The sequence below is a fragment of the Chenopodium quinoa genome, unplaced genomic scaffold (assembly GCF_001683475.1).
Source record: "Chenopodium quinoa cultivar QQ74 unplaced genomic scaffold, ASM168347v1, whole genome shotgun sequence".
In the NCBI taxonomy this organism is placed as follows: Eukaryota; Viridiplantae; Streptophyta; class Magnoliopsida; order Caryophyllales; family Amaranthaceae; genus Chenopodium; species Chenopodium quinoa.
In genome coordinates this window covers 1748258-1818947 of record NW_018742907.1, presented here as the reverse complement: position 1 = coordinate 1818947, position 70690 = coordinate 1748258, and the positions used below count along the sequence as shown (strand labels likewise).

Here is a 70690-nt window from a genome sequence, read left to right as displayed (position 1 = left end):
TTAGTATGATGTTGCGTGGAAAAGTTGTTGAGCATCATAGTATAGCACGTGATCTGAAATTCCCAGAATTCATCGTGTACAGACCTCATACTAAGGAGGTAAACTCATTTGCTTTTCTGTTTATATTATTCTTGATATGTAAGCATGCTCTCTCACTGCTAGTTGATATTGGAGTAAATCATCTTCTATCATGTCGATTTTTGTTACTTGCATTTGAACTTCCCGCATTATTTGGTGGCTTTTTTTGGTGTGTTGATGATTTTCTATAACATCTTAGACATTTGGGGTAATGTTGGCGTTGGTGAACATGTAGAAATAAATTGCTCTTAACTTTCTTCCTGACAACGGTTATTGAGATGTCCCATTTGGAAAGCTGTTTTCGTGGGGCTTCTCTTCCCAGAAGCAACTACTAGACTAGCGACCATGCATGTGCAGCATGTCACATCATGGGCTATATTCAATATATGGCACCTGAAGTAGTATAAAGAAACATATGTATTTAAGTCCCTCCTGTTAGAATTTTTTTGTTTTCATTTTCTGAGTTTTCAACACTTGTCATCATTATCAGTTGCAAACCTCAATGTCCACATGATTATAATACAGTTGACTATGATTCTGACTGAAATTCACAGGGCGATATTTTAACAACAATAGGCTTTCTGAAGGAAGCTCATAATGTCAATATCCATGGTTTCAATGTCTACCATAAGAACCGCCTTATACTGGTAAGTTGTAAACCGCCTTTAAGAAGTTTTTTTATTTTTTTATTTGCTTCTTGTGTATGCACCAATTCCGTGCGCAAGAGCATTTGCAATCATGTTTCAAGATGTGGCACGTAAGGTCAGGGGTCCCTTTCTGTGGAATGCTCTTGATCCTAGAAGATAGCTTACCCATTCCTCTGTGAATAGACTGTATTATTAGAATTGACAAAGTATTGGTCGGAATCTCTTTCAGCTCTTTAAACTAATGGCTCATGCTGGACATTTATCCCAATGGTATGTTAATGGCCTCCATTTTCCTTGTGAAGCATTCATATCCTTCATGAACTTTTAATTCTGAAGAACTTACCTTTATAATTACTGTGAATGAAATGTTTTCCTGTCTTGAAATTGAATTGTGCTCCCTACTGCCAAGGAAGTTTTAATTTGAAGAATCACATTCATCTAGAACTGCAGCATTATATCCTCCAAAACAGAAAAAAGCAACATCAGAGGTTGAAGAGAAGTGTTTCCTCTTTTTTTTTGGTCAGTTTATGATAGCATATCGAATTTGTATTTCTTCTTTGCAGCCATTTTGGGAAGTTGCCCCTTATAGCAAGAATGGAGGAAGAGGCGTTGTTGGTACTTTCTCTGGAGCACATACTTAGTGAAATGGTAATACATAATGTTAATGCATGAGATTTTGATTGTTAAAATGTTCTTTAGGGGTCTTGGAAGCAAACTTTGCTGAGCCTATTCATAACAAACAAGATTTTGAGAGGACTTCCCTCTTCCAAAGGCTTGAAACACGCTTGAAGAACATGGCATGGGAATACTGGTGGGTATTTAGTTGTTGATCCCCGGCTTATGTGGTAATGATATTGGTGGCATTTCATAATATCTTATGTTTCCTTTTCTTTTTACTATTTGTACTTGTGCATTTTCCCATAGCCTTTGGTCTCCAGACTTTGAGTGTGGGTTTCTTTGATCTTGCTTCAGAAATTGCCCTTGAATTTTTGTTATTCTGCTATTCATCTGGGATTTATAGCTTCAACAATTAATAAGCAAAGGTAGCATCACTCTACAATCATATGAAGGGATCATCCGCCAGGGTGTATGACATTATAAATCAAAGGCCTTTATGTCTTATGTCTGCTTATTTAGCTGTTGACAAATTGTTGCCAATTGATGCATGTTCTTGAATAATTTGTAGGGATAATCACTGTGGACTTATAGGATATCATGTCAACCACAGTAAGAAACCCCCTGTGTCGTCACTGCAATCGCCATATGATCTTCCTAGAAGTGCTAGGTTCGAACCTGTAGTATTGGATAATACTACAATGTCAGATTCAGCCAATGATGATGATCCTGCTGTTGGTTTACTCGTTGGATCTGTATCTCAAAGAAAAGGCCAACACCGAGGTAAATACTTTTTGACAGCTGGATCAGATTTGTTTTTATTGCCAACATGTTTAATATATCATTTTCCCATGTTTATGCCTCGCAGATTCTACAGGAACAAAAAATCCCCTCTCGTCTGCTCTTACAAGTACACAGATTAGCTTAACACCTGAGGCTAATAACATGGAGAACTTCACCAATGTCCAGGTTATGTCAGATTATGGCCAAAACTCATTTAATTAGTTACTCTGGCTAGAATTCAAGGCTTTGTGCTTTTATCTTTTAGTTATGTGATCATCTTAACTGAACCTGTAAACAATTGTACTATGTAGCAGAAAATGCTGGATACACTTTTCCTTCTGAAATCTCACTAAGCACTCTCATCTCATGTTTCCTTGTGTTTTTCCGTGTTTGATTGTTTACAGCGATTAATCTTGTCAGTAGGTGTTCATCCTCTGTTTGATAATATGGCACCTTTAAACAAATGGGGAGAAAAAAATACAAGGAAATTGGGGGTAGCTAACTTTGATGTTGTATGGTTATCCGTGCTTCTGACCAACTCACCTTTCTTGCAGGAGTTGCTGCTTCGTACTTCTGGAGAAAATGAGCAGAGAAAACAGGAAGCTGTGTTGATGATACAGGAGAATAAGGAACTTCTGTCAAAGTAAGTTGTTTAGAAATCAAAATAATAATAATAAAAAAAAAAATATATAAAAAAAGAAAAAAAAAACATGGAGGTATATATGTGGTGCAGTTAACATAATTCAGAGGAATGGAAGTTTCTTCTTGTGTCTTCTTTACACTTTTAGAAGTCTTAAATCTGTTGTCATTCCTTATTTTATTTTCTGATTTGGTTGGTTTACATTTCAGATGCTTAGATTTTGCGAATAGAGAGAAAGAACTTATTCAGAAGGTATGCTCTATGACTAATAATATGGTATTAGCAAGTCAGTATCTCATTGATTCATGAAGATGGAGACAACTACAGTCGTGAGGAGAGTATCTTTGGACATTTGGCATTGTTTGAAACAGTTTAGGAGATATATTAGTCTCTTAACATAGTCTAGATTTCCAAATAAACTTCTAAAGTGTTGCTTCGATATAAGTTGGTAACTGAAAATATATGCTGCACAGAGATAGATAGGATTATTTAGGTCGCTTTAGTATCGTATCCCATGTGCATGGGTTTACCACAACTTCAGTGAACATGAACATTATATGTATTTACAAATTATTTTTGATAAAACCATAATTCGTTACAATATTTACTTAATTCATGCAGGTTTCACTGCTTAAAAAGGAGATTGAAGAAGAAAGAAACAGATATGGCAGGATGTTGAGCGAACTGCCAAAGCTTAGAACTCTCTAGCTAGCAGAAAGTATGTATACATTCCTTTTTTTTTTTTTGTTTGTTTTTGAATCGCTAAGGCTAATCTGTCTTTTATGTCTATACATAAGAATACAGAGAATATCACCCTAAATAGTTCATTTATGTGAAGAGTTTCCCGTCACAGGTAATTCCAAAACCAATCAATTTTAACTAATCCATTTACCTCTTTATGACCTCTTTTTTCCTTTAATACTGTCATTTTGTATACATGTTCATCTATGCTTACAAAGGTTCCAAATTCCCTTTGCAGGTGACATCCGAACGATGCTGGTTAGCTTGTGCAGTTGCTGGAGCTAGGCATTTTTTGAAGTTCACTTCTGAGTAGTTATATTACTTATATGTCTTGTTCTCAGCATACAGTGTGGTCTGGTTTCCCATTTTTGTGTCTATGCTTCTAGTGACTATTAAGGCCTTTTTTTTCACTAGTAGAAGTTTAAGGTTTTGGACTTTTGGTTAATTTGGCTTTTCATATGAACTATGAAAATCTCTGTTTATTGTGTTTATTGGTTAACCAGGAAAAAAAAATGCTACCTTTTATACATATACTACTAGATTTCCTTTTTTTTGGTTGGTGGTATAGCGGATTGTTTTGTGTTTATTGGTTAACCAGGAAAAATTATGTAGCTTTGTACCTGATGTGGAAAACATGGAAAGCAATTAGATACTCCATCAAATGTTTGGAGGAACATATTGGTTTATGCCTTTACAACACATTGAATTAGTAATGTGACAACTAAATCTGGATGGGTGCAGCAGGTCAGCAGATTGTACATATTCTCTCATGTAAAAACAAATGTTGATTTCAACTTGTAAGTCAAATTTAATAAATGATAAGAAATGACTAATTTGCTTTTCATTTAATAGATAACCATGAGGACTTGGAATTCATAGGATTTATAACGAGGAAGTATATAGAGTTGAAGAATACTTTCTCCGTTCTAAAATACTCGCAATACTTGTGTTTGTGTTAGGAAGATTATGAATTGTATTTAGAAATTAACTGAATATACTAATGTGCAAGCAAAGTTAATGGGAGGTACTTTTGTTTATGTGAATAAATATAAAAATAGTGCAAGTGAAATTAATAAGAGTGAAACAATCAAAAGCTTGTGCAAATAGAGTTCGTAGGAGAGAAACAATGGATATAATGAAGTGTTCAAGTATTCGAATATGAACGAAAAAAAACAAGTGTTATAATGATCTAAGATGGCATTAGCAAGGCCAATCGGAAGCACAGCACAACTCAGCAAGAGAAAAACGTGGGACAACAAGGGCATAGTGTAGGCAGTGCACCACACAGTATGTTATTGTGTAAGTATGTATCAGGTCGTGGACCAAGCTTGGGTCGCCTTTATTTGAGAAAAACATGACAAGGCATAACACAATCGCAACGTGACAAAGCACACTAAAATCAACAAAATGTGATTTGGTCACGCAAACTCGGCATATTGATATTTGAGCCTGGGCCTTGCATGGACCGAACTTTTGAATATTTTGGCACAACACACAGCTCATGAGCCAGGTCTAGCTAACCCTTAAACATACGGGCTCGACATGAAACACGATCCGACATAGCCCACAACCATCTTTACAACTATCTAGTGACGAACTGACAACGGAGTAGCTGAGTAAGCATCCACGTATGAATAACATTATTTCCCCGTGCTCTAAAGCCTAGACTCTCCAATCTAGATGCATTGTTGACCCAAGCGGTTGTGCATGTATGACAAGTTTATCAACAATTAATATCCACGCAAATTAGGCAATACAACTTGCCATTTTAGTAAATATAAATAATACATGCAACTTGCCATTTCCTATATTTAATTATTTTTGGCCATCAAATGCTATGCTGGCAATGCTGCCCGTAATTACAACTTACCATTATCCCAAGATTTCTTACTGCCCGCTGCCCAAAACCCTTGCTAGAAGATTTTAGGCCTCACTTTGAATCTTCTATATATTCTCTACATCTTTTTCTTAATCTCTTGCACCATTTCCTCTTAAACTTCTTCTCTCTTCTACATTTTGCTAACTCTTTCTTATATAGTTAAGCTTACTACATTAATGGGGTCTTATTCAGGGTTGTTTTCATGTTTTTTTTTCAATGTATAGAAAGTCACAAAGGAAAGTGATGTAGTGGATAACAGTCTAATCCGGTAGACTAGAGACTAGTTATTGTTTGATTATTTTTTTTTTCATTTTTTTTTTCAAATATAATTAGTATTATTCATGTTAATACACATGATGTGCAAATGACTTCCATCCGAATGCTCTAAAAATATAGATGAGCATAGCGGCCATATGCTTGCACATATTAAGGTATGAGAAGCACATATTATAATGTTCTTTTTTTGCTCTTTCTAAGTTGTTTGTTGCAATCTAATTGCACCAATGCTCTTGGAGATTAGAGCATACATTTTTTTTCACCAATAAATCACAAAGTGTGATGATATTTTGGAAGTTTTACAAGTTTTTCGATCCTTTTTTTTTGTTTTGAGTTCGGACATAAACGTGAATAAGTGTATTAATCTTTTTGGTTTTTTTGTTTTTCAAAATTTTCTATTAATTTTATTTATTATGGATTTATATTATAAATAAATAATGGTATATATATATTTTATCTTCACTATTTTAAATAAATTACTACTCTTTACGATCTGTTCTTTTATGTTTTTCCTACTTGAAATTATTTGAAGAGAGAACCTTTGACCATATGTGATTTGATTATCATTTCGAGTTAGTTTTGAAAATTAAAATATTAGTTTTTCATGATTTTTATCTATGTATAGCTAAATTCCTATTTGTAGTAAAAAAACATGCATTAAAAAACTGGTCTAATGGAACAAACATTAAGGGAGGGAAGGAGTAATAATTTTTTGAGACAAATGTGAAAGAACATGCTAGGATGTATTTCATTAGCAATTTAGCACCAAGCAAATTGCCAAGAAGAAATTGACATACCAATAGAATATTCTTGCGCATATTCTATTGGTGGCGGTAGTTGGACTTGGACCATTAAATCCCAACAGTTCATTTTGTTAATGGGTTTGGGCTTGAGTTATTGGGTCAAGAACTTGGGGATTAGGTCATCCAAATTTTATTTTATTTTGAAATAAAATTGATTCTTAAATAAATTAGGTCATCCAATATAATTTTGTGCTACCTTGCTTTTTCAAAAATTAAATAAAATTTGTGACGTGCTCTTCAGTAAAGTTATGGGCGTAAATGTACATATTTGACCGTTAATATGATACCATTAAAATATAAAATAAATAGAAAAAATTGACCAATGACAATTAGACCAAGTTCAACGGAGATCATTTTGCATAAGGAAAACCTTGAAAATTGGGTTCAAACTTGATTTTAGAGACTCAACTCATCTCCTAAACCATCAGACCGTGTACTCATACTCTATTACTCCATAAAATAGTTGATATTAGCCTATTGGGCATTACTGTCTAAACTCAATTGTATCTTGACAAATATTACTAGCGAACATGAATTGACGTAAACATAGTATACTTTAATTCGAAACATGATTATATTATTTGTCCTTCATGATTTTTTACACCCAAAAATATGATTTGAGCCAACCAGAAAAGAATATATTGCTATACACTAATACACATTACACTTATAAGACTTTGTTTAACTTATATACTAACGCAACTAGCTAGACATGTAAAATAAGTGCCTAGTCAAGTTTGCATAAATCTTTTGGCAACTCCCTCAAATTTTCTCAACCACCTAAAACTAAATTTTGAAAACTATGTGCCTAGGTAATCACATCAGGGACATTAAGATCATAGTAAGATATATTATGAAACATGAAATGTAACTTGTCTATTGAATCAATTAAAGACCAAAGATCAAACACTAAATCATTCACGGGTTCAAGTTTTATACAAACTTTTATACAAACTAAGACTAGGCCGATTTAAATTGATTTTAGACTTCTCTATAATTTAATATTTTTAATGATGATATAAGGTTTTGATTGATAGATATAAAGACCAACGATGTTCACAAATAATTGTTCTTGTATTCGTATCTAAGATGCTCATGGTAAATCTTCTTGCTACTTAAATTGGATTTTAACTTTGGACGGATTAAGATCACACTACATGTGATTCTGACCTACTAATTTTCTATTTCAACCTATAAGTAATTCCTAATAGGAAAATTATGTGGACAAACAATTCCTACACATCAAAGCACCTAACTTCAAAAGATTGTTTCAGATTTTTAAAATTTACTCCGTCAGTTCCTATTTTTTTACCCCATTTAACTGTGCACAGTATCCAACACGCGTTTTAAAACGTCTATATCTTTATTATCATACACATAAAAATTATAAAAACGTAATATTAATAAAACCACTTAGACTATATTATCTTTTATAGATTGTCTATAATTTATGATTAAAATTTTTAAAATTTGACCATAAAGATAGCATTATGGCAGAATTTAAAGATCGTGTTTACTTAATAATGGATTGACATAGATTTATAACCCACAGATAAAGCTTTGAAATGTGAATTGGTGGGGTGCGCCAGGCCCGTGCAGTAGTGCAACGCATGGGCGACACTTGAAGACCCCAGTAGCAAGCTACTGTGGTGGGACTTCCCCCTTAAAAAATAAATTTAATATCGTTGTGGGCCATTGGCCCACGTATCAGATATTAAACTGATAAGAACAGATACTACACTTGATCTTAGCCAAAAGGCCGAGAAAGGTATGATCTGCTCAGAGCACGGACCAATCTTTTTATTCTAGTTCTCTGTCTCTTATTGCTCTAACTGTCTGATGTGGGACTCTATACATTATACCTTCTTTCATCCATCACTTTTATTCATCTCAATGATCTGGTTATGATCAAACCTATACGTAATCGCAGAAAAACAAACATTTGGATATCCACCAAACTAAAATTAAATTTACACATCTCTACAAACTTAGACTCTAAAATCAATAGCTACAATTTTCGCCTCAGCGCGAAACTTACATGTATAATAGAGGATAAAGGGACTTTATACATCTCAAACAAAAAGCACAAAAAGGAATTCAAACTGATTGATGTTCATTTCTTGAGCTGGTTATCTGGTGAAGGAGTCATGTTCTTGGAGTTCATTTTGCAATATCCTCCTTTCTTTTTTTCGTCCCCGTAACACACCCACTTCTCTTCATCTTGCCCCTTATTTTCATTCCCAAACCCATCATTGTTAGAAACAGAAACTTGCCTCCAAACAGTCCATATTCTCAACATGATATAAATCATTAGCAAGCATATAACGGCTGAAGTAAAAACGATAGCGACAATGATTGCAATAACTTCACCCTTAGGCAGCCATTTCCTAGATGAGCTCGAGCAAGACACTAACGGCGCCCCACATAGCCTCTTGTTTCCCACAAAGGCGCTAACTGGGAAGGATGAGAATGCAGATGGGAGTTTCCCTTGGAGAAGGTTATGTGAAAGGTCGAGTCTGTGAAGGCTAGAGAGCTTTCCTAGTGAGGAAGGCACTCGCCCTTGAAGACGGTTATTTGAGAGGTTCAGTCGCTCGAGTTTCATGAGATTTCCAAGTGACTGAGGAATCTCCCCTGACAACTGATTATGACTCAGGTCTAATATCACTTGAAGTTCAGTAAGCTGTTCTAGCTCATCAGGTATTTCACCTGTCAAGAAGTTGTCAGAGAGCCGAAGCTCGAATAGCTTCTGAAGATGCTGGATTTCTGAAGGAATGTTTCCAGATAAGTTGTTGCCCTGCAGATTAAGGACATTAAGAGATGACAGGTTTCCTAATTCTGGAGGTATTTGGCCAGACAACTTGTTGGTATGAAGAGAGAGTTTGAGTAATGCAGAACAGTTTCCAAGCTCTTTTGGTATTGTTCCACTGAAATCATTAGAAGACAGATCAAGCTCTCCTAACCCTTTCAGACTCCCTAACCAAGCAGGAAATTTTCCGGAAAACTGGTTATCGTTCAGCATAAGATGCTCGAGTTTTGTGGAGTTGGATAGACTAACAGCTAGCTCTCCTGACAAACTGTTGGAAGATAAATCAAGGAAAATAAGCTCTTTAAGAAGGGAAAACTCAAGAGGAATATTTCCTGTGAGAGTGTTTCCTGCAAGGCGAACACGGATGAGGTTTTTGGACAAGGCTAGCCTAGAAGGGATTGAACCAGAGAAGCTATTATTAGTCAAGTCTAATACTGTAAGAGAGGTTGAACCTGTTAGTGGATAGATACTTCCATTTAGCTTATTATGGGATAAGTTGATGATTTTAAGGTTCTTTAAAAGGAATAGAGATTCGGGTAAAGGGCCTTCAAGAGAGTTATTATAAAGGGTGATGAGACTTAGCTCTGACAAAGAACTGAATGTTGATGGGATTGACCCGGATAATTTGTTATCTGCTAAGGCCAACATTTCGAGCTTTGCGCAGTCACCCAAGGAAGGAGGAATTTTCCCTGATAACTCATTTTGCCTCAAGTGAAGCAAAATTAAGTTTTTAAGCATCCCGATTGTATCAGGAATCGAGCCAGAAAAATGGTTTCCGAAGAAATCAATCTCTGTGAGGCTAGTACAGTTTGTCAATTCTTTCGGAATGTTACCTGACATGTGGTTATCATACAGGTAGATGACACTTAACTTATTGAGCTTCCCTATTTCTGCCGGAATTTCTCCTGTGATCCCATTGCCATACAAGGAAAGGAACTTCAGGTTACTCAAGTTGCCAATCTCAGGAGGTAGCTTCCCACTGAAGCTGTTGTTGTTAAGATAAAGATCGGTGAGGTATGCCAGTTTATCAATCTCAGACGGTAACTCCCCTAGGAATTTGTTGTCAGAAAGGTCTAACTGTTTGAGAGAAAAACAGCTCAACAACTCCAAGGGAAATTTTCCCGAGAAACCATTTCTTGCAAGAGAAAACATCTGCAACTTTGAATCATTCATGCAGAAGCTTGCTGGAATGTCACCAGCTAGATGATTATCCGAGAGGACAAGAACCTCGAGGTTCTTCATTTTTGAAGTGAAGAGGTTGAGAGATCCTGAGAGATTATTTCCTGATAAGTCTAGCTTTTGTAGCTGACTCAACAGGTTAAGTTCCGAGGGGATAGCACCACTTAATCTGTTTCCGAGCAGATTCAAGTAATTCAGTTCTTGCAAACTTCCCAGCTCTGTAGGAATCTTTCCAGAAAAACTATTGTTGGCTAAGTTAAGGACTTGTAATGAATGAAGCTTACCAATTGATGCAGGTATATCTCCTTGGAGCATGTTGTTGGAGGCTGCAAAAATCTGTAGCTTCTCACATCCACCAATCTCACTTGGAATTGGGCTTGTGAGAGCGTTCTGTTGCAAATCAAGAGACTCCAAGTTCTTCAAGTTTCCTATCTCAGACGGGACACTTCCATTCAACAGGCAATAAGAAATGCCTAGAACTTTCAGTTCAGTCAAGTTGCCAATACTTTTGGGGATCTCCCCACTAAGCAAGTTGTCCCCTATCCTAAGAACCTCCAACTTTGGAAGAAAACCGAGCTCATGAGGAATCTTGCCAGAGAGAGAGTTAGTGTATAGGAGGAGCTCTCTTAGATTCTCAAGCTGGCCAAGCTCTCCAGGAATAGGGCCAGAGAGAGAATTCATTGACAAGTCGAGAGTCTGAAGAGAAGATAGATGTGAAAAATCAGGTGATATAACACCAGAAAGCCCGGAACTTGAGAGGTTCATGCCTATAACATGAGCTTGATCAAGTGAACATGTAAGACCATTCCAGCTGCAGATACTTGTTGCAGAAGACCAGTTGCTGAGAGCATTATCAGGATCAACAAAACTCGATTTGATCCTTAAAAGCCAATAAGAATCACCCAAACTCTCAGCCGAGGTGTTAGAAAGAAAAATACTAAAGATGACACAGAAAAAAATCATCAGATGAGACATCTTAATGATGTCCATATATAGGGGTTATGCTTTCAGAGCTATTACAGCTGAAAATTTTGCATTATATAGCTCTTAGAAGGATGAAACAGTGGCTAAAAATGGAAAGCAATCGATTTCGGATTATAAGTAAGATGATGAAGGCTCTAAGAGAAGGTATATGTAGTTATATATGCATTGAGGTCATTGCACTGAAATTGAGAGAGGCTTTAAAAGAATTTTTTTGGTTGTTTAAGAATATGGGGTAAGTAGGTTCAGTTTTATTCTTCTGTCATGTTGGAATTTTGTCCATGCATTTATCTGAAAGTCATAAAAATCATGAAAAGAAGTATGGAGTTTTAGGATAGGAATATGCTTATTGTTTAAACATATAAAAAGAGAGTTTAAAGGCCCACTCTAAAACCTAAAGAAGGAATGTGATGTTTCTATAATTAATCATATAACATGTATTTCTTCTAGTTTATGATTACAAAAGTATTTGCCTTGATAAGATTCCATTAACAAAAAAAATTAACATAAATAATGATTTGACTTTAAATGAAATGAGGTCATTTTAAGATCAAACATAGTCAAAACTGAATTATTATAAAGTTGTAAATATATCTTTCAAGCATAATACTACAAAGGAGTAGGATGATTAATTATTAAAACCATGAAAAGTTTGACTTCTGTTGAGTTTTATAGATCTAACCAAAAAATTTATTCTCCTCAACCTCAACTAATACCCACCTAATACCATTTTTAAAAAGGGGGCAAAATCACAGAGAAAATAGTAACCACTTTCAATTTTCATGTTTAAGACAGTTTTATTCATAATAAAAGCCATAGACCATGTGAAGTGTGAAGATAATTTGTTCCAAGTAGTAGAGAAACATGTTTGTTTGGTCCAACCAAGAGATACAAATTCAGTAGGTTAGAAGAGAATTTTTTTATACCAGTTGCATAAAAATCAAATTAGGTGATTTCTCGATTTTCACGTGAATTTATCTAAACTTAACTTATTGGACTTGATTAGCCTTGATTTTCACCTTATGTAATTGTAGTTGGCAGATCATACCATGAGACGGATAATTTCACCCTTTTTGTCAAAAAAAACAAAAAAAGAAAGAAAAAAAAAAAGAACCTAGAAGTCACCCTATAATATTACAACTTGACAAGTCAAAATGATTATCGCCCAATCACTCGAATCACTCCCACTTTTGAATAAAAGTCACCCTTGTCTTACCATACAATTATACGACTGTTATTACTAATAAAATTTAAGGTCGGTGTGGTTGACTTGATTATGAGGCAGTTTGAAGCTCCCCTGCTCTTCAAAAATTGGACAATATATAATCTTCAAACATTAAAAATTAGGTTTCAATGGATTAAGAAATGAAACTATGGTAATTTAGGTGTATAATACACATAGACTTATTATAAATATGAAAATTATACTCGACCATAGTTGAGACAAATCAGAAAATACCAAAGATTATAATCATTGAGTTAACAAAATAAATTATCCTCAAATGGTTTCTGCCAAACACCTTTTGACACAATTATGTCAATGATCTGGACCTCTATCATATTTATATTAAGAGATTCTGATTTATGTAACTACTCTGAATATCACCAATTCATTGTTATTCCTCTATCTGAAGAATACAAGGGAGTATAAACAAATTAGCACCAACCAGTGTTTTTTTTAATTCCAATGTATTGACTATGTTATAAAAGTTTGGGATTAATTTTTTGGGTTGAATTAGGATTTATATAATAATTTTATATAGCATAATGCAGTCAATGTGTAGGTCATGAATTAGGGAAGATGTTAACTGCAAGTAGTTGCAGAACCTGTGAGTGCAATCAGTTTTTATATCCTACATCAGAGGAGGGTGAAAATGTGACACTTGACACGAGTTTTCATTGTCTTATGATGTTTGAACTTCGAGTCGTAGGAAGATTTTCACAATCCGCGCCTTCCTGTCCAGCAGACAGTTTGTGCTTATTAGTAATGATGCAAAGTGATTTCTCAGGGGGAAAAAAAAATGAGGTAGTTTTTCAATAGAACTAAGAAAACAAATACAGAAATAACTGATTAGCAGGCTTAACTTTTTGGAGTTCTGTATTCCTGTTCATAGTATATAAGAAGCTTAAGCACTCTCTGAAGTCTGAACTATATTCAGCATGATTTTCAGACTTTAGGTTAATTAACAGGCTTAAGTTATGCATTTGGTGAAAGAAGACACGTTTCTTGTGTTGATCGTTCCTCAAATTATCGAGGAATTTTGCATTTATACATTAAAGCACAGAGGAATAAAAATTAATTAGGACGGTAATTTCCTAAGGGAGCAAAATAGAAAGTATATAATAACAGTTAAAAGCGACATGGGGGTAGTATTTCACATGTATCATCATCATACTGGAAGAAGCACAGCTACAACACACAATGTGCCCTATGTGGGAGAAAAGGTCCAATGCCAATTATGCCTTTGTATCATCATAAGTATTATGCCAGTGCCTATATAATTGCATTATTCATAAGGCCTAACTTTGAAATACATGTTATCATCATATCATAGTGCTCCCTAAAGAGAAGCAAATTTTAGGTACAACGTACTAGTGAGCCTTCAGAAATATCTACCCATGCCTATCAGGAGTTCCAAACATGAACACACAGCAAGCGTGATAAAAACAATCACAGTTCGGTAAATATGAAGCATTATGGGAGATCAGAGGCTGAGGAAGCACCATGAGAAAAAATGAACATAAAGATCCATAATTTGATCCTGCAGAAAACTTAGTAGTAAAGAATAAAGAATGTATGTTTCATAGTGTTGAGTATAAAACCCAGTAATTTATAACAACTTAACAAGGTAATTATACAAACAATGTTACAATCCCTTTCATTTTCCTCTTTTTCTAATTTTGGAGTGTTCGGCGGAGTAATGCAGCAGCATATAAAGCTGTCGTAATGAATATACTAAACCCTATTACTTCCTATCTCAAGTAATTTATCTAAGCTCAAATCTTAGGCATGATCTGCGCATAATGCTGTAATTTAAAAAATTTGAACCAGCTTCTCCCCATTGATATCTAGGCATTTTCAAGCTAATGACAGGCTGCAGGGCTGTAAGCTCAAATCATGCATTGCAAATCTTTATTTCAGGGGTACCTCATTGCTCCAAAATGGAAGATGGAAAAAACCTCATAAGAAAGCTAGAGAGAGACCAAATGCAGATGAGGCCAAGAATTTGGAGGACACTCAACAGAGTGCCCAAGGAATTATTAATGGCCAAGTTGTGTGCAGTCATCTCCGCTCCTCTTACTGTGAAAGATAGAGCAGTTACCAGTTGTGCAGCTCGATTTAGTTGATGTAATCTATACACCTGTTAGATATCATTCTGCTAATCGTCAGTCCCCCAAAAGAACAAAGGGAAAAAATTGAACAAAAGAAATTACAAGAATTAAAAATTGAACAAAAGAAATTACAAGAATTTATACAGTTGTAAATTTGTAATGTGCTGCAAAATTATATGAATCCCCAAGTCACTAGAAATCTACCTCCTGCTGGGGCTCTAAATCATCTTAGCATGAAACATGAACCATATATCTTTTACAAATAATTCCTCCATAACACCAATAAACTCACAGATACATAACTAAGGTAAATTTGTCTCCTAAAAAAAAATTTAAAAAAAGGGGGAAACTGAGGGAAGAATATTAGTTTATGTTAATGGATAGAGTACTTCACCTGAAACACAACTGGAATGACAGGCCAAGAAGGTGATTTTGTATATTTTGCATACTGCTCGAATGCGAACTGTACAACAATACCAACCAAGTAGGGAGCTAGTGCAGCAGATGCTGCAGGTCCCGTCCAAGGCCAAACAAAACCCATAGTCACCATTGGAATAATAAGACTAAGCATTAGAATAGCAACTGAAGAAATCCGATGTCCCATCTGGGTGGTTAGCTTTCCATAGCTGCTGGTAGCAGGAACTTTGTTACCAGGGCTCCAAAGAAAGTGAATAAGAAGGAAAACTGCAACCCCGCAGTAGAAGAGAGCCTCCGTGAAAAATAGTATGAGGAAATCTGCAAGAAAGAGATGAAGAGAACTAAATAGTGTACCAGATGAGCATAAAGAGAAATATTGGCTGGTTCACAATACAAATATCTAGACGGAGAACTAAAAAAGTGTAGTGAATAGTTTCAGGACAAGTGAATATTGCAAGTAACAGAAAGAGCTGCTCACAAACTTCCATAATAATCTTGGATATAATGATATACTAGTCATGCAAGATTTTGTGAATCCAAACTTCAGAGTTAAATGCAGAAGCAACTCAATGCATAGTAATGCTAGTGAAGATTTATAGGTATCTCGGAATCATAACATGAACTGGTTATTCAAAAGCTGTATCTCAACATATTAGCAGAGATTAGTAGTTGTTGCTCCCTGTCACCTTCAGAATTGGTTTCTCTTTGTTATAGTAACATGATTAGATTTCCCATTTAATGGTTGTTTCTGTAATACACATGACATCAAGTAGTTAACATGTAAAGCAGATGTCACCTTCATCTATAAAAATTGGGCTTAAATACAAGAAGATTTCAAATCAGCATCTCACCTGTCAAGAGGGAATCTTCAAAGATTAAAGATATTATCCTGCGCAAATATAGTGATGGAAGAATGAATGAGGCTACAAGAACAGCAGGGCCAGCGAACCATAAAAGGCTGTTCTGATTCTTCTTCACACTTGGTGAAGGAACTACATTCTCTTTTGCACTCTGAAGACTATAAAATGAGACAAATCCAGGTTTACCGCCACTTCCCTCAGATTGCTCATATGAAACAGTAGGTGAGACGCCTTCATCATCCACATTACCGTCTAAGTCTAAGGGTAACTCTTCTGTCCCCGAACCACTCAACTCGATCACTTCTTCTGGAAAAAAATCTTCAGATACAACAGGAAAACAATTTTTCCTCTGAAGCTGTTCTGTGGATTTAAGCATCCCAAACCTGCACGTCCATGGCTTTGCTGCTAGACAGAACAGAAAGAAAGATGATAGGAAAGAGTTAGAGTAATGCTTGAAAGAAAATTTCTCATTAATTTTACCATCACACTGGATCAAGGAAGGTCACCTTCAAACAATTATAAAAAAAATAAATAAATAAATAAAAAGTCTTATTTAGAGCACAAAATGATGATAGAAAGCTAAACCATGGTTCACTTAAGACAAGCCACTGCTAGAACTTAGAAGTTTTATATGCAAGCTTGGGTCTTTCAAAACAACTTGGATGCTCCTAAGATTGAACGATCATTCTATGTTGGCTGAGGTTGTAGAATGTGGTCTTTTCTTAAGTGATTGACAGATCATTAATAGTCTCAGGCAGTCAGGCCTAAAGCTATCATATGTTTCCCAGTGAGCCATTATGAACAATTGTAAGTAAACAACCCAAGTCAACATTGATCGGTGTTGAGTAACAAACACAACACCAATATAGTATAGCATAATTTAAACAACCCATGTAATACATGCATGCATCAACAACTAATTGTATGGAAAATAATGAATTTGGGTATAAATTGATAACCCAATGAAGGACTCCCAACACCTTAATAGGACCGCCGGATGACAAGTTGGTGATTGGAACCATCTCTTGCAGCACTTGACTGCCAATGCAACATAATTCCAAAATAACTACATAATTGAACCAAACTCATTCTTGAGACTTTATAGACCTATTGGTAGCCTTGAGATGGTTCCAAACCAACTTATATGACCATAGGGGACAATTCCCACATACAATTCAATTTTGGAAAAAAATTCCGAAATAAGTCCGAAAGCGTGGATTATGGTCTTCAATATTGGAAAATTTTCGACTTTTTAAGCCTATAAATGAAAGAGGTCGGGTTGTTTCCCATGGAACCTATGACAACTCAGGAGACCATTTGGGTGGTGGTTAGCCGTTTACATACACATACACGCTTCCCTTCATAAACTCTAGGCCACCATAGGGTCCTATTAAAGCTAGTTTCCGGTGAGCCTAATCACAGCGCCATAATCCTTGCATTAGGTAAAATGTGGTATGGAAGGAAGGATCCAACTGTGGCATGAAGTTTCTTTGTAGAACTCTTGGCAAAGATAACTACATACGTGATAAAAGAAAAGGTCACCATAACTGACAAGTCAAAATTGCAATACCCATAACTCGTGGGCCAACAGAACATAAGTTAATCATGGCAAATCACAGAAGTTTGAAACCCACCTTTTGTACTTGTTAAATGCTTCCTGTTCTGCTTAGTTACAAAGGATCGTTGTCTTAAGCTTATCTGAACATCAAAGAAAGTGAAACTGTTTTCATACTTCAATATTGTAAAATGTAAATAGCATCTCAAAAATCCAATTAGAAGTCTAAGAGCACTTCATGAAATAGGGACAAAGGCATGTACTCCCTCCGTCCCTTTCAAAGTGTTGTTTTAAAAGCTTTTTTTTTTGGGAGGGTGGTGGTTAAAAATTCTAAGTGTTTTTCAGTGCAAAAATCATGACAACTATCCCTATATTACCTTTCCTATTGTAAAAAAGAGTTAATTTGATTATATTCTTCCCACAATTATTATCATCCCAATTTTCCCAAATAGGGATGTTTCACTCATTTAATATTTCTTCTAAATTCTTGTGCATAAATTATTGATAAGAGGTAAATATACAGAAGGCAAGCCAACCTAAAGTTAAAACATAAAATGCAGGAATTAGAGCCACAAAATCATTTAACTCGCATGTATATATAGCACTGAATAACTACCAGAAGCAATGTCAACGGGACAGCTCTACTCCACAACAGTGTGAATCTTGAAATTTCTAGGAATAAGCTTCTAATATACCCCAATTTTCTCCTTTCAGAACCCCACACTTCTGCCTAATGTAATCAAAGCTTCTAATGCTTAAGGAGCAAATAATATAAAGGTCCCAGAGCAAATATCCTCAGTAAAAGGTAATACAAGCAGAGATACTTAATGACGTTAGAGACAAAACTGGAGAAATAACATTACAAACTTCGGCACTACAACATATTGTTCATGTTCATTCTGTAACTAAGTCCAGCAAACCCAAGGTAATCATCTTGAAAAATTACTTGCGAAATTGGAGGAGCTACAAAAATTTTCATACACTCATAGTCTCATACCTAGCATGTAGAGTGTATATTGTCTACCTAGAACCATATTTCTTCAACTTCCAATGATTCACCCATATAATCCATCTGATCTAAATACCACGACAAACATATTCTTCTGTCCAATACTAAGTAACATTGATTTTTTAATTTAAACTAACAACGCGACCACTAAATCCGGAATGAGGGGAGTACAAAATGTCAATATCAAGAGTGTGAATTTGGACAAAGCCTACACCACAACATGCTCAGCAACATATGTAGAAGTGATAGAACCCTACAGCTGCAAAGAAATTGTCATTCCATCCAAATATCCTCAATTTTACAAGTCAGTTTTCAGCTAACACAAATTTGTGACATAGACATGAAAAAAATTCAATCAAAACCCATTGTTCAGAAGAAAAAACACAACAAGAAGAAACAACTAAGTATAAACAGCAAAAAAAATCACAAATTCGCACAAAACCCACTTCAACCCAACAAATTATAGCTCAAATTAAGCTACCCCAGAAGCAAAATCAATATATTACAATAATCTCATAATAATTATTGACACCCAATAATAATTAAAGCGTACAAATGCATTAAAATTCAAATCAATCAATGATAAAAACGATGCTAATAATTGGAATTGAGTGTAAGAAATTCACCAGGCAGCTCTGTCTACATTTAATAGGAGGAGAGAGAAAGGGGGCAAAGCAAGAAAGAGAGCCACTAGCTTCCATTGCCATGCTCACATTAGTTGTTATGGGTGTTGAGAAATCGATACACCCATTTGACTTTAAGAAGAGATTCTAAGAAACATGCATTTGATAAAAATTTGGGAATAAAATCTGGGAAAATTTGGGGATGATAAACATGCACTAATGTTTCTGTGAATATGGTGAAGCAAACGACAGAATTTAGTTTTATTTGGCTAATGCTTCTCTTGTTTGTTTGCAATACTGGAGTAATTGTTTTGGGGCTAATTTCTATTGTATTAACTATAGATAGCATTTATAGCAACTTTGGCAAATGGCCTTATATTTTTAGGGTACCGGCGTACGTCCGATAAATCAAAGTGTTAAATTTGGACTAATTTGTACAAGTACCCTGTATTTTTATTGGGTTAGATCATTAATAAATCATTTACTAAATCATGTTCAGACATAACCCTCACAATTTTTTGGCCTGGTATTTGTGAACTAGACGCTTGAGAGTGGAGAGAAGGGTAAGAGAAACCCTAATTCCCAAATTCCCTTGAAAATCACTTTTTAATTAATCTTAACATTTTTTAAGTTGTTTCTAGCAAATGGTGAAGGCATGGTATAGTTTGGTGGAATTCACACCACATATACCCCATTGATTCAATAAATGTAGTTTGGATATGAGTCGTGGGCTTTAGTAGGCAATGGATGATTACGGGTTCAAAAGTCATATATATGAGACCATGGGTAGTGTCAGTGGGCTTGAATTTCAATTTACTCACTCCATATCGTATAAAGTGTCATTTACTCACTCCATATCGTATAAATTGTTTTTCTCTAAAGAGACCAAGGGAATCTATTCATTTTCTTACATAAGGCGTGTAAGTAAATTTTAAGGAAGTAATTGTCATTGGTAGGTGTGTGTATTTAAATAATAATGCTTGATCAATCTATTTATAATAATAATGTTTGATCTGTACACTCGCATGGTACACCCCGACAAAAACGACATTCGCTTCTTCATAAAACGCAGGCACCAAACAAGCTTAAAAAAGCGAAAAGAACATCATGTTAGTAAATAATGAACATGCACATTCTAAAGAACATCAAGTTAAGATAAAAAGAACGCGAGATATTTTCAACACAAATCTTTAATTACGGGAAAAGATCTACCCATGGTTCACATTAACTGATAAAATCTTTTCAAAACTTATCATTTTCCAAAATTAGTTTCGCTTTCTCTCCAAAATATAGTTTCTCATAATATTTTTATTCTCTAAAATTATTTCACCCAAAAATAACTTAAGATTTCGTTTTTAAATTTCAACTTCAAATTTTTAAATTTCATTTTCAAAATTTCAGTTTTCAATTTTTTTTTATTTCATTCATATTTTTCACCAATTATATATAGTTATAATATTCATTTTAGGTTATGTATGTATATATTTCTTGTGATGTTCAATATGTGATTTAATAATGTTCTTTATTAGAAAACATGATGTACTTTATAGTTGTTTGTAATGTACAATTATTTTTTAAAACTATATCTTTTTCCTTATGTCCATAATTATATCATATAATGATTTTTATTAGATATTTTGATAGATTATTTTAAATGTCTATGTTCTTTGATTGTAATTGCAATGTACTTTTATCGTCACTTAATGTTCATTTCTTACTGTGAAATGTTCTTTGAATTTTATCTTTGGATTGTGGTAGGTATATATATATATATAAGTTATGTTCATTACATAATATTATCATGTTCTTTAATAATATAACGGATGTTCTTTAGATCTGAAAAACAATAATCAATAGAGGAGATCTCAAAAGAATATCGTTATTAACCTTCATGATCCTGATTTTAAAAAAACATACATAGTTAGTGATAAATAATATTAAAATATATATATAGAATTAATAAATGATATATTATTTAAAATTGATATTATAATTATTTTTAAGAACATACAGGATAAATCAAAGAACATCGAAACAAAGAATATAAGGGATAAAAATAAAGAACATTCATATGATTGTTCAATAATTATAATAACGTACATAAGTACAATTTATAAAGAACATCATCTTCAACCTTTGTCATATGGATCTCAAATTCATAAATATCAAAATTGAAAAAAAAAGAATGATATTTTACAATAATCGTGCAAAATAATAACGAAATATAATCAACCTAGTAAGCAAAATTCCGAAATTAAAATCATAACAAATTAAATTAAATTACCTTCTTCGATCCATCGATTACAATATTCTCATACTTTGCTCTGTATTTTTCTCTCTACAAAACTCTCTATAAACTTTGTTCTCTCTTAATTCGAAATTGAAATATGGTGAAATATAATTTTGGAAGTTATGTAAAAATGGAGAATATCACGTTGAATCCCATGAATTGTGGAAGAGGTTGTTTTTTTTTAAAAAAAATAAAAAAATAACACACTAACAGCTTGCAAATAAAATGTTAAAAACGCATCATTTAACACCAAGTGTACTATAAGCATGGTACACCCTAGTGTACTATGCAATTTTCAGTGTGTATTGATGGTAGATATATAATGAGTGTTGGGTCATCCTGTGTAAATTTAGACGTGTGTCCATTTAAGTTGTGTATAAATGTTATATTTGTATCAGCAATAAAGATAATAGAGATGTTAGTATTCCTACATGTTAGTAAAGTGGGAGTAGATTCACTTTTGTATATTGTTTGTCATCCTATTTCATTGTAGTAATTTAGTACTTGTACTTATAGAGTTATTTATCTGTCGTTTGCAAGATCAAAATGGTACAAGTTCAATTGGTCTACAATTATTCTCAAGTTTATTTGTCCAAATTAAAGTTTAGAATAATTCATTTAAACTTTTATACTTCTCTATGTACTATTCTAAGCAATTATTAAAAGTAGGAAAAATATTATTTGTGGATAAATGGAGTATAAATTGTCAGTCTCCTTAATATCATTTTAAAAAGTTAAATTATAATGGGTAGAGAATTCTAAAATCTTAGTTTTGTATAAATTTATGGTCCAATTTGGTTTCCTTCCTTGTATAACCAATCTGGTCTATGGCCTAGCCCAAACTTGAACGTGTAAAGTGGTATTTTTAGCATTAGTAAGGTAAGTAATGGCTTGTATATATTAGGTGTGTGAGAATGACACGTGTGAATGTGCTATTATATATGATTACTTAAGCATGAGAAATAAAAAGGGAGGACATAATTTTCCTTAACAACAACATTTCCCGCTCTTCTTCTGTGTCAATTTACTCTTCTATGTTCTTCGACCTTGTAACCTTGTTCAAGCTTTTCTTATAACAAAATGGCAATATTTTCGGCCATGAGAATACAAGATATCACTAAAATCTTTTGAGAATGTGAGTATCGGCTGCAACGTCTCAAATAAGAGAATTGGGTTACAAATATTGGGATCCGTCGGATTCAAGTTCAAGAAATACAAAAGCGATAGCCAGTTACTTACAAAAATCCTCACTTTTTTTTTTTTTTTTTTTTTTAACAACAGCGAAATCCTCACTTTGATAATTTTGAATAATCCTAATCCCTTTACTACTTCGAATGCTATTCCAACTTCAAATTGTCAGGTAATTTATATATTTGAATTTCATTAAGCCTTTTTAATTCATTAAATAGTTTATTTGATAATAATCGACAATTATGAAAAATTTAACCCAAGAATTAAAAAAAAAAATAATGGTAGAGTTTGGAACCTGGATTGAGAAATTATGAAGAAATGGATAAAGAATTACAGCAAATTCATGTTAGATTTTTATGTAATTTGTTAATTTATAAATAACGTAAGATAGTACTTAGTTCTCGTTTTTCTTTTTAATTGTACCAAAAAGTGCAGGACAACCCAGATATGGCTTACCTATCATTTTTACCGGGAAGAATTTCTTTCAAAATATATTTAATATGCTAATAGTAAATCTAACATATGTTATAACATATATTATATATTATTTAAATAACATATGCTAATAATATACACTTATTGAATATGTTATAACATATGTGACAAGTATATATTATTTAAGTGTTTTATGTTATTTAAACGATTCTAATTGGAGACTTGGAGTCTAATCTGAATAGTAAATACAACGTACTAAGTTGATGAACAATGTTTTTCGGACTCTTCATTTACGAAGTATATACCAATATTAATCATTGTTTTTCACCCTCAAGAACAATTCTTTAGTAGGCCAGGAATACAAGCTTTTCCCAACAATTAGCTCTACTGCTCACCATCTTGCTACCAACTTGCAACAATCTATGGTAACACTTCAAAAGTGTAGTAATTTATTGAATTCTTATATGAAAATGAAAATGTAAGGGTGTGTTTTTGTTTGTAGATACCTATTGCAGTGCTTACAACTCATGCTGCAGCTAACTCACAGTAATAATATAATTGACAGCAATGCATCACAAGTTTGGATATAATATTGCTTTTAATTCTATTAAGGTAGTAGGCATACTAGTTCAAATAAGGAAGTGAAATATAAAGCTTCATGATCATGTGCAGATTGCAACTCATATCGTATGAATTTAGTACACTGCACTCAATATTAATGCTTGATAGGGTTGAAAATAGCCTAACTTTTTTTTCTTTTTTTTTTTTTTTTTTTAAGATACCAACAATTGCAGGAGAGCTCAGATATGGCTTACCTATCATTATTTCAGGTGTAGCTCTAGCTATTAGCTCTGCATCCCAAGTCCGTTTTAATTTATATTTGTGTGCAGTGTTCACTACAAATAAATGAGGAGCAAGAGCAGATAGAAGCCATAGATGAACAAATAGGCTGATACAAGGATTTGTTGATAGTTAAGTATCGCTGTCTCGTGGCCTGTCTGCGAGACCAACTTTATTTATTAGTGATATGGTATGATATATAAGATTATCTCAAAATCTCAATAGTATCACTGTCTTACACGATGTTAAATATATTGCAATTAATACCTAGAGTCTTACTTGCTTCATGTTATTTTAGCACTATGTATCACACTGGCTTATAGAATATTCATATTATGCAATTTATAAGCTAAGAGTCTCAATTACTTTATATTATTCTAGCAAACTAAAATAGCGAAAAGAGTGCAGGATAGCATCAGAAGGAACAGAAGATATGAAAAGAAAAACATTTTGTTCTCATATAGAAGTGGAATCGGAGAACAATTTCTCATTTCCATATTGGCAATTACTAGTAATTGGGCACTAGGTTTAAAGAATACTACATACAAATGCTTTCAGCTAAAAATGGTAAAAGGTACCAAAGCCATCGCATTGAAATGTGGAATGTTGCCCTTTACATCAGTAAATTAGAGCTCAAAGAATTTCATAGACAAAAACTTGATTATACATGATAACATCATGATTTAGGGATCACATTAACCCCTAATAGCCATATGTACCGATTTAATTAGTGCTTGTGAGTTTCAGCTACTAGTTGCGTAATTTAGCAACATAAGTTATTTTTTCTTTTCCTATCTATTTTCGTAAGTTACTATATTGAAATGTATAACCACTATGACTTAGAATGCTTTGTTCATGTCAAATGATTCATATTATTCAGTGTATAGCATATATCATAAATTTAATGTGGGCTAAATGTATCAATATTTGAGAAGAGTTGATATATAATATAGGAAATTAAGTAGTACACCACATGTTTCCATGTAAACAAAAAAGGTCCCACATTGACAAAATACAACACAAACAACACCTTTATAATCTCAACAGATCAATAGTTAGAGCACGACCTTACTTGAACAGGATCTGTTCTATAGGATCGTACCTCTGTATCCTTGAGTTCTAAGGAGACAGAAAACCAAGTCTGGTGGATGAATAATGACCGTGCGATTAGAGCGTGATTAACGGCCACCGTTGATCTTCGGATCGCCGGTGCTGTAGAGGATCGTTCCTCAGCTCCTTCGAGAGCCGGGGATGGTCGCACGGTTGTCTGACAGACTCCCAAATCTTTTTAAATTTTTATTTTCATTTATTTTGTAGTTTAATTACTGCAACATCGAGCTAAAAATAATTTCAGTATATTTTTTTTGAAATTTTGAGAGACAAAAATGAAAGGGAAATTCGGAGGAAAGAAGGTTCCGACCGGAACACCGTCGTTGGCGAAGTCGTGTGTAGTGGTTGTTTTGTCGCTCCTCGGTGGTGCCTCTATTGTCCACAACATCTACAAACCTGACCTTGTAAGTTGTTCCTACTTTTAATCACTTCTTTTTATAGTTTTGTAGATTGCACACCATATGTTTGATAAAATGCCCAAGTGACAGAAATAAGCATATACTAATAGCATGTTGTTAATCAAAAGAAAAGGTGGAAATGGTATCATGAACAAATATATGTGCTGAAATTTCAATGTGTGAGACATGACTCCATGTGCTGAAATGGCAAAGATTAGAGGATCATTATTCCCTCTTTCATTGCGAGGTAGATTCGAGTTTCTACATACTTGGGTTATGGCTATATGTGGAAAAGATGTATTAATGATCTTCAATAGAAATACTTGTAAGTCCTTGATACTCCTTCATGATTATAAGTGCTAATAATTGTTTTTTTTTTTTTTTTTTAGATAGTAATTGCAAAGATTTTTGTTAGAAACCTGGATATAAATATCGAAAAATCATATCCCACGACTCATAAACCAACTGTTGTCAGCAAAGACTATCGCAGAAGTATAGAGTCACAGTTTTGCTAGTGTTTCTTCTTTGTACAGCTCTGTGTCATTCATACTTGGGTTATGGCTATATGTGGAAAAGATGTATTAATGATCTTCAATAGAAATACTTGTAAGTCCTTGATACTCCTTCATGATTATAAGTGCTAATAATTGTTTTTTTTTTTTTTTTTTTAGATAGTAATTGCAAAGATTTTTGTTAGAAACCTGGATATGAATATCGAAAAATCATATCCCACGACTCATAAACCAACTGTTGTCAGCAAAGACTATCGCAGAAGTATAGAGTCACAGTTTTGCTAGTGTTTCTTCTTTGTACAGCTCTGTGTCATTCATTTTAGTGTACAAGTATTTTCTGCTTTATAAAGATCACTAGGAAGTATAGGATTCCAGAACTCTGCTTTTTTAGGAACAACTATAGCAGCAGAACCATCAGACTCATTGCTTGTCTTGCTCGAAGGCAGTTTTTTTCTCTTACTTCTTTTGTTGCTGTTTGATAAAATGCTCCATTGCATTAAGTAATGTATATATGATTGATTTTTAAAATTATTATGTGCCTATAATATACTTTTTCTACATGATTGTTGCATCATTATATAATATAGCTGCTATGTGAAGAAACTATATTCAATTGAAATCTGTTGTATTACTGATGGTTCATTAGCGTTTCAAATCTCATGTAACAAATCCATGATATCCGATTCTTGCAACTCTATATTAGATTAGCATTAATAACATAAGTCATCTTTGATAATCTAATCTTCTAGAGTCTTAAGTTAGGCTTGTTGAAATGTACTTACTCTGCAGCATGGCTTCTTTGTTTATGTCAAATGAGTTTGTTGTATAAGCAAGGGATTTTCTGTGTGTGCAGACTTTGCCGCCTTTGGAAGAAGTGAGTGAAGATAAGCCAAAGGAGAAGCAGTGATGATTGCATCTATCTCGTTGTCTGTCATTTGCTCTAAGTTTGACTTGAGTAATGAAAGATGCCATTAGATCAGAAGACTTAGATTTCGAGCTAAATGTATGAATCTTTGAAAAGGGTCATGTAAGGATATGAAGTATACACTTTTTTATTTCCCGAAACTAAGTGATGAAACTTGCTGTTGAATGAAGTTTAATGTCATGCATGCTTGTTTTGAAGTATGATTAAATACTGTAGTATTGTCTCTTTCTATATATCTTTACTTTCATGAGATAGATTTTGAATTCATTTGTATAAATGAGAATTATTGGTTAAATTTTTAATGTTCCACCATGAAAAGTCAAGCTAGGAACTTCATTTTAGGAGTATAGGACGAAAGAAGTATTTTTGTACTCTTTTCTCTGATAGTTTGCTCAGTATTCTACTTGTATTTAAGAATGTCCCTCTCCTTTTCTATTTTTGATCATGGGAATGACAAATTTACTCTTACATAAAATACATTTGATCCCACCATTTTTGTCTCTAATCAATTTCAATCAACCCAAAGTTTAAAAAAGTAAAAAATGACAACGGGGCAAACAATTGGGGTCAGAGGCAGTATAACAACTTGAGACACGAAAATAACCATATTAAATGATGGTAGAACACAGGGTAGAAATTAAATAGATGATCAATTCTGTAATGGAGTAATAGTAGCCTTATATATATATATTCTAGTATTCTACTGCTAATAAGCTTGTTTGTGCTAATCTTAAATAACTAATACTTGAATGAAAGAGAAAATTTGATCATATGTTAGATTGGAGACTCAATCCAAGTATATGGTATGCCTTTCCAAGCAGTAATGGACTTTCGTTGAGTACCAAATAACAAAGCTCTTGTGCTGATAGTACTTGGCGTTTGCGAAACCCCCAAGTCACACCATCCTGCATATTATAAAAGCAATTATTTCTGTAACAAACTCCATACCTATCCCACTTTCCATGTCACTCAATCATCGAGGTCAAAGATGGAGTTACCGTGAAAGCCATTGATAACAAAATTACAGGAGTAGGTATCTCGACGCTGAAGGAAGAGTTGGAACCAGTGAATATAGCTCTGTTACCCAGGTTCGTAACTTTCTTCACCTTTCCGTCTTTAACATCTAGCTCAAGTACCTCGAATCTGATGGTTTTACAAGAGGTAATAGGAAAACTAATCACATGATGCTGTAATATCACCTGACGGATAACCAACAATTGACTTGCAGATTCAACTAAATAATAATACTTCCATGTTTCATTATTATTTCTTGTTTCCAACTGAGTGACCACCTGAAAATGAATTTTACTATTTTTCCATGAAAGTTAACCCCATAAAACTCTCCTTGATAAAAAGTTATGTCGCGGCAAAGAGAACCAAGAAAGCTGCTATTCTAGTTCAAGTTCAGTTGGGGGTCTGGATCCACCACTTGAATCCACCCACACCCATGACCCATCATAGGCCGAGCCATGTCTCCAATAAACCAGCATTGACGGAATAGATATAATGGTTGTAGCTTTGTCCTCCAAAGTAAGGAAGACAATGAAATCCGAGGTGACAATGCGTGGTTCCTACACCCAGGTGTACCATGCTAAACGCAGCTAAAAGAACATGAAATGGAGGTCTCAAAATAAGTAAAAAAAGCGAAAAGAACACTAGTTTATCAGACATAGAACACAAGAATATTTGTGTAACTTCCTTTAAAATAGGAAAATCAATTATTAAATATTCTTTACCTCACATTAATTGTCAAGTTTTTTTTACACAGAATAATACTTATAATCAACTCCATTTAAGCATAATTATAAGTACAACTTGATATTAGAAACAAAATCCTTAAAAAATGAAGTTATCTTTTGGACCTTGTACTTTTCACCTTAAAATATAATATTTAGTAAAATTAATTTGATTTTAGTTTACTAAAAATAATTGAAGTTCAATAAAAAATAATTTTAGTTTTGTAAAAGTAATTTCAATTTAGTTAAAATAAGGTGCATCTCCAATAATCTTGCAATTAATTCTTACAAATTAGATACTTACCTCTTAGCGGTGAATGAAATTTCAATAACTAAAGCATCACACGAAATCGAGTTTCAAATTGAAAAGGAACGAGGGGTTTAAATAAAGGGAGACTATCCAGCACTTAACAAAGAGAGAATTATTGAGAGGGAAGGGTGGGATTTTCTTGGAAGTTTTACCTAACATTTATGCCAATGTTACTCCATATAATAAAAAGTTGTTACAAATAATCGAGACGAGTCTAACAAAATCACATATGAGTAACATGACTATATTTTTTCCATACGTATAAGGAATCTACGTGTGTGAATGATGTAAAATTCCGAACGTTGAGATTTAAAAAAATTGGAGAAAGTATAATATCAAAAAATGATGATTAAAGTTGAGAAAAAATAAAAATAAAAATAAAATCAAGTGTGTCAATTATTTTAGGACAGAGGGAGTAAAAGAAATATTGTATAAATCATTCAATTTTTTATCACTAGAAAGAAAACTACAAATATGACTTTGCTACAAGTGGCAACATTTGGAGCCAAATCTTATTCCAACCAAAAGTTTATATATACCCATAACATTGTATCTTGCCTACACCACAAATGAAATATATTTCAAGACTTAACTTTATACAAGACTTACTCTTTTGAATAAGCAATGCATCTATGTTTGATTAGATAATTATACAATTTTTGTTATGACAAAATGTATTAGTCTCCCTTTTCAAATCTTGGTTTCACCCATTCGTATATAATTTACAATAGGCATAAGAAAATATAAAACAAATTGATTAACTCAATCTGATGGCCTAGTAATAGAACTGCTGCAAACTGTAAATTGCCTTGAATCTTCTAATAATATTAACACTTGTATGTTTTTCAAGGTTGCTGCTCCATCCTCTATGACTCCCAGTATTACTTCTGCATATGCCCATCAGCCTACATCTCAACAGGTTTGATACTTTGATTATTTGATTACATTTGATATTTTAACAAAAATTAATTAACTCTATCTAATCTTATGCAGTACATAAGCACATCCTCGACCTCTGTCGAAACTTGAGTGAGGAGCAGTAGTACCAGATATGAAGAGGCTGATTTAACTATAGACTAATGTATGCTGATATATGCTACAGGCTGATGTACTGTTGATATGAGGCTACCTATACGTTTAAAATATGATATAGGATATATGCTACAGGCTGATGTACTGTAGACATTGATATGAGGCTACTTATACGTTTATAATGTGATATAGGCTATGTCATATGATTCTTTTACGTTCACAAGATTAATTCCGTGTTATTTTGCAATTTATACATTAAACCTTCAATAATTCTGTGTTATTTAGTTTAGGTTGCCGTGGAATGTGATCTTTTGCTAGAGTTGATTCCAACTAGCACCAAAAAAACCAAAAGAAAACAATACCATCGGAGAGATCAGAACATAATTAGTGAAAATTGAAAAGATATGCATTTTGTTCTTTTACACAAGTGGAATCGGAGAACAATTTCCCATTTCCATATTGGCAATTGCTAGTCATTGAGCACTAGGATCAAGGATTACTACATACAAGGGCTTTCAGCTAAAAATGGTGAAAGGTACCGGAGCCATCGCATTGAAATCCACGGCCTACCTAGTTAAGAGGATACATTTTAAAGCAAAAATCAACGCAAAGTAGTAAATAAGAAATATTCAGGAAGCACCTCCGGCTCCAGCTAGCCCAAATGATTCATATCTGCACCAGCAGCAGCCCCTTCATCCTGAGGTTGTCGTCCAGTCAATTACCAACTTAATATCCAGATTGGGATTAATAAACTAACTCTAATAAAATTACAAATTACCTGCTGCTGAGGGAGGATGACATTTAGGCTTATATTACTGGATGAAAATGAATCGGATTTAAGACATCACTACTGGAAGCTGGATTCACATATCGATCATTCATTACCACTTTGCCTCCCTTGAAAATTCCCCCTGCCGCGCCTTAAATGACCCTGTCCCCCTCTCCCTCGGAATCTCGAAGCTCCAGATTGACTCTCGGTTTGCACCCCAGGGTCATTTGATCTACTGCTGTTATTATATGGTCCCACAGGCTGGTATTCATAGTGTGAGTTCTGCCTCTGCCTCTCACGATTTGCAGAGGGAAAATGCTGCTTGTTTTCTTGGACCGTCGAGCTCCAATCCCCACGAGAATCATGTCCTCGATTAGAACGCCCATTCTTGCGGTATCCAGAAGAAGGACGATACTCATTGCGACCATCCGATCCTCCAAATGATGCAGGTTCAACCTCCCCTGCAGAAGCTTCTGGTTCCTGAATAGGAGAATGAGGACGCCTTTTAACAGGAGCGACTCTCTTATCCCGCTTAGCATCTTCATTTCCTGTTCTAAGAATTGCTTCACCTGCACCTTTACTTTCAGAAGTTGGTGCTGAATCTGTAGCAGCAGATTGTTTAAATTGTGATGAAGAATGTGAGCCACCATAGGGACCAGTTTCGACTTTCAAGGCCTCGCTTTCAGGGATTAAATTTTGACTGCCACGAGACCTATTTCCTTGCTGACTATGTGCAACATAGCCTTGAGACTTGGGTTGCCAATGAGGCATAGAGCGGTCCCCAGCTGCTCGATTGTCTCTTGAAGACATTGTCTTATCCGCTTGATTTGCCTCTACATACAGAAGCTCAGTCAAACCAGCATTTGGATCTTTATGATCAAGAATCTGAGGACTCCCACCGCCTTTTTGCCCCTTGTATGGAGGCCTTTTCCCCCTTCCTGTTGGAATGTGGCCCTTTACATCGGTGGACTCTGCCAGTGGATTAGAGCTCAAATCAGTTACACTCTCCCAACCATCAGATATAATGATTTGTGGTCCTTTCACTGAGTGTTGATCAGGTCTAGATGGTGGTCCTCTCACAAAGGATTCATCAGACTTAACAGTTGACTGAGACCCATTGGATGCTTGACTATTTTTGCTAGTATTAGCAGCAGAACCGTCTTGGGAAGCTTGGATGGAAGTTGATTCAGCAGCAACACGCTGACGCCATGATCCCTGAACCCTTTGATTCCTATTCTTACCATCTACATGTTTAGATTCCACATTAGCCCCTGTTTTCATGACATTCTCAGAGCTATGAGAAGCCTTGTCTCTACCACCACTTCCATCAGTTTCAGGTGGATCAACTGAAGTAGATGGAGATTGCTGTATACTTCCTTGCTGTGCCAGCTCTTTGGCTACAGGCTTAGGGACATATCTTTCCATCTCAGCCCTTTTAGTTTTGGAGCTATTGTGCACCAAATTATCACCTGTTGATGTAGAGACTAAAGGTTCAGCAGCCTTCTTGCTGGTTTGGTCAGTAACCTCAAGTTTATTATGCGGTCGAACTGGTGCCCAAACAACAGCGTCATTGCTGTGAGATTTTTCAGATGCCCTATTGCCTTGTGAATTTCTGGGCTTACGAGAATGTTGGGCTTTCCAGGCACTATTAACTTTACCATGAGTATCTTCACTAGATATTGAAGAGTGGTTTTCTGAGGACTGAATGCCATCTTTAGGATCGGATGACAGTTGCATGGAGATGGAATTAACTGGCAAGCTGGAACAATTCTGCTCTGTACTTTCAGGACTACCTTGAGCAAAATTAGAATCCTTCGGCTGAGTTACAGACGGAGAAACAGCAATTGATGACTCCTCTACCTTGTGCCTGCTCTTTCCACTCTTGTGAATTTTCTTTTTTTGAACAGGTAAATCAGCAATAACAGGTGATTCAGATTGTTCTTTTCCAACCCCTGAAGCAACAAAGCTACCAGTAACTTCTTGAGTTGTACTTGCAACCTTGAGATCTTTCAGCACATCTGTTCTAACAGCAGGAATTGCATCTTCTACAGAATTTTTCTCAGGTGGAACACTTTGCCTTTGTTTGTGACCTACTCGTTTCTGCTTTGACACTTCACGAACTTGAGGTGTAGTTCTGTGACTAGCAGCATCATCAACATTAATGCCAGCTGCTGACAATTGATTCTGTGAGGAAAAAGATTCCTCCTGACAAGCACCTATCTTGGTTTCTGCAGCCAGAGGCCTAGAAGATACAGAAGAATCCACAGTTTTAGTAACATTTCTTTCGTTTATCTGGGTGAAATTATTGGCAGAAACTGAGCTTGACCCAGTGCTGTGATTAGCATCCACACTTGACTCAACCTGATTTCTGGAGATATCTTGCTTCTTTGAAGCATCACCAGGTGGTGGGATAAATTTTTTCAAGTTTGGATTTTCCACTCCCTGGTTAGCACTACGCCTATTCAGTTCTTCAAGTTTAGCAAGTGCCTTTGCTTTCTGTTCTCTTACCCGCTCTTCCTCTTCCTTTTGTAACTGGATTGCACGTTGTTTTGCTATCTCTCTCATTTTAGCACGCTGAAAAATATAATTAACGAGCAAATTAAAACTTTACAGTACTTTGAAAGGCATTTAAAACAAAGATGTGAATTCAAACACACCTGCATATCACTAGGATCAATATTTGACACAACAGATCCCCCATCATCTATCCCTGGAACATTTGCCCTCGACAACTCAACAGTCTGTACAGCTGCAATGTGTTCTATTTGATCGTTAGTAACTGATCTGGAACCAGCTTCAACCACAGATTGCGTATTGGATTTCCTTCCCCGTCCATCAGCATCTTGTCCATGAAACCCTCCTTTTCCATGAGGATCTCCTCTACTTTGTGCTCCACGAACAGATCTCCTGTGAATCTGAAAATCAGAACAGCAAAAACAAGACTACAACAGAATAACGCAAGCAAAGTGCAACAAAACCTGGGGGCAGCTGTCACGCTGGCAACCGCTGATTCTTGATTTTTATCATCTGCAGAAACATCATTACAACGGGGAACAGGGACAAGCACTCCTGTGGGATGATGGTGTTCCAAAACAACATCAGAGTTGGCTTCATTTGCAGATCGATGATCCTTGGAATTGCTCACTTGCACCCTATCATTAGGCCCCTCCTCCCTATGGAAACCCTCTTGTTTTCGGCCAGTGGCACGAGCCTTAGCATTCAAACCCTCTAACTTTTGTATCAAAGAATGATCTCGAGGAGAAACTACATCCTCCATGGAAGGACTTATCTGAGTTTCATCTATATCACTCAAGCGATCAGGGAAATTCCCACAAGAAAGGTTATTAGAAGTAAATTTATCATCAAAACGAGAAGCAACTTCTTTGGTTGCACGTTTCCCATAATGAATATCCTCATCTTTCCTGTAATTATCTTCCCAGGCATTCTCCTGCAGCGGTGCCTTTGATAAGATCCCCTTTTCATGAATGCCAGTAGTACCTCTATGACCCCACCTCTCTTCCTCATTCTGATTCCAACTACCATTTGGATGCCCCAAGACTTTGTAGTGTCCTCGGGAATCATGTGGATGACCAGGCTCTACTTGATCAGGACCCCTACCTTCCCGTGACCGAGGACGAACATTGTTTTGATCAGGAACATTTTGGTTTGCATGTCTAGTATAGACAGGAGGTCCAGCTGACATTCCCATAAATGGTAAATCTCGTTCATTGGGATTACAAAATCCCAGCGGAGGTCTGTAATAGCCATCATATGGAACAGGGCCAGGATAAAATCCAGGCCTCATAGGCATACCTGGATGCATGTGTGGGACATGTGTCATGTGTGGCATATCCCCATTTTTGGGGCGATGTCCATGATGGCCAGCACCGGGGGGCATTGGCTGAGAGCTGGCTATACCAGCAGGAGGAACCTGTGGGTGATAATAAGGAAATGGCTCCATAGGAAAGCCACCAGGAGGTACAGGACCACCATAAGGAGGAGGACCAGGAGGCCCTCTATACCAACCTCCTCCAGGAGGGTTAACTGGTGGGGCACCACGCCAAGATTCATAATGAGGAGCCATGTTAGGGTTTGGGTACATGTGAGGCTCTCCATGCCATCTTTCCATGTTAGGTCGAGGCCCATCTTCAACAAATGGGGGCCCATCTTTCCTCCAAGAATTACCTTTGACATCTGAGTTTCTGGAGATGTCATCTATGAAGAGAGAAAAGTATAAACAGAACATTACTACTTTAAAAAGAACGAATAGTTGAAAAAAATAAAATAAAATAAAGGGTGCAAATAGCAATATAACATCTGCCAGCAAAACAAGCAGATTGACTAACCACCATGTGAAATTCCTCTACCATCTTCCGTGGTTCTCACTCCACCAGAAGAACCAGGACGTCCATGAGGAGCATGATCTGTCACATGATATAAATCACAATATGAGTAAAAGCACAGACCAACAATGAGAAAGCAGCCACCAAATTTGCAAGTACCTTGAAGCATACTGTCTATTGATTTATACTTAAAAAGTTAACAAGGTCAAAGATCCTAGAAGACTGACAACCATTAGGCTTAGTTTAATTAAAAAAAACAACAGAAGAAAATATTCTTGCTCCTACCAGAGGGTCAATTAGGGGATGTGCAGAAATGGAAACTATGGTAATAGTTCGTAATCACCTTCTCCCATCCCAACCTATGGTTTAGGATTGATAAAAATTGCAAATTGATATTCTAAAAAGGCATGCAAGCAATGCCTTAAAATCAGGAAACACCCACCACCCAGTTCAGAATCACCTCCTCATTCCCTACAGCCCAACCACAATTGTTTAGAAATAGTAACAAATTATAAACTGTTTCCATTATTCTAAAAAGGTCCTACAAGATGCAAGCAACAGCTGCTCACAATTAAAAAAAATAAAAAAAAAAACCCACCGCCCAATACAGAAATTGCTTTACTTTCTGAAAAGAAAAAAAAAAAAAAAAAAAAAAAAAGAAGAATCAAACAAAACAAAAGGCCAAACATAATAAAAGCCCTTCCTAGAAGCAATAGAGGTACGAAGAGAATGACCGCAAAGTTTGTAAAAGCAAGCATGAGCACCTAGGGTCTCCATGTTCATGTTAGATTCGTCTTTCTCTGAACCAAGTGTAGGAAAATCTCCTGATGTCAAAGAGAACCCTTCTTTTGCAGAGGATGCAACCCCCTGCATACATATCAGCAAATTGATAAAAAGTCAGATACTGCAAGAAAAATACTAATTATATGGGTCAAGGATGTATACAGGGCCCATAATAATGCTGCGAATTCCTACTATGAGCTAGCTATAAACAAAAAAAAGGGTCACATTAAACTATTTGTTTGATCAACATACCGTCCGTTCTGAAGATGTGTTTGCACCCCAAACCCCAGAACCTTCAGGTGCAGATTCAGCAAACCTTGATAAGTGTGAGCTACCAGGTCTAGTTTCAGCACTACGAGGGCGTAATGATGTCGATGAAGCATTGTTGGATGCCAAAATCCCTGAGGCTGATGATGGCCTCGAATTTGAACCCCACGCACTGCCATTAGAATCATGAGCTCTCTCACTGCCAGCAGTTGATGGGCGAGTTCCACCACTGGATGAAGGTCGACCTACCAGCTGACGGGGCGAGGAGCTACTACCATCAGTAGTTGGTGACAGTGCTGAGGTACCCCATGCATTAGACCCAGCAGAAGATGGTCGGCTCCCCCAACTAAGTGTGCCCCTTAATTTGTCACCCAAAAAAATAAAAAAATAAAAAATAAATAAAAAAAGAAGAAAGAAAAAAAGCTCCTTTAAACTCATTACTTATACTTGCAATGACAAATTAGAAAGAAAGGGCAACGAGGCAATTCTAAATGAAAATTGAGAATAATTGTGAAGATACATCTAAAACTACTTACTTGGGAACAATTTCAACATTAGGGTCCAAACCATGATTCTCCAACCTTGACCATCCAAAGTAAAAACATAAGAAAACTTCAAAAAGCAGAAGCTAAGTACATGCTTCAAAGATGAGATCAGGAGAACAAGAACCTTTGACTGGGCAAATTAATGGGCTTCGGAACAGCAACTTTTCCCAAGACAGTCATGCCCCCTCTTCTTGCAGAAGCCCATCTGCGTAACCAACCATAAAGCTGAGCAGTGCTATATATAGTCCCATATTTTGCTTAAATTGTAATGAAAATGTAAAGATGTACAGAAAATGTATATACAGAAGAGATAATCAAGTAATAAATGCTAGAGGTTACTAGAAATAAATCAAAAGATGATTTCATTTCACCCCCACAACCCTTAGTTTCACAGTTTAGTCATCTTATAGGGACAGGAAATTATATTGATACATGTGATTATATCAAAGAACATTATGAATCTTTCAACAGAACCATCCTTGGCCTTGAACAGTGTTGGTAAAATACAATCCTACTACAGATCCATTAACCGCAAACAGCTATCATCTATTAGGAATATCACAAGTTCAACAAATATTTTGACACCCTAACCTGACCTCATTAAGTAGAAACCAATTGATAGGAATCGCCAAAAAAAAGAGGGAACAGCTTCTGTTTTGACACAAAATAAGGGTAGAAATGCCACGAGCCTTGCCACGGCTGGCTCAGCCACCAGTTGGGCTGGTCAGGCTATATGTAAACCTCTATACTGTGTCATGCGGTAATTCTAGCCATAAAACAGGAAAATTAAAATCTACAGACCTAACTAAATAAGTCTCTGAACGTATCATAATCTCAGACTTCAAATTCTTTAACACTGCAGGACCCACCCATATCAACAATAGACTTCTAATCTCGAAGATAAAAGGTTTGTGCAAACCCTTGCTCACATTTAAAGAAAGCAATACATTTCTTTTGATATTAAATATTGCTTTACTTGGCAGAGAGAGAGGTGGGTGCCCTATGGATAAAAGAAACCATAAAGTTGCATAGTAGAAAATTTGTGAAACAACTCAAACAAGTCCGTTGGATCTATTCAAATCAAATACTAACAGGTTAAAAGTTACATTTGAGTAGGTGATTTTGGGTTGATTCAATAAGACTTGTATAAGACTCTGAGTCTTAAGACTTGGGGTGACTCAACGAATTAGGGGTTTGCAAGATGCCTTTTCTATTTCACTTTTAAAACAAATAGATATAGCAATGTCTCAGCAAAGTTAAATTACACATGCAGCAACTAACAGTTCAAAATACAGCTATTCATTCATAGACAGGTCATACAACAAACATGTTAAATTGTTAAATCCAGTAATACTAATAACTTACAGTATTTTTTGATAGGATGTAATCATTATCTCATTATTATTTTTAATGCGATTGGATTTCAGATCAGTCACAGAACAGGTTGATTAAAATGTGACCCAAATTTTTTTGAATTGTTCACACACATCAAAAAGCAGGTTTTAGTGCAAAATTTTGGTAAAAACACACAAACCCACTTTTCATGGGTCAGGTCAAATTGTGAAGGCTACACAGTAAATTGAACACCACGTGAAAGAAGAGTGGGGTATGAGGGCGCAAAAACATCTTCATTTTGTGGAAGATTGAACTTGGAACCAAAAAATCATTCAGGCAATCACTAGATAAAGCTCAATTCTATGAGCGGGAATAGCAAGACTTTAAAAATACAGCTACAGAACATAGAAAACACTTAGGTCTAAATTAAGGTTGGGAGATTCATGCAAACCTTCCCACGTTTGCTTGACCCACACACCCCTAAGTATCCAACTTTCCCATTTCAAAACATTATCTACAAGGCGAAGGCTCCTCTTAAGGTTGGATGCATTTGTGTGAAAGTTTCTGCAAAGGCAGAGGTCAGGGATGGCTATCACGCCTAACAATTTCTTGCTTTGCTGAGCTAATGGTGAGCCAAGTGCACGTGTTTTCCTACGTTGTGACATGGTAAGTTACCTTTGGATAAAACTTTTTGTGGTGTGTAATGAAGCATTAAGAAATTCGTCAATTATATAGCAATGATTTCAGAATCATTCATTTTGTGGGGCTTGGTGAGGAGATGGAGGGAAGGAGAAGAGGTTGCTTAGGTAATATTTAAATAATGGTAATTCATGGCAAGTATAGCTAGAAATAATTTGAAAAAATTTCAAAAACAAGGTTGACACGTGTGATATGTTGTGGAGTGAAGTCAACTTGTCAGGTTCTTACCGTTCTTTATATGCTAAAGCAGCTGGGCTTTCCCAGATTAGTCTATTAACATAAATTGGGCGAACTTGTAGTTGTGGCCTTTTGGATTACATTATAAGAACACCCTAACATCTTTTTGGTACTCTATTCTACGCAGTTCTACTAATTCTTACTTAAAAACAAATTACATACATTTAAAAATTAAGGGCATAAATTCAAAAAGTGGATTCTCTAACAACGGTAATTATTATGAATAATAATGACAAGTTAAAGAAGGTATGACAAACAAATCATTTATAAATATATACAGAACAATTGTCTTGATTATTTCCATTCTCACCACCCTTTCCTAATATTACTCTCAAATTATTTATCTACCTTACTTCATCAATCAACAAACTAATATGCCAAAAAGTGATTGTTATTGTTTTTCAAGCCATTACACACAAACAAACAACAAACTAAAAAAAAGGTGAATTTTTATGCATGCGTGTGTGTGTACACATGAAAATTTCTTATTTTTGGCTTAATTCTGAAAGAAAAGAGATAAAGAAAAGAATTTCTATTATTTAAAATACCTTCGATCTCCAGTTATCGTACTTGATGTCATAGCTTGATCAAAGTTGCAAGATCATCCAATCTGTCACATAATGTAAATGTAAAATCAACAAAATACATAAATAAATATTGAAGAACAAAAGCAAAGGATTCAAATACAGCTTTTCAGACATAATTGAACTAGGGGGCACACTAAAGCGACTACAACATACCTAAGAGAACCTCATTCTACGACAGTGATCGGTAAATAATATGTTTGAAAAACTAGAATGTAATTCCACACAGTGAATAAGAGTATTAACAGGTAGTTTAACCATTTGCATGTAATTACATACATCTGATACTCACTCCATCACCAAATAAAAGCCCCATTAGCCTTTTGCACAAGTTTTTAGAAAATTGATTATAAAATTAGATAGTGGGGTTTGGTTGATTAAATGTATATAAAAAAAAAAAATTAAAAAAAAAAAAAATAGAGGGGCCTGGTAAATTAAACATGTGAAAATAGTAGGGTTTGGTTGATTTAAAGCGAATAGATAAAAAGGTGAATAAAACAATTATTTGGGGAAAATAATATAGGAGAAGTGGGACTTTTACTTGGGGACAGAGAGTGTACATATTTTTAGATTTCCAAGAGTAGAACATTATGCACCAATAAAAATAGGTTTTTTTTTCAAAGGGAAAAAAAATGCCAACTCTAAGCAGACTTTATCAGACTGCAGAGATGACATAATTAGCATCCACTCTAAAATTGGAAGTATAAAATTAAAATTAAAATAACATCAATAACAATCACAACATCACTACTTCAGAAGTAAAATAAAATTAATTATCATGGCCATTGTCACCATCAAAATCTTGTAACACGTATAATTAATAATGTAGAACAAGCCAAATACGGGGCCCAACACAGCCATCCATTATAACTTTTAACTTGTACTGCAGAATGCACACAAGAGCAAACTGATCAAAAGAATGGAAGTGAAGCTTGGGTTAGAGATGAAAAGCAGTCAGGCATTCAGAAGCAACTATAATCGATGATTACAGAAGAAAAGCTATTTCAACAGCTCGGGTTTTGTTAAATAATCCCTAAAGTCTATATATCAGATAAACAACTCAACTCATATTAGATTTTCCAATTAACAACAGAAATTTCAAGCCACACTAATGACCACGAACAGTGTTGAGGGAATTAGAACATGTACATGGAAGCAGAGTTAAACAAGAATGACACATCAATGTGCAAAACTCGGTAAAGTTGAACACAAGAAAATTCCCAAATTTATTCCATTCTCTCTTGTTTATACAATGGCCACAGGAAAAGTCCCAATTAACAATTCAAATAAGCATATGTATGACATCTGATGAGCAACCTGCAACCCCTAAGCAACACGTTCGGATGGACCATCGTTCAGCTCCCTGTCCCTCCCCTTTGCCAACATATGCTAATACTTATGATCAAAATGATCACTCATGAAGAATTCCAAGTTTCCAACAAGCTTAACTTCTGAAATTCCATCTTCCCAAACTGTGAAAACCCTATATCCTTACACCCAAGCATCAGCAATGCTGCACATACAGTACTTATCCACCATAAAACTTGCCAAAACTATTCTATTACACTTGCATTTACCTGAAAGCATCATCAAAGTTTCGTACTCGCCACAACCTATTTAGTACAGCTAAAATAGGACATATATGGCCTTTTTGTCCAATTTCTAAAATATTGATGTGACCGAGCAACAAACAATTAGCTCAAAGTGTTAAAGACTAATTACTCTTGCTGCCCAAAAAATTGAAACAGACAAAAAAGGACTTTTTTTGTAAATTCAACACAAACCTATGCGGAATTTCATCAGAAATAATCCCAGAAACTTAGACAAACATCTAACAATTAACACTATATGACAAACATAGTAACTTAATCCAACGTTTAATCATATTAATAATTCTATGGCATTTCAATAAATTACAACAAAATTCAACGCATTTTCGCAGAAAATAAGTGAGCAAAAATCACCTCAATTGTCGCAATTTCGCTGGTAACCTCTGCAACTTCTTAAATTCAAAATATAGAAACCTTGTTTAATTTTGATCTTCAAAACTAACTAAAACCCTAAATCGAAGGATCGAAATTTGTAATACAAATGAATTGAAAAAATTGATCGACGTAAAATTCGTACAAAGTTCTAGAATTAGCGAAAATCGGACGGACGGAAGCTGCCGGCCGGAGAAAATCCGGTGGCCGGATTATTGAACACCGTATGATAATCCGATTGATCGAGTTCTGAAAATGGTTGAATTAGGAATGAAATTAGGGTTGAAAAAGAGGGAGAGAGAAAAAAGGGGAAGAGAGAGAAAAAAAATTGCAGACGGAAGCCCTAGAATGAAAGAGAAAGAAAGAAAGAAAGATGAAGCAAAACTTCTTCTTCACCCCTTTGATATGTTTTTTTGTTCTGCCCTTTTTAGATTGTCTTGATGATTTTAATTTTTTTTTGAGTTTGAATTGGCCTGATGGGTCATGGGTTCAACTCCTAATCCATTAACGGATTAACCCGGTTTAAATCCACTCGTCATCACTTAATTCAATCAACTTAATTTAAAATTAATCGTAATTCATTAAAGATTTTATCGTAATTAAATAAGGCCGGTTAATTTGATCCGATTTATAGAAACGGTAAGAAAAAAAAATGCCCTTTATAAGACTATTTTGCTCATAATTGTGTCTAAATTTCCCGTTTTCGAACCCTGGAAAACTGGGCCCTTGTTGGCCTAGTCAATACGGTGATAACATCTACTCCGTAGTTATTTTAGATTAATAAAAACAAGAAATTAAAATCAATTGGGGCATTAGGCATAAGCGTTGCACACAGTCTTTTCATGTTCATGGGCCTAGTTGGTAAAGCTCTATATGGTGTGATTAATTTAACAAAAAAACTTGGGATAAATTCATGTAAAAAGTGGGTATAGACGTCACTATATATTTATAACAAATAGTGTGCATCAGGTGCACATGAGATTTTATATGACAACGACATAAGACATTTTAATCAATATAAGGTGTTACACTCCATCTATTGGGGAATAAGGTTTACATAGAACATTTTAATCCCATTTTCTAAATAAATTCGATGTAATTAGAAATTTAAATACAAAGACTATTTCGCTTTGAATGCATTTGTGGGTTAAGGGCGAAAAGGAAACTATTATGATCTAATTGTGTAGTATAGTTATGGTTTGTAAATTTTTATCATTAACATTCTATATAGTGCAATTGACGACTAGTCTTCCTATATTTAAGATTTTGTCTCAATAGTGCACTCAAATTGTTATAGAAGAATGAGACTAGAAAAATTTGTAATTAACGAGATTCGTTATTATTCAATCATCGGTGATCATAACACATCCTTAATAGAACTTCTCACATGATCTCGACCTTGTTCTCATCTTTCAAACCAAGATCATAGCAAAGGAGAGTAGGTGACACTTATGGTTTTCCTTAAGCATGGTTGAATTATCTTCCGATCATCAAATATTCAATGTCAACAAGAATAGTGTACACTCAACCTAATATTAACTACTATATAACAAGTCATTAATTTTGGCATCACATCACAGTCACACTAGATTAAAATCTAAGACATATCTTCTTACCTCCCTCCCTTTTCGATTCACGAAAATACTTGATTATGAACATTTTGCTTTTTGGAACTAGGAAGGCCGATTCCTACAAAGCAAACGAGCACAAGTCCTTAGAAAATAATTTTGAATATTAATTCAATTAAGAGCCACACCATAACAAATCTTTCATTTTTATCTTGTAAATTTATTAATGTATGCAGAGATAAAACCATAAAGACTAGCTATGTAGAGATAAACCACAAAGATTCAATCTCAATTTTTAATTACTAGACTAGACTAGAGTTAAGGCATTAACGAACCAAACTACTTGAATTCGTTAGTGGTCAATTCGGATCAAATCTTAATTAAGCTCAAAAGAACAATTATTCTTAATCAAAATCCTAAATTGCACATGATCTAGAATTAGCCAATTTCAAGGGGCCCAATCAACCATCATCGATTTCTTCCACTTCACCAACCAATCTGTCAATCGTCAAGTGCAAAACAAGGCTGTTGGGTTGTCACTTCCACTTCAGAGATCTGCTTCGATCTTTCATTGTTCTTTGAAAGCGAAAGACGGGGAGATCTCTGAGTTACTACCAGGTTCGTGGATCATACAATATACTTTGAAATTTGCTATATTATATACTTAATTTTAATTTATAGGATTATGTTTCAAAGTCAGCGTTTTGAGCTAAATCGATGAAATTTAGGATTACCCTTTGATTAAATAAACTCATGGGTTATGGTTCAATTATCAAACTGTTTTCTGGGTTGTGTTTAATTTTTAATGATTTAGTGGGGTTTTTGTGAAAATTAAATGAGAAATTGGGGAATTGAGATTATGGTATTGTGTTTAATTTGGAAATGGAACCTCAAACCCCATCAAAAAGCAAAAACTCGATGTTGGGGTCTTTTGACTCTTTTCAATCTCATAAAAAATTGAAATTTTGCTTGATTTTTCTTGCAATTGTGCTAGTTTCAGTTGGTGTAATTTATGGGTATGGATTATTTAGGGAGATTAAGCCATTTTTTACAGTAGTTGTGGATTGTGGAAGTACTGGAACTAGAGTGAATGTTTATGAGTGGAGAATTAATGATGGAAGAAATGGGGGTTTGCCAATGTTATTGAACTCTTATCCCCATGATTCTGCAAAGAATTATTTGTGGAGAAACGGTTGTGAGTACCATTGTATGCAAACCGAGCCCGGGTTGGATAAATTTGTGGTAATTATTCTGGGGTGAGGACTTCCTTGGTGCCATTGCTGCGCTGGGCTGAGGGATTGATACCGAATGATAGACATGGAGATACACCGATTTTTGTTTTAGCTACTGCTGGATTGAGGAGGCTTGCGGTGGAAGATGGCCGGAGGGTTTTGGAAGATTTAGAGCGCGTTGTTAAGGAGCACACGTTTGAGAGGAGAAGAGATTGGATTAGGGTTTTAAGCGGAAGAGAGGAGGCGTATTATGGTTGGGTTGCTTTGAATTACAAATTGGGGTATTTGAATAGATCATCGAGTGAGTTGCCCACGTTAGGGCTTCTTGATCTGGGAGGTTCTTCGTTGCAGGTAATGTTGGAAGCAGACAAGAGGAGAGATGACAGCCACATCTTGGTATCAAAGATCGGTCATGTTAAACATCAGCTTATGGCTTATTCCTTGCCTGCTTTTGGTTTGAACAAGGCTTTTGACAGAACAGTTGCAATGCTTGTTCGAGTAAAGTCAAAGGTAAATGATAATGATTCTGTTATTAGACATCCATGTCTCAGCTCTAAATTCTTAGGAAATTATACTTGCAGCAGTTGTTCTAAATCAGAGTCATTGCTACATTTGGTCGGAGATCCCAATTGGGAGAAATGCAAAAAGCTTGCACAAGCTGCAGCAATGAATTCAAGTATTTCAGATTGGTCAGAGCCTAGATTAAATTCAAGCTGCCGGAGAAGGTCTCCACACGAGGGTAAGTATCAGATTAAGTGCTGCCATCCTCTCTTTAGTAGTTCTGTTTGCAAAATCTAAGGCTTGCTAGTACAGAGTATATTACTATCCTGTTTTCGTAATTGAACCTCACAGTTGCAATTTTTGTCTGGCCAAAGCAACCTTAAGAATAAATTCAAAATTTTGGACAAAAGTCAAGGATTTTGTCCAGCAAAAGTATGTAGATTTTTTCTTCGATGTTTTGTAGGAATTCTTAAGATGTATTCTCTAATTATCTTTTGTGTGGTGTTATACCATTTTTTCATTTACACTTGGCCTATACTCTTTAGTAATCATTAGTAATCAGGGATCTGAACTTCAGATAGGGTATAATTTGATACTCAAAGGTTATGAATTTTACCTCCTGTTAATTTCAATTTAAATCCTATTGGGCGGTGGTATCCCTCGTTTTTTTTTTCAACCTTTAGTATAATTTTCATGGTTAGGACATAGGATTGATTTGAAATATCATGGATTGTCTCCTGCAAAAAAGATGTGGACCATTTTTGGATGTTTTGCTGGAATCAGAAAAGGTTCGCTTTTACCTAATTTTTCTGTATCCATCGCCTGGTTACCTTTTGTAAGATGTTGTATCACTTATTATTATTATTATTTTTTTTACATTACAATTTGTCTTTAGGAACTAGTGGTCTGAAATTCTGATGAGTACATTTCTGACTATCAAAGCTTCTTTTGCAGGCAAGAATATCCTTAACGTCGCCATTAACACCAAAGCTGGTGTTCGGTACCATGCTTTGTCTGGATTCTTCGCTGTGTACAACATGCTAAATTTGACTGCAAAAGCCAATTTGGCAAAAATCTGGGAGACAACCCACCATCTATGCTCAAGTACATGGGATGATGATAGCAAAGTCTCAATCAGTCAATATTGTTTTAAGGTGTTGTATTTGGCATCCCTGATTGAGGATGGTTTATGTATAGGAAATGCAGATGTGATATTTGGTCCTGGAGATATTTCTTGGACATTAGGAGCTTCTTTAGTAGAAGGAGAACATATATGGAGGACAACAGGTGGTTCAAGAACTCTGGTAACAACTCCGCAATATATGGAGGTCATATCATCGCCCATCTTTCTCTTCGTTATATTGGTAGTCCTGGTATTTATTGTTTACCACAGTCAGATTAAGCTGCCTATGCCTCGAAAGAGAAGTGCTGTTGTTGGAGCAGCTTTGCCTTCTTACCCACACTCTAAGCATCGGCCATGACAGTTATAGTGGCTGACAAATGTAATCATACATTGATTTATTTCGTTCTTTGATGTAATATATCTAGAGAATTAGTACCAACTATGCGAAGTTATATAACATCATTTTCACTCCACTGAAAACCGTCATTTTCTAACATTAACTAATGTAGCGATCAACCAGGGTTTGCCATGATAAGAACTATGGAGTATGTCACAGATTCGAGGGCATGAAAACTTGACAAACATACAAGAAGAATGTAATGCGAAGTATAAAACGAGAATTTGATAAAAATGTACAACAACATGGCTTCAGCCTTCTTTTATACAATACTCATTTGTATATTATATACATGGATAATGCAGAAAACATTAAATATTTGCAGAGCTAAACTTGAAGTGGGTTATTCAGTATGTAGCCATTCCACTTGACATGCAGTTATCAGATTCAGATCCTTCAACATTGACCCATACTTCATTAACACGATTGAATATTCGGAAAGGAGAATTATACTGAGCAATTGAGTAAGCAATTTTATTGTCAGATGAGGTTAAGTTGGCCCATTGTGATCTTCCCAAAATGGTAGCCAGTTTCTCAGCCTCAGTTACGACATTACTGTCACCTGCAAACCCTGAAAACTTCCTCACTGCAACACAGTGACTTGGCCATGAGACTGGCTTCAGGTTGAGCTCAGGAAGTGGAAGTGGTGGGGTGGCTTGAAACTTAACAGGTAAGTAGAAGCGAACAACATATGATGATGAATGAAGTGGTCCTGCTCCAGGGACAATGCTAGTCAACACAGGTTTTGTCATGGGGATTCTAGAGAAGTTCAGATTGGCGCCTTGGATGTATTGAAACAGCCTGAAAAGTTATGAAAATATACAACTATTAGAACTTAGAAGCCTTTAAAATCGTCAAAAGTCAGCAGAGCACATCTATTGTTAGCCAGAGATTAGGCAACCTCATAACTTGCAGAAAATGATTTTGTCACATTATACTCAACAGTTCAAGTTGATGAAGCACAACTTAATAAGACTTCAGTGTGAAAATTTTAATTTATATACTTGTATAACCTAATGAACAAACAGGGTTGGAGCTTGAACCGAGCTGTTTGGATTAATTACATTGATTATCTATCACTCACAGAATGGTAGAATCTAGGATCCTTGTGAGAACACCATATGAGTATGAGATTAAGGTTTTTGCTGGGTGTTGGCCAATGACTGTAATACTTCCTTAAATGTTTAGGGGAAATCGACTGAAGTAAATATCACACAAGCTCACTATGATTTTGTTTTTTCTGAACTATCTGTCTAAGGCATAGTTATATTTGAATTGAACTTTCATTCCTTATCTAGTTGTTCAAAAGCTTTTGGCATTACTAGTATATTTCTAATTGCAACAGATCCAGCAATTACAGATAGGTATGCACTCTAAAGTTGTTTTAAATAAAACAAAGCAAAAACCCTTTTTTTCCCCTTCTACTGGTTTATTCTCAATAATAATCTTGCAATACAAAGATGGATTTCCATTTATCAAAGATAGGTACAGTCAATCTTCCTTTCAGAAGTAACAATTTAGTTATACAATTTGGTTTTTTCTTGGGAACAAACTAGGTTACCCTTTTTTAACACTATACCTGCCCCTGCTTCAACCAGCATTTGCATTCTATTTTAGTGATGAAATGGAATTCTAAGATCTCTAACCTATTGATAGATATTAGATACCCTTCAGTTCTTAACTCACATTAAGACTGAACCTCTGAAACAGTGTCCAAGTGGTAATTAATGAAGACGAGAGCAGAAGGTTAGGTTAGGTTAGTTAGTGGAAAATTCCAACTGGTGGAGTACAGACTAGTTCGCCTAAACACCGATTTTTTGGTGTATCATAAACAGTATAAACCAGAACAAATACACTGAGCACGAAACCACAAAGTAGCATTTGAATCATCCACGAAGTTCAGGTTTCCTGCAGGAGATGAATAAAGCCCTTCGGTTTCCTGCAGGCTGCAACTATAATCAACTAATATATTTCAGCAATAACAATTAACAAACCTTGGAATTTTCAAGGTCATTTGCCTATTGTTAAGCTTTACACTAACTAATTATCTCTATTATCCATATGAAGCAAGTTTCCAATACCAAGTGCAGCTCACAAAGCTAGCAACACAATGATACTCAAGCATTCACAATGACTATTATCTTATCGTAAACGTGACAACTCTAGCAGGATCAAGGGCGTAAACCTCTTCATTCAACAACACCGATAACGACACAGCCAGTTAAGCACTTAAGTGTAGTTTAAAATGATCATTACATAATCCTTCTCCACCATATCAAAAGTACTACTACCTCCACCAATACCCTTAATTACAAAGTCATATAATCAGAGCATATAACATAAAAGAATCTCACATACTTTTATCTTGCAATTCATTATCATAATTCATGATAATCCAAATTCAAAAGCTAAAAACATTCAAAATGTCAACAAATTAAGGTAAGAGCAAGTCAAAGGAGAGAGAATTACCGGTGAAAACCTAATTTGGTAGCTTGATGAAAGGAGAGGTGGTTGACGGGAGCAGACATCCAAGTAGATTTCTTATAAATCCTAATTTCAAAATCCGATTCAGAGTGGATTACAGAATAATGCGGCGATTCGATTGCGTTGATCGATGGTACCAGGTACACTGTCACACAGATTGCCACCATTAATTTCCATGTCTTCTTCTCCATTCTTCTCGATTTTTCTGTCTAAAAATGAAAATACAGCTAAATACTTCGTATATCTATACACGTGTTATGTAGAACCAAACAAAGCTGCAAACTGGATCGCAAATGTAGTCTTCTCGTCAATGACAACATGGATTTTACTATTTGTAGTTTGTACTTCCTCGTCTTTGTACCCCTATTATCTCATCTAATGCGTTAGAAATTCCCCTTAGCCTTAGCAAGGAGAGTTACTAACGTTTTTCCTCCTTTTCTTACCTTTCAAAAAAAATGATAAAAGGTTTATATACTTGTATAATCGAAAATACACAATATTGTCATACTATACATGTAAACACACGGAGTAATCTATATGATGTGTTTTCTCATACGGAGTAATTATGTTTTACAAATACTATGTATATTGTTGTTTTCCACGTTTATATGAATTATATATTAGATTTGTATATGCATCCGTATCCATTTTCATGCAACCTAAATTAGAAGGTGTTTGAGTAGAAATCAAATAATATTTTGCTGTTTTAACGTCTTAATAAAAAAAATTTATTGGAAGGGAACTCTCTTTCTGTGGATTAAAGGGTAATAACCTTAAATGTAATGATCATGTACTCTTTCATTCTTAAATTTTGTGTTATTTCTCTGTATAGCAAGTATAATAAAACGGGTGAATATTATTTGAGTTTGTATAGCTATCCGCACTATTGGTCAAGAAAGTGTATGTATAATTACATTTGTGAGTAATTCAACAATATTTTGTAAGTAAATAGTAAAGCTATTGGAGGGGAAATATAATTGAGAGAGAAGGCAAAAGAGAACCATGAATAGAGTAAAAGAAAGAGTGAATAGCCCTTTGGAGTTGTTCACACTTCCACGAATAAGGTGGAGTTGTTTAATTGACAAAATCATGTTAGTTGAAGTCATACTTCCCACAAAATAAAGGAAGTAATTTACCAAAGTCTCTTTAGGTAGGTTGAACTTCTCACGAGAAGTGAAAATTCTTATGCTCAATTAAACAACTATTACTCAAAATTGAAATTACGTGATAAAAACCACCATCCTACTCTAAATTACTTCCCAATTTTCCATACAACCAAACAAAGACTTATAGTCAAATCGTCAAGAATATAGGTAATTAGTCGTGCAAAATAGTAACGGCCTCACGGAGTCACGAGTGACATAAAAGAAAGGAAACTAATTACTCGTATTGAATTTCTTGACCAACTTGGGGATAGTCATGATCAAGTTAACTCCAAATTCGACATTGTAATATGTAGCTCAAGCTTGGTCAATTGATGTTTAGATCAAGTTGACTAAAATTTTTAGTTTTTCCATAAAGCTTAAAGCATTTGATATACCAAAGACAAGTTTCAAAAAGAGCATTTCAAAGACAAGTTAGTCATTGGTAGGATCAATTTTGACCCACAATAAACACTTTAACCAGGGAACTAATAGTGTAGAAGGTTAGGCTTCTCCCACATGGAGAAAATAACAACCAAGAACAGCCTTTATAACTAATCTGAAGACTAAAACACCCAACTTCAAGGAGGTGGAGGGGTTGGGGTTAGCATGATTTGAATGAACCCATGTAACCCTGAACCCTAAACATTCCGGGTTGGAACCCTGGACCAAATTCAACAAAGGGGTTGTTTCCGTGTTCCTCCCCTTGAAGGGCAATTATTACTGAGACCCCGAAACAAATACGCAAATACTGCCCCTAATCATGCGAAAACCCCAACATTGTGGTGGCCCCTTAGGTTGTGAGAGGTTTGCAGGGCAGTGTGTTGCTGGTAGCCACGCCACTGGTGCCTCGCCTCTCCCCCCCATCTCCATTTTTCAGAGCTTTGGATGTTCCGATCAGAATTACTGACCATCTAACTTTGTTAAAAAAGTATTCAAATTTAATCACATATCTTAATTTACAATAGACTTCAAATATTTTAGCAACCTGGTGGGTATGCATATACATCGAAAGAATCCTACTGTAAAACACTGAATTCACCTTCCTTATCATGATAATATTAATGTTGCTCCAAAACCTGTTCTGGCTAGATGCCATTGAAAAAGCTCTCAAATCACCCAAAATGTTCACAAAGGCCTACAACCGAATATTCTGACTACTTTGGAACGGCTATGTTTGTGGACAATTCTGCATTTCACGGGTATTCGATGTCAATATCACCATAACAAGGGCTTAGAAATTAGGACACAAAGGGTCCAATAAACTATGAGCTTGAGAACAAAACTTGGCACTTTTGTTGCTTTAATCTCAGTTATTGAATCACCTGTGTGGTTTTCTCATCTCTAAAGATAGCAGGAACGGTTTCAGGTGTAAAATATTCTTCTCGGACTGTCTCTACTGAGCAAAATCTCACCTTCAATACAAAAACACTGCATTATTGAGGAGTATCAAGTAGCAGTCTAAGACCTATGTCAGACTGTCAGAGTACATTTTAATTTATAAAATTCAATGCTCCAATAAGCCAGCTCACCTCAGAGAAGAGTGACCTACAAGCCTAGTTGAAGCTTCATCTTAGTTATATAGATTGTTTAACTCTTTTAAATCTATGTGGGATAACTAATAAGTGAGTTTTTTTTTATTTTTTTATTTTTTTTTCTTTTTTTTTTTTAACAAGCCCAATACATAGAAGACTTCAACTCTTTGTTTTACACAATTTGGATTTTAAGAAAGCAATGGAGAAACTACAATGCCATACTATAAAAATTTGCATTCAAAGTGTATTTTCCTCCCTCTTATTTTTTATTTTTTATTTTTATTTTTTATCATCGGCCACCATTGTGCTTTTCTTTCCAACATTTCACTACACTTGATCCTCAGCCACCTCTTCAGATTCATTGTGAGTAAAAATGTAGAGAATAGTAATCAGTAGGAAAAAACTAGCAAGTAGAAGTGCTATATTGCAGAAAGAGTTGTAAAATAGAACAAGAACAAGCTGATATAATGGTATTCATATGAAAGGCAACAAATACAAATATACAATACCAGAGATGCATGCTGTTTCAGGAGGGGCTTTGCCAGCTGCCAAAGAGGTTTAAAAACAAAAGGCGCTTCCACCATGAGCACCTGCCCCAATCTCTTTGGATAGTAGTAGTAGAAGACATCAAACTGCATAAATGGATATAAGTTAGAACTTCCCAGATCTGCATTTGATTTTGCCAAGGCATCCACTTAGTTGTTTCAGAGGTGTTGTTTCATATGCATCATACTCCGTAAATTCTAGTAATCTTTTGATTTCCAATATCACACCGACAATAGAAAAGGTAGAGGATAAGTTGGACTTAAAGATTGACTCATCGGTCGCCTCTCCACTAAAACATAGTTCTTTACTTATCTTCGCCTGAAATTTGCTTATCTAAACAAACCGGAGCTCATTTGAAATTATTGGAACTTATATTAATTAATCTAACTTTATTTGGCTGTAAATTGAACTGAGTAATGTTCTTATCTTAACTTATTGGAACCTTGATGAAACAAAGTTTCTGAAATCCTTTTTTCAGGGTGAAAAGAGCAGACCACAAGTCTAGTGTGTGTAAATGTGTAATACAGAAACTGTAAATAGGTTGTGACTCAGTAGAAGGTAAAAGGTAGATTACCAAAAATGTCAAGAAATTCATATCTGCATTTGCAGTACCAAAGCCCCTGAGGTCGATTATTCCAAGTATCTGTTCTTGGCCTTCTGGGAGCTTGCTCAGAGCTTTCTCAATCTGAAACACGCATAACTTCTCATCCTCATCCTGCATCTGTAATTAGCCCATTATGCATGCATCATCAGATGGGCCTGTGTGAAATAACGAAGGCAAGGGAACATGATAAGTCACTTTAAATTTGAAGGGTGAAATATATTACTTTCAGCCATTATAGCATAATTCAGCTTGATAGTAGTCATTCATAATCTTGGAAATTTCTGCACCATGTCTGCCAGACCATTTAGTTTCTTACAGTCTATAAGCTGATGAATCTGCTAGCCACTTTTAATAGACAAATGGCCAATGCCATATGTTATTGCTGCAATCAACATTCTCTTCAAACTAAACCCAACTAACTAAAATTACCCAGAATTTTATATGATATGCTCAGTTGCTTACAGAAATGGCTTTAACAAACCAAAAACAACGAATGATGTATTGTAGCTATATAGGCTAAGAAACAATTGATGAACAGCTAAAGCTTTGGCCAGTGGAACTTAAGTACTTACTCCTGGGTAATGTTTTGATGCCTGCACTATAAGCACGGGTCTCCCATTCACATCGAGGAAGTCATGCACAGAGCTTTTGCCTGTTTGAGCTGCCCTTTTCATTGAGTCTTCAGACAGATTATCCACTCCAAACTCTTGACGCCATTTCTTAGATAAATAAGAAATCAAAACATCAGGCAAAAGTCCAAAGGTTTGAAGTTAAGATGGACTGAGAGTATGGGGAGATTCATGTTTAAATGTGAGCAGTCAGGAGCCATGTTTCGAAAGATCATTGTTAGACAGTTTTATTTGATACAAAGTAGAAACACAGTTATGCAGCAGAGCACAAGTGCACTGTGGCTCACAGCACTGCCTTAGTACACGTTTAATGAATTTTTATGTGGAAATTTCAGTGAAGTCCATTTACCATATTCTGAAATTGATAACATTACCAAAAATATAACATTGAGAATGTGAGTTTGAGTGATAACTCAGGGGAAGAATCACCAATACATAACTATATCAGAGTAATCAGACAGTGATTAACACGGTTAAATGTATAACAGTACTTGATATACTGTAGCTCAGAATGTCCATATTAGTCGTTCCTATTACTTAATCAATTTTATGAACACTGAGAATAGTACTAGTCATACATACAATAGCTTTACTCAGCCTTTCCACAGCTTCATCAACAACGAATTTGCGGTCCTTGAGAAACCAAAGGATCATGCTTTCATCATCTCGCCCATTCTTGCCTACAGGGAGCTTGTGATGTTGAGTTTTGAGCCTTTCCTTCACTTCCAAAACAAGCTGCAAGTATTCCACAAGTCGAAATCATTACAAAAAACCTAGATATTAGTATTTAATGTTGCACTCATTGTGATACACAATAGTCTTTCAACTAGACTTTGTCAATTATGATCCACTATTGTTTCTAATAATGTTCATTCCCATTCATTTTCTCAAATTGACAAACCTGAAGGTTGAAATAATTAAGAATTTTGCTCTCAACATGAACCAATCAAAAGGGAGGTCTTAGTCTGCAAATAGCAAACCATTAATTATGACAAATCCAATAAGACTCCTACCAAAGTGTTAAGCCACTTATAACAAAAATACTGAACAAAGCTTTTCACCTGGCTAAGGGTGGGCGTTGACATTGATTCAGGGACATAAAGAACAATACAATGAACTTCTTGGTTCTCAGGTATAGCCTACGAGGATATGACCTCCAACATACTAAACCAACTAAACTAGCTGACATCCACTTCACCACGCCTTCTTACACGGGCAGTTACCAATTTTTCTGTTCCATGTTTTCCTATTTTTGTCCTTCTGTTAGAAAGAGAGACATAACCCAATTTCATTGTGATCCCCAAAATATAGGGTATTACACGGTTGGATCATTAACAAGAACTCATTCACTTAAATTTTATTACACAATTGGATCATAAACAAGAACTCATTCACTTAATTTTAAATCTTCCAAAAAAAATCACCAAATTGTAATCTTTCCGCAAATTTATTAAACCTATAAACCTAGAAATTTAAAAAAAAAAAAAAAAAAAAAGAACCCAAATCAATTGCTACCAAAATTAAAGCTAAAATGAACTTAAAATCACATAATAACAACATAAATCAATACCCAAAAGATTAAATCATTTACAGAAAACCTTAATTAGCTAAAAGATCAAATCTTGACAAGAAAAAAACAAATATAACAAAAAATTATGCACCTTACGAGAATTATCAGCATCAAAGGTGCCACTACTGTTGCAATTTTTTACACAAAAATGGCGAAATTTTGTGGGTTTGTTGAAACGAAGAGGTACAGTTGAAGGTGTAAGAAGATAATTTGCATTTATTTTCAGTGCCATTTTTTTCTGCAACAATTGCAAGTTTTTCTTTCAATTTCCAGTTTTCGGTGTATCAAAAATTGTTTTTTCTTAAAACTATTATACGATGATCCGATTAATGTTAATTGGGTTCTGGACTTGAATTTGGGTTTCAATTTTCCAGAAATGACGATCCGGCAAATTTTGGAACACAGGTTTTTGAGGCCCATCTTATTGCTTGATAAATGGTGGTGAGTTGTTGCCTTTTTTTTTTGGTACAATTTTGTTTGTTTGTTAGGTACTCATTTTCCCCTTGTTTTACTATGAACAACTATATACTCCCTTCGTCCCGAGTACTTAGGACGTTGGGATGGACACATAATTTAAAAAAACTACGACTGAGTCCACTTAAAATATTTGTTTATTATATAAAGGATTCTCTTTTGTATTTTTATATATTAAGAAAACAAAAGATGGGGGAGGTGGGGTAGTAAGGAGAGAAAAAATGTAGTTTTTAATTGGGTTTTGGGGTTTGTGGTTCTAAAGAGATTATAGAAAAATATTTTTTATTAGTGGTCCCATTCTATATTTAGCAACGTGTCAAGTATTTTAGGACGGACGAAAATGGGAACTATGTCAAGTATTCTGGGATGAAGGGAGTACTAAAAAACACACCAACAATGACACATGTAATATCCTGTATTTTTAAAACGTATTTTCTAATTAATTAATAAATTTTATTTTCAAAAAAAGGTATTTTAGTAATTTATTTTACTATTTGAATTTTGGAGCCAAAATAATATTTGGATTTTGGCGCCAAAAGTATTTTAAAATCTAATTATTATTTTTGGATTTATTTTATTTTAAAAACGAATTATTTATATATATTTCGGATATTTTAATTAAAGCAAAAATTATATCTTTATTATTAATAGGTCCGAAAATTCCTAATGATTAGCTAAGGATTTCGGATTTTCATAGTGTGGAAAATATGATTTTCTTGGTTAATTTATTTAGTGAATAATTGATATTCTTTTTAATTAATTATTTTATACAAAATATATTATTTACACAATTATTTTTAATTCCTTAAATTTAGAAAAATAACTTCCTAAATTATACTAAGGTGGTCCGAAAGTTTGAGCTATGGAAGCTAAAAAATTTTGGCCACCATGGTTGGATTTTTGGGAATTTTTTTTTGGTAATTTGTACTTTTAATTATCTCCCTTAATCTATTTATTTCCTTAATTTTTATTTCCCACCTTCTAAATATTTGATCAACTTATTTCCCTACCTTATTCATCCTTGATTATTCCCCAAGCAAACCCCTTTTGCCATATTATTTTTCATGACAACATACTTTGCTTATTTTTATTATTCTTAGCCACCTTAACATTAAACTTTCCATAATTCTTAAACTCTCTTCTCCAAGTAATTTCTTTAATTCTATTTACCATAATATTTCCTACATTCTCCTACCATAATTCTTGCATGAGCTAGCCTATAAATACCCCTTGATTCATGGCTAAACACTCACACCAAATTCTCTAATTCTCTCTTAATTTCTCTTCTCTATTTCTCCCTTGTTCTTGCGCCAACCACCACCTCCGGTTGCCACCTGCCACGACCACCACCTCCGGTTGCCACCTGCCACGACCACCACCTCTGGCTTCCACCAGCCGCCAGAAGCCGCAGCTGCCGCCCCCTTGCGCCACCTTTCTTCTTCTTTTTCCTTGGTTTTCTACTTCTTCTTTTTCTCTTCTCTTAATTAATTAATTATTATTATTATGGGGGATTTATAAAAATTATTATGAGTAGTTTTGATTAAATAAAATCAGATTTTTATTCAAGTTTATGAAAATATTTAAAAGGTTCATGTACATATAGTTGGGGGTTTTCAATTTAATTGTTGTGATTACTTGTTAACCTTATATTAATTAAGGTTATATATATTTGTAAGGTGTGTTCAATCAAAGTTCTTGAAGTTCTTTTGTGCGTGCTAAGCAAGGATCAAAGGTACGTTTAGGTGGCTAGATACCTTTGAAATTGATTGGATTGAATAAGCATGTTTTACATGATTTTTATGATGATTGAATTAAATTGAATTGAATTATGATTTATGAAATAAAAGCATGTTTAAAAAAAAAATGGTTTTTATAAATAAATTGGAGGATTGATTTTATATCATGTTTTGAATAAAATTGTTTATCATGTTTAAAAAAGGTTTGATTTGAAAGCAAATAAAAGGAGTTTTGAATTATGTTGGAATTTTGAAATTGGAAAAGGATTTATTGAATTATTATTATTAAAGCTTTACAAGCATATATGTTAGTAATCCCACTATGCGGAATTGGTAAATAAGACTTTGGATTATGTATGACCGAGTCTTTCCTTAAAAATAGCCTTGAAATAGTAGGAGACTAGCTTGGGGGGTGTGCACACTTGGGTGAGGAATTGGTTTTCAAAAAAGTAATTGGTTTTCAAAAGAGGAATTTGGTTTTTGAAAAGAGGAATTGGTTTTATAAATCGTTTTATCGAATTATTGAATTATTGGAATTGGTTTTAAATCATGAGTTTTGGAATTACATTATTGGAATTGGTTTTGGAATTTTGAGTTTGAAATTGTTGGATTAACATTGGAATTGGTTTTTAAAGCATGTTTGCAAATAAATTGAGTTTACTTATCTTACACTTATCGTATTTAGCATATTTAATCTGTATTTCCTATTTATTTTGGTTCGCCCTGTTTACCTTAATGGTAAGCAGTGTTGACTATTTTTAGGTGGAGTCAATATTAAAGCATATGGGAGTCCCGGGATGTTCTACACCTAGAATTAAGAATGTTGGTCTTTGTTTATTTATGAGTACTCATGACAATGGTTTCTATTTATAGCTATTATTAATAAAGAAAGAGATTGAGTTTCCGCTGCAAAGTATTGGTTTTGGTTAGTAGTTTTGGTAGCCTTACGTAATCATGCGGCGGTAATATGCCTAAGTCTATCTTTATGATATAGTTATACGTATTATACTGGTATTTCCGTACAGAGAGATTTGGGGATGTTACAACACATGTCAGTTTCTGGTGTTTTCTTAGTATTTCTTTTAAAAAAATAAAAAAAAGAGAAATTATTTGTAAAATTTAATTACTATTTAAATGATCAATGATATTTACCTTTTTTTTTTATTTTTTATTTATTTATTTATTTATTTATTTTTGTATTGACATTCAATTAACTAATATGGAAAATATAATCACAAAATATAATCTCTGTAAAATATTTTTAAAAATTATACTATAAGTTTATGTGTGGCAAACATAATATCTGCTTCAAGGATACAATTGAGATAAACAAAAGTTAATGAATAATAAAAACAAGCAGTCCGACTTGTGTGCAGTTGGCCACACCGTGTGACCGCTTGCAAAAAAAAAACAAAGTAACCCCTATAATATTGACCGAGTAACTCCTTTAAACTTAACCGGGTAACTCCTATAACACTGACGAAGTAACCCTTGTAACACTGACTAAGTAACCGCTATAACACTACCGAAGTAACTTCCATGAGGCTGGCCACACGCAGTGACTAGCCACATATAAGAATAACATTACAATATATGATCACTGATAAGTGTATAGGTATCGATTTTTTTACGTTAAAACTCACATCCTCTCCCTTTTTATAATTCTTCTTTCTATGGTTTTTTTAGGATTTTATTTTATTTTATTTATTTAATTTTTTATTCCTATAATAAATTTTAGTCTTTATCTTTCTATATTTAGCTAACATAGATATAGATTTTCTTATATATGGTTGAAACATTAGAATGTCAATTAAGCATGATATTCCATGTTTCATTATTATGTCAAATACTTTATTTTTGTCCATGATATATAAATGCAGACAATTTATATATTATATTCTATCAATCAAATATAACCCTAAATCGATAATAAATAATGATAATAACCGTGCATGGCACGGGACCTAACCTAGTTAAACTTATTAACAAATCTTTGCTTATGAAAAATTTAACATGAAGTATAAAGTCATTGAGTTTTCATTGTACAGAGTAAGATTTATTTCACTTTAAATATCACAGAATATATAAAATCATAAGAAATCCAAAGTATTGTAAATGATAGTCAATTATATTGAAATCTTACTTTTAGTTTCTTATTATATTTGCATTATTTTGTACTATACATTTTTTGGTCTTTTGATGTTAGGTGTAACTCTAATAGTTTCTAATTGATCATGTTCTAACTTGAGCAAATTTAATTTGGAGATAATATTAGAATACATTATGGATTACACAATGGAAGGCATTGATACATGATTTGAAAATAATTCTTTCAATTATTAAAATTGGTTTCACATTTAAAGTCATCAACTCAAAAATATGAGTGGCCTGGTAAAATTATTAAGAAGAATAAATAAAGTTTTATCTGAAAATTCAACTCTTGGAAAGTTGATGTTATGCTTTGCTTAATGTGTTATGATCACTATGAAGTGATCATGACACTAACATGATCAACATAGCGATCATTAAGCACAAAAAGTTTCATCAAATAAATTTATTTCTATTATTACCTTTGTGTTTTCTGAAAATTATTGCAACATATAGAAAATGTACAATATTAAAAATTCATGTGAATAAGAAGACAAAAAGTAAAAAGAGGAACAATGTAATAAGGGATGGAGAAAGATTGTGTGCAGCTAGAAAAATGTTGCAGCATATATGGAATTTGCATATGAGTAAATCAATTCAAGAACTAAGAAAGTATAAGCTTAATTGAAATGTATTTGTACAATGTTTAGCGATATATCTAGGGCTCTAGTCGGTTATAGACTACTCCATTAATACTAAACATAGTTTACTAATTACTACCCTAGAATCTTCACTTTTCGCCCTAATTTTGTTTTTCTAGTATAAGCTATATGTAACCAATACACTTGTTATCCTAATTTACAAAGACGAATTGATTGCTCTTCAAGACACAACTCATTGTAATTTGTAACCAATACACTTGTTAACCTAATTTTACAAGAAGCACAAAATGTGACGGCAAAACAAGTGTGTTGTAAATATATGTGCTCAATTATTAATCTTTTAAGCAACATTTGATTACTATCCAAGGCTTTAAAGAAAGTTATAGTCTTGCTCGTTGCTACCACTACAAAAATAAGTAGTACTTTCAGAGTTAAAAGTATTATTGAAATATGTACTAACAATGAACAGATTATCACTTTTAGTACATAAAGTTTAATACTCTAATTCACGAGTAAAATTTAGAAGAAAATGCAGAAGTTTGTGCACGCAAGATAACTAATTTTGTTGGTTATACTTATTCTCTTATACGGTATATATTAGGTTATAGTCTTGAAAGAAAGTACTTTGAGTCAGGAGTGATTCTGAGCATGTGTAAGATGGTCGATCGCACAGGGCCCTTAAGTGAAACTATTATAAAAGGGCCCTGGTTTTAAAATTCACTTATACAAAGTAAAGAGAAAACTTGTTAAACAATAATCTATTCTTCAATTTTATCATTAAAGTTATAATTTAGTAAAAAAAAATTCCTCAAAAAAATGATTTTAGGGCCCAATTAAACAAAATTACATTGGGCCACTTTCAGTGTTAGCATTTATGGCTCCGCCTCTGTTTTGAGTAGATTTTCTTGTAGTCTTATTATTACAAATTTTTAATTAAAATTTACATGGATTGATTGTTGACTTGACACTTGAGAATTAATGAGAACCTTTTTCTTTCTTTTCCATCTTTTACTCGTTAATAAAAAATCGGTCATGAACACCATAATTGCTTAGCCATTATCTCTTGGTCATGCTTTTATAAAGTCTTTTGATTTTAAAGGGAAGATGCATGATGTTTAGATGGATCAAATTGAATTATGAAAAATGAAAGATTTTTGATTGGTATTTCTGCAATGATTTAGGTCACGGTCTTTTGGATTAATCAACAAAAGTTAATTTAGACCAAGCTGAATTTGGACATTGGCAGATATTAAGAAATTTTGTTCCCCTTTTTTCCAACTCAAGGCCTTTAATGAGTGGTACTTTCATGATTTCATGACAATAAGAGGAGGTTTAGCATCAACTATGAGCTATGTATTGTTAGAATAATTGGAGGATCAAGATCGAAACAAGAAGGATTATTGGATATTTTATAGACACGTAATATATAGTTTGATATCAACCTATCTTCTAGAAAACATGGTGAACATGATATAACTATTGGTATACAAAGAACAAATAATTGATTTAGATCTACAAGAAAGAAAGAAAAAACCTATAAAAGTATGATTTTTTTTTAAAAGAAAAAAAAAGAAATACAGAAGGGAGAAAGATCATATTGAAATATCTCATATATAGATTGATCTTAGGTCATGTACAAAAATTAAATTGTGTTAGAATGATTCGAGATAAAAGTGTGGCATATTAATTACGTAGTAGAAACAAATGAAGCAAATTACTCTGTATTAAGTTATTCATACTTTATTATGAAATATACAAATCAATATTTCCCAATTATGTCAAAGCAATATAAAGTTTTGATACCCCTCAAAAAGAAGGATAAGAGAGTTGATAAAATCAATGACTCTGGTATCACAGTCAAACTATTTAAATGTATCAAAGCACAAAAGTACAATTAAAGTAGATAAATTTATTAACATTAGTGTGATAAGTAAGCGCTCGTGGCCTAATGGATAAGGCATTTGACTTCTAATCAAAGGATTGTGGGTTCGAGTCCCACCGAGCGTGTATAAGTTTTTTTGTTATCTGCTTTTTTTTTAAAATTTTATTTTTTTCCAATTAATTTATTCTTTTGGTCTTCTAATTTGTTTGCATTCAAAAAAATTGTTTTCTTTTCAAATTAAATTAGTTGATTTTTTAATGGGACACCATTGTGTTTTGTAAGTTTTCTATAATTTTCTATATTACACTCCAAATTTAGATGTTAGATATGAACTACAAAATATATAAAATACAAAACATAAGAAATACGGAGCGGTGAAATTGAACATATCAATTTTTAAAAATAAAATATAGCTTAAAAAAGCATTATCCACATATTATATCTTCTATTCTATATCTTCCTATTTCTTAAATCGTATACAAGTACTCCGTATTCTAAAAATACTCGAAATTCACTTTATTTATTTTGAAATAATGACATTGGAGATCAATTTAGTTCGCAACATAGTTTTATTTTATGAAACGATAAGAATATTATAAAAAATTTCTACAAAAATTAAGTAAATATGGATTACTTCGTATTCTTAATAACAATAATAATAATGTTCAATTTTGTTACAGGGTTGTCAAATTTAAGAAGTAGTAAAATAATTATAATATTAGAGAGCTTTCCAATCAATATTGAGCGCTCGTGGCCTAATGGATAAGGCATTTGACTTCTAATCAAAGGATTGTGGGTTCGAGTCCCACCGAGCGTGTTATCATTTTATTTTATTTTAATTTTTTTTTTGTCAAAAAAAAAAAAGAAGATAAAACAGTATATTAAAATAACTCTATGCAAGTGTATAAAACACCAGGGAGTAATGTATCAAGACAAATTGCAAGTAAATAGTCCATAAAAATAGATTTTTAACTTCCATACAAATGTTATAATATGATTATGAAAGTATAAACTAAAGAAGGTCTAACAACAAGCTAGCTCTTGGATGAAGGCCAGCATCCTTTAAAGTCATGCCCAACTGATCAGCACCATAAACTTTTCTTGGGAAGCTTGATATTAATCTGTAATTTTCGATTTCGGGCAAACCCAGTGAATCTATGTAGTAGTAAATTGCTTGCACCTTGTCTGTTGCTGCAAAACTGTGCTCTCTTCGTTCACCATTCGGAAATCTTATTAATATCTACAAAAACCAAGGACATTAGACTAACTTAACATGTGAAACTAATGTTTGTATTCCAGAATTTATAAACATAATGTTAAGTGATGTTAAATGTCTACAACTTTCATATATCAGTATTTGTACTCAAAAGTACTTGCACAATTAGTCAATTATAGTCAAGTTTTTAAAAAAGTAAAAACAGCAATAATTTACTGATGAAGTACTCTAGTACTAATTGGTAAACACCAAACAGAACTAATGAATAAATCGGTCTGGGAACACGGCGATTTCTCTTGAACTACTGTCAAGACACTTAACAGAAAAGATCTCCTAAGAGTCTTAGATGAAACTGCCTCGCACTACCTTATCGTGAGATATTAAAAACTACACTTCGGTTTAACAATGCTGATACTAGACTTTTCCGTATAATTGCAAAGCATGATACTAATTACAGTTCCAAAAAATCTCTGATAAGAAAATTACTGCTTTACTGATATAAATAGTCATTTGTACCAAAAGAGATGATAAAAAAGAAACAAATTACCTGAGTATTATTTGCTTTACTGGTACTATTCTTGTGCAGATTTCCTTTATTTGCTGCAGCTGATTCTTTGACATGACTAGCCTTGTTCCGTATGTTAGATGCTTGTATTGTTGTTTCTGGTTTCTGAACTTTATTTTCTGCAGGTATATTCTTCAGCTTCTCCCTCTCCTATTTTTTTTTTTTTAAAAAAAGAAAGAAGAATAATCAATATTGAATATGTATTTTTTTGTTAGCTTTTGAATTTGAAAATTTGATCACCATTCATCAAGGAATTGTATTCTTGGGAATGTGAAAAGAATAAAAACCTGGTCTAATTTGAGAGCTGCAAAATATGCAGCATCTTGTTCTTCTCTTAACCGACAATCCGCAATTCTCCTGTCTTCCTCTATAGCTCTTGCATTGCTTAAGGCAACTCCTTGTTCCTCCAAAGTCCTCTGTAATATTTCTAGTAGTTCTGCTGGGGAAACTGGTCCTTCAATCTGAACATTTTGTTAACATGAAACAAATGAAAAGGGGATTAATAATTTACTTAGTTCATACCTTATCTTAAAAACAAGGACTACAATCCTCTCAAATGCTTAATTGCAGTGATTTGTTTGTTGAATCAAGCTAGTATGGCTAGCATAAAGAATTTACCAAATCTTTAGCAATTAATATTGTCAGTAACAGATTTACCAAGGACATTAAGGAATGAAAATTTCCCACAAATTAAAGACTTCTTTTAATGCAATTAAAGTTCATACAATATCAATCAAACATCAACAGCAAGGAGCCTAGGTGGTTCTACTTCCAAAACCAGATACCCGGATTTTTTGCTCACCTCTAGGTAAAATATGGATCAAGAACATCTACCCATAAATTCCAGCAAATATACTCATTAACATTAATACTATTGGATTTAATATCACCAATGGGGATAATAAAAAAGAATTCAATACAAGTATTATTCAAAGTTTCAAACAACAGTACTTCACCAATAATTATAGCACCCTGCCTATTTTCATATCTTCACTCTCAAGATGAAAGATAATTTAATTTACAGATCATAGGTTAAAAAAATGGTGGGCATGTGCAACATCCTCCACCCAATTCTTCTATGATTATTTTTTTTTTAATAAAGTTTTGGGAAAGGGGGACCAAGAAATTAAATTGAATTTAACAAGACTGTATAAACTCTAACCTGTTGCAGCACAGAAATACTATCACCAGAAGCAGGAGCAATAACAGCAGAAAATGGAAAGCTAGCAGGCCTTAAAATCCCACTCATCTGCAAACCCTCATCTCTATCAGCAATGGCACCCCAACTAACAAAATTAGCATCAAGAAACTGAACTATAATCTCTGAACACAAAGTCTGACCGCAGAACTCTGCTGTAAAAGGATGATCAGGAGAATGTAAATACAAGAACATAAATTTTTTCTCATCTTGGGCAATCTTTAATGCTTGAATGAAACTACAAGCATAAAAAAATGGATGTGTAACTCCATAATTCTGCTCAAAACTATTCAAAAATGCCCATTCATCATTTATCAACGCGGTGCCAGGGTCGTACTGGGGTGGATATGATGGGAATTGAGGAGGTGGTTGAAATGGTGGCGGAGGCGGTGCAGGAAGGAAAACTTGGTTTCTTCTTTCTCTAGCCATTACATCAATACCATGTCCCATTGCCCTTGAAAACCCTCCCAAAATATTTCTTGGCAGATTTATCATCCTTCTTACTATCCTACTATAGTTGGGAAAGTCTCCTGATCTTGTTCTTGAATTTTCTCTCGAATTAGAAGACGACATTGTTCGATTTTCAGGATCTTAGAGTTGGTATAGTAGAAATGTAATTAGTTCCCAAGGACAAAATTTCTGGGTATGATAAATCATCAGGAAAAAAGAAAAAAGAGATGAACTGTTTGTTGTTCTAATGTTTTTATGTCAAAATCAACTTTGGATTCCTTCATTCAAGTTTGTTTACAGCTAAACAAGATAAGGTAAAAATTCCAAAATTTGTGCTGCTGATTTTCCATCCCAAAATGAGTTTTCACAAGATTTTGCTTTAACTTTTGGTAGCATCTTAGGAGTGGGGTAAATAAAATTTAGTTATCAACTTTCAGAACTAGTTTCATTAGAAGATTAGTGTGAACATTGCACAAAGTTTAATGGGATTTTTATTTTAATCTTGATTCATTTGCTAGTCCCTTTCTTCGCTATTCCCAAGTATGTTATGCTAAGATTAGAAGTTTTATGACATAACTTCATAGCCAAAATTAGCCTCAGTTTTTCTGCAAAAGAAAAGAATTTAAAGTTTGAAGTCTCTTGTACTGTTTACTCGAGTACCGCAATATTCACAAGCTTGTTAGTTGTTACCATGATGGAAAAAGGTTACTTGTGTGTTACTGTTGCTGTGCAAGGAACAAAAAATGCGAGAAAAAAAATGAGTTATAATGTAATCCATACATCTTTTGGCTTAATAGGAGTACAAGGCCGACAAATGAATATATTTTGAACATGGATTTTTAAGTATGAGAAAATATATATAACAACTAGTTTTGCTGAACATGCTAAGATGATGAATACTTGAGAACGTAAAACAGCCCCTATTTGCTTTAATATGGTTGGCAAATATTATAAACATTTAGCATATAGGATGAATGATTTGATCCAAACATTTAGAATCTAAAGTGAATGCAGCTTTGCAAAACTTTTGACCTTCACAACCAAGAGAATCTCCTCTAATTACTAACAGAAATCAAATAAATTAATTTCTCTAGTTTTGTCTTCTTCACTAGAATTTCCTTAGCAGCTAGTACATGCTTTGAAGGCAAATTCCTTTTAGTGGAACTTTATGTAAAGGTAAGCAGTCAGCCCCCAGCTTTTCTTCTTAAAGAAAGGTACAGAGAAAATAATATTTTTTTAAAAAAAAACCCATTATTGGTTACATCACATGGCTTCACACCCAAAATCCAATGAACTATCTCCATCTTCACTCATACTATGATATTAGAAAGATAGTGATCATACATCTTACAAGTTTTTCTTATTTGAGTTATTTCTAATATTCGTACTAAACCAACGCATAATTAGATCAGCTGACAAAGGAATTGTTCTATTGTACTTAGTATTTTCTTACTACATATTTCTAATACTTGTACTAAACCAACGCATAATTAGATCAGCTGATAAAGAAATTGTTCTACTGTACTCAATATCACTAAAGGTCTTAGTTTCGTGCCTTTGGTAGAGTTCATCCTACCACCCTCCCTTGTTTATACCCAACCCGACTTGAATCTGAATCAATCGGAGCAAACTAGTGGGTAAGGTGCCCTCAAAATCAAATAAAGCACAATATCTTTAATGCTAGGAAAAGTCCTCGTATGATCTTTCCCTTTTTCCATTATTAATGTAGGTTCAATGCGGCGATGAACTGTTACTAATCACCCTTGTACATTACAATTCAATTATTCAATTATTAATCAGTTTATGATTTGGAGGTGTTCTGTCTCAATCTTAATCATAAAGAAGGACATCTTTATCATATGCTCAGCATTAATTAAAAACTTTTGGAGCTTGCTCCTACGCTCAATTCCTAATCCTAAACTAATGGCAAAATACAGTAGGGTGATTGGTGGCTCCTTTCCCCTTCACCTTATCCATCATAGAATGTGGGGGGTTAGAGGTGGATAGAAACAACACTCCTACATAAAAAAATAGACAATACATCAACTCTATATCTCTATAATCAAATAATAATAATATGCCCGATGATTTGTCCGAATGTAACTCACACTATTCCAACCTCTCACAATCAAGGATATTACGTATCCATTTACCCAAAAATATTTAAAATATTACATATTGTTTATAATGGTTGTATTTGTATTTATATACTCTATATAATTTTAGATGTTAAATTCCTCCATTCATGCTTATTATCAGCAATCATCGCCGGACCACATTTGAAAGAAATTAAAAAGAGAAGGAACAAACATATAACAAAAATTAAGTAAAAACAAAGTGTAGAGTAAAATTTAGTAAGGTTCATAACATGGTAGACCCTTTGGGTAAATTGATATACAATCCACCTCTAGAAGAGGTTAGTGATAGTGAAATCCAACTCAACACTACTAAATAAGTAAATATTAGTATTTTTTTTATTTTTATTTATTTATTTAATTTTTTTTTTTTTTTTTTTTATTGTCGATTAGTAGTGTGTATCTAGTATCTACTCAACAAATAGATATAGTTACATACGAGGAGAAGTAATTATACAATCCTTTCCTAAGAATGAAGAAGCTTTACTCATACATTGTTATCATAATTCCCTTTCGGAGAATACAATCTTCATATTGACGTCAAATGAAGAGTAGACATTGCACATACACACACAAATACACAATGCTCGGGTCACATTTCAAATGACAAGAAGTGATAAAAGGTCTGTCAATTAAAAAAAAAAAAAAATCAGAAAAGGAAAGAAAAGTGACCTTATTCTAAGCTTGATTTTCTTCAACAAATTGACTTATTTGATAAAAGCAAGCATGGATTAGAAGAAGTGACACCATGTTGGCATGGTACTCGTAACATTTCGTCGGTCACAATATCTTTACCTCAAAACTAAATTAGAACTCAATAATCTTGAAGTCCTCGCAAAATTTTAATCAATATGAAATCTAGATTAGAATTCATTAAAAATTTAGAATTTTAAACACAAAAATTTAACCCAAACTAATCCAAAATTGTAATATAAATATAGTACTCCCTCGGCACCTAAATCTAAGCCCCACAAACCTTGTTCCTAAATAAAAAAATCCAATTTTTCATTTGGTGGGATTCATCATCCACTATTCCACATTCAATTTTAATCAATGATATGTCGATATATAATTCACCTCTTAAAACAATATGCTTAAAAAATGAGACTTATTTTATAGACCAATTGAGTAGGACTCGAAGATAAATCTAAAAAGAATCTGTATCGTAACCAACCCAAAATACTCTCTCACGTATCTTTGATGTCATCATAAACAACACTATAGTAGTATAGCGTATAGTATTAATCAAAATCACAAACTTTAAGAAAACCAGTCAGCATTGAATTTCAATTTGTTCAAGACAAAATCATCATTTATAAAATTAGGTTGAATTCCATTAAGAATCTATACTCCTAAAAAGCCAGCTTTACAAAGGGAGCCACTAAGCCAGGCATGCTTTCATTAACTGGGATAAACTTTTACTCTGACGTGGGCCATATATTATTATTCTCATTACCTTTTTATTTTTAAATTTAAAATGACAAACATAGCCCTTAGAGCTATAAATAAGGAGTCAAAAGTGATAATATTTGATAAAATCAAGCATTTATTACATTGATTTGTGCGTAATTTTGTCGTGAATTCACAAATTATTTCCACTTTAAAAAGTTTAATAATGTTTTAAACATGGCCCTAAGAACTATGTATAACATTACCCTTATTTAATTATCAACATATTTTTTTATTTTATATATTCATTCAAAGGGTAGTGGGGAATGTGAGGTGGGTCTGTCTTTCTTTGTGAAAAGAAGTGACCTGATAAATATAAATAACATGTAAAGAGAAGCCTTTAGAAGTGGCAAGCAAACCCTGCCCAAATACCCTTAAAAGGTTGACCCAAGAGCTAAAAAAATTAGGTCCATAACTTACTGCCCCCCAAAATACCATGTTTGCGCATGTAACCAAAGCCACTAAGATATCATTTTTTTTACCGTACATGATCATTCAAACCATAATCACATATTTCAAATATGATACACTATTACACCACCCTAAGAATGTAGAATCTATGCATATATGATATCACTAATCATCTTTGGTAGTGTCGAAAACTAGACCCGACAAAATCAATTTGAACTCGAACTGTACCTAAAATAAGCTAATCTGGTCTTGACATAAATTAAAGTCGACTCTATCCGATTTTACGTGTTTTACATGGCTGATTTATTTGCACTGCAAGCCTGCAACAGACCAATTACGACCTAAATTAAACTTAAAAAAGACCAAATTTGGCCTGAACTGAAATAAACCCAATTGAGCTCTAAGCAAATCAATTATATCAGAAATCAAATTCAAAACCTAATTCGATTAAAATAATTCAATCTTCTGATCTAGAAACAATAAACCTAGAGAAATAAATTGTGAAAATTAATGTCATAGAAACTATCCCATATGGCACAAGAGAGAATAAGAGATGCATATAACAAAAACCAATAAGGAATTACTACTGAGTTTGCCTTTCTTATTTTTTTCATTAAACAAGTAGCTGAAGATTGTACAATGGGTGCAGGACAGCAATAAATGGCTCAAAATACAAGCCATTCAAGTAATTTTCCATCAGATGGAAATGCCATAATTTTGTGTCAATGACAGTGGGCCTAACCATCCAATCGCACCAGATTGAGCGTGTACAACCGTTTCTAAGTAATGCATTTACTTATAACACCCACAGTTAACTCCTGTTTCTTCTTCTGAGAGGGAGGTGATATCTGCCGACCCAAGTGTGTTAATTTCATGTCTATAAACCAAAAAAGATCCAATTTGTTATACATAAAGGTTATCGTCCAAGGTCGCTAAAATATTGGTAATCCTAATCCTCACAATCTCTAAAGTACTACCACAACTCCACAATCATAGAACATAATAGAAGAAGTATGTCAACGACAAGTCTTTAAAGTATTACTTAAATTCTACGCGTCTATGCCATCCAAATTCCAAAGTACTAAAAGATATGAAAATGGACTGTTTTGACCTTGGAGATAACTATGATTTTCTATACATGATACATGAATATAAAAGAAATTTGGATGGAAAATGCACTATTAAATTTCTTTATGCCTTTTCAAAATTTAGTTAAGATTGGTACATCAAGCCTACTCCGTATTTGATAGTGACAAGAGGAACCCTTTGAAGAGCATATGCTTGACTTGCCGAAAGAAATAGAGCATCAATAGAAACTTCAATAGTGCTAAATTTTATGTGACAATTACTCTTTCTTTTTTTTAATCCTTTCATTGCCTTCAAAAAGAACCATAGTAGTAGTATACTGTAACTGATTGGTGAACTTTGGATGATTTCACATCTCTTTTAGGAAACTGATTTCAGATTGTCAATTATTTCTAGAGTGTCACCAACAACAGTTTTCTGAAATAAAAGAACAGAAATACAAAACATGCATCTCTAAAA

The 70690-nt window shown here is 34.1% G+C and overlaps 7 protein-coding genes, 1 long non-coding RNA gene, 2 other non-coding genes and 1 pseudogene across 12 annotated transcripts in view; 5 read left to right on the top strand and 6 right to left on the bottom strand.

Moving 5' to 3' along the window:
* Positions 1 to 4226, top strand: part of LOC110727614 (protein MICRORCHIDIA 6-like) — a 10864-nt gene extending 6638 nt beyond the window's left edge. Inside the window, exons 12-22 of the mRNA XM_021907195.1 lie at positions 1 to 98; positions 633 to 725; positions 1289 to 1340; positions 1425 to 1536; positions 1912 to 2123; positions 2209 to 2309; positions 2678 to 2766; positions 2973 to 3015; positions 3385 to 3481; positions 3561 to 3616; positions 3743 to 4226. The exon at positions 1 to 98 is cut by the window's left edge and continues 40 nt beyond it. Of these exons, the coding sequence (XP_021762887.1) occupies positions 1 to 98; positions 633 to 725; positions 1289 to 1340; positions 1425 to 1536; positions 1912 to 2123; positions 2209 to 2309; positions 2678 to 2766; positions 2973 to 3015; positions 3385 to 3471 (887 nt within the window). The 3' untranslated portion in view covers positions 3472 to 3481; positions 3561 to 3616; positions 3743 to 4226. The remainder of the gene's footprint in view (positions 99 to 632; positions 726 to 1288; positions 1341 to 1424; positions 1537 to 1911; positions 2124 to 2208; positions 2310 to 2677; positions 2767 to 2972; positions 3016 to 3384; positions 3482 to 3560; positions 3617 to 3742) is intronic.
* Positions 4227 to 8034: 3808 nt separating this feature from the next.
* Positions 8035 to 11838, bottom strand: LOC110727613 (LRR receptor-like serine/threonine-protein kinase GSO1). Its single transcript, XM_021907194.1, has one exon. The coding sequence runs from the start codon at positions 11435 to 11437 to the stop codon at positions 8576 to 8578; it is 2862 nt and encodes a 953-aa protein (XP_021762886.1). The 5' UTR covers positions 11438 to 11838; the 3' UTR covers positions 8035 to 8575.
* A 2345-nt stretch (positions 11839 to 14183) lies between these two features.
* On the bottom strand, positions 14184 to 19564 carry LOC110727612. Of its 2 annotated transcripts, none has more exons than XM_021907192.1 (5): positions 19229 to 19564; positions 17673 to 17736; positions 16030 to 16443; positions 15156 to 15496; positions 14184 to 14790 (listed from the first exon to the last, which is right to left on the bottom strand). In XM_021907192.1, the coding sequence occupies exons 1-5, from the start codon at positions 19307 to 19309 to the stop codon at positions 14578 to 14580; spliced, it is 1113 nt and encodes a 370-aa protein (XP_021762884.1). In that variant the 5' UTR covers positions 19310 to 19564; the 3' UTR covers positions 14184 to 14577. The 2 variants fall into 2 exon arrangements, with proteins under 2 accessions (XP_021762884.1, XP_021762885.1); XM_021907193.1 differs by having other exon boundaries at positions 16030 to 16440; positions 19229 to 19563.
* A 5468-nt stretch (positions 19565 to 25032) lies between these two features.
* On the top strand, positions 25033 to 27136 carry LOC110727611. The gene is made up of 2 exons (XR_002512559.1): positions 25033 to 25495; positions 26855 to 27136. It is a non-coding gene; the product is annotated as an uncharacterized LOC110727611 (long non-coding RNA).
* A 3237-nt stretch (positions 27137 to 30373) lies between these two features.
* On the bottom strand, positions 30374 to 42004 carry LOC110727610 (protein MODIFIER OF SNC1 1-like). Its single transcript, XM_021907190.1, has 11 exons — positions 41531 to 42004; positions 39531 to 39592; positions 36836 to 36916; positions 36703 to 36747; positions 36152 to 36524; positions 35881 to 35983; positions 35120 to 35197; positions 33752 to 34988; positions 33431 to 33680; positions 30783 to 33347; positions 30374 to 30701 (listed from the first exon to the last, which is right to left on the bottom strand). Exons 2-10 carry the CDS (start codon positions 39560 to 39562, stop codon positions 30879 to 30881), a joined length of 4668 nt encoding a protein of 1555 aa, XP_021762882.1. The 5' UTR covers positions 39563 to 39592; positions 41531 to 42004; the 3' UTR covers positions 30374 to 30701; positions 30783 to 30878.
* Positions 42005 to 43418: 1414 nt separating this feature from the next.
* LOC110727608 lies at positions 43419 to 46445 on the top strand (annotated as a pseudogene).
* A 124-nt stretch (positions 46446 to 46569) lies between these two features.
* LOC110727609 (heme-binding protein 2-like) lies at positions 46570 to 49279 on the bottom strand. Its single transcript, XM_021907189.1, has 2 exons — positions 48839 to 49279; positions 46570 to 47170 (listed from the first exon to the last, which is right to left on the bottom strand). The coding sequence occupies exons 1-2, from the start codon at positions 49042 to 49044 to the stop codon at positions 46717 to 46719; spliced, it is 660 nt and encodes a 219-aa protein (XP_021762881.1). The 5' UTR covers positions 49045 to 49279; the 3' UTR covers positions 46570 to 46716.
* A 438-nt stretch (positions 49280 to 49717) lies between these two features.
* Positions 49718 to 55310, bottom strand: LOC110727606 (phosphatidylinositol transfer protein CSR1-like). Of its 2 annotated transcripts, none has more exons than XM_021907188.1 (7): positions 54976 to 55117; positions 53892 to 54044; positions 53253 to 53399; positions 52651 to 52797; positions 52040 to 52162; positions 51321 to 51410; positions 49718 to 51184 (listed from the first exon to the last, which is right to left on the bottom strand). In XM_021907188.1, exons 1-7 carry the CDS (start codon positions 54988 to 54990, stop codon positions 51167 to 51169), a joined length of 693 nt encoding a protein of 230 aa, XP_021762880.1. In that variant the 5' UTR covers positions 54991 to 55117; the 3' UTR covers positions 49718 to 51166. The 2 variants fall into 2 exon arrangements, with proteins under 2 accessions (XP_021762880.1, XP_021762879.1); XM_021907187.1 differs by having other exon boundaries at positions 49727 to 51184; positions 54971 to 55310.
* A 6463-nt stretch (positions 55311 to 61773) lies between these two features.
* Positions 61774 to 61846, top strand: TRNAR-UCU. Its single transcript has one exon. It is a non-coding gene; the product is annotated as a tRNA-Arg (tRNA).
* Positions 61847 to 62465: 619 nt separating this feature from the next.
* TRNAR-UCU lies at positions 62466 to 62538 on the top strand. Its single transcript has one exon. It is a non-coding gene; the product is annotated as a tRNA-Arg (tRNA).
* Positions 62539 to 62658: 120 nt separating this feature from the next.
* Positions 62659 to 65611, bottom strand: LOC110727605 (plant UBX domain-containing protein 10-like). The gene is made up of 4 exons (XM_021907186.1): positions 64665 to 65611; positions 63790 to 63963; positions 63485 to 63652; positions 62659 to 62961 (listed from the first exon to the last, which is right to left on the bottom strand). Exons 1-4 carry the CDS (start codon positions 65271 to 65273, stop codon positions 62734 to 62736), a joined length of 1179 nt encoding a protein of 392 aa, XP_021762878.1. The 5' UTR covers positions 65274 to 65611; the 3' UTR covers positions 62659 to 62733.
* Between the last annotated feature and the right edge of the window lie 5079 nt (positions 65612 to 70690).

What these genes read in the sequence shown, in the direction of transcription:
- LOC110727609 (XM_021907189.1), bottom strand. Translation starts at nt 49,044, where the DNA reads ATGGAGAAGAAGACATGGAAATTAATGGTGGCAATCTGTGTGACAGTG. An exon ending in ACCAAATTAGGTTTTCACCG is followed by an intron (nt 47,171 to 48,838) that starts GTAATTCTCTCT and finishes ATAACTTTTCAG; the next exon opens with GCTGTTTCAATACATCCAAG.
- LOC110727606 (XM_021907187.1), bottom strand. Translation starts at nt 55,111, where the DNA reads ATGGCACTGAAAATAAATGCAAATTATCTTCTTACACCTTCAACTGTA. An exon ending in TGAATTTCTTGACATTTTTG is followed by an intron (nt 52,163 to 52,650) that starts GTAATCTACCTT and finishes CCATTTATGCAG; the next exon opens with TTTGATGTCTTCTACTACTA. An exon ending in TGAAACAGCATGCATCTCTG is followed by an intron (nt 51,411 to 52,039) that starts GTATTGTATATT and finishes TTTGTATTGAAG; the next exon opens with GTGAGATTTTGCTCAGTAGA.
- LOC110727605 (XM_021907186.1), bottom strand. Translation starts at nt 65,273, where the DNA reads ATGTCGTCTTCTAATTCGAGAGAAAATTCAAGAACAAGATCAGGAGAC. An exon ending in GTATTTCTGTGCTGCAACAG is followed by an intron (nt 63,964 to 64,664) that starts GTTAGAGTTTAT and finishes CAAAATGTTCAG; the next exon opens with ATTGAAGGACCAGTTTCCCC. An exon ending in GTAAAGCAAATAATACTCAG is followed by an intron (nt 62,962 to 63,484) that starts GTAATTTGTTTC and finishes TGGTTTTTGTAG; the next exon opens with ATATTAATAAGATTTCCGAA.
- LOC110727613 (XM_021907194.1), bottom strand. Translation starts at nt 11,437, where the DNA reads ATGGACATCATTAAGATGTCTCATCTGATGATTTTTTTCTGTGTCATC.
- LOC110727612 (XM_021907192.1), bottom strand. Translation starts at nt 19,309, where the DNA reads ATGGCAATGGAAGCTAGTGGCTCTCTTTCTTGCTTTGCCCCCTTTCTC. An exon ending in TGAAGATTCCCTCTTGACAG is followed by an intron (nt 15,497 to 16,029) that starts GTGAGATGCTGA and finishes TCTTTCTTGCAG; the next exon opens with ATTTCCTCATACTATTTTTC. An exon ending in TCATTCCAGTTGTGTTTCAG is followed by an intron (nt 14,791 to 15,155) that starts GTGAAGTACTCT and finishes GATATCTAACAG; the next exon opens with GTGTATAGATTACATCAACT.
- LOC110727610 (XM_021907190.1), bottom strand. Translation starts at nt 39,562, where the DNA reads ATGACATCAAGTACGATAACTGGAGATCGAAG. An exon ending in ACGATAACTGGAGATCGAAG is followed by an intron (nt 36,917 to 39,530) that starts GTATTTTAAATA and finishes TTGGTTACGCAG; the next exon opens with ATGGGCTTCTGCAAGAAGAG. An exon ending in AATGTTGAAATTGTTCCCAA is followed by an intron (nt 36,525 to 36,702) that starts GTAAGTAGTTTT and finishes TGACAAATTAAG; the next exon opens with GGGCACACTTAGTTGGGGGA.